We start from the raw sequence: 63,302 nt of genomic DNA on the forward strand, positions 1-63,302 counted from the left end.
GCAGAATTATTCAATGAATGTGGTTTAGGTTGAGGAAGCAAAATGTGTGCCTGGATAATGTAGGATAGACTGGTGCAACGGGTAAGATATAGATAAGGACTGTATGTCTGAGCAGTATGGTGTAGGCAATCAACTGTGTATCTATTCAGCAACATGGAGACATGTGACATGTACTTAGAAGTATGAGATTATTCTGCGTTTGTAGAATAGTGAGATAATGCAGCATAAAAGTGCAGGGACCAATGTAATAATGTGGGGAATATACCTTTGAAGAATTGTGTGGGACAATGTGCTATGTACATGTCTGATATGAATAGTCCACCTTTTGCTTATGCAATAGGTTGTGTGCACCATGTGCCTATAAACCACACACAAATGATATACTACACATTATTGTTAGGGTGCTAAGTACTGTGTTTAAAGAGCTGTGGTATAATGCACAGTGGGTATATATAGTGTTAGTGCATCATTTCTGTGCCATATACATTGAACATAGTATGTCTGTATACAACCTTTTTTTTTGAAGTGCATAGGCAATTTAAGTTAGTAGCCCCTTTAAATGTTCTTGCACAGCCGCACATGTGCAGTAATTTGCACGGACTGGCATGTGTATGGCCTATGCGGGTATTTTGGGATTGGTGAACAGCCATGCAGCTTAGAAGGAACATTGCCTGTGTAATACGGTGCTGGATGCACACTTGTCTGTGGAATACAGTATTACATGTACTGTACACTTTGCACAGTATTCTGTAGGATTGATATCTGACAGAGCACCATGGATAGTGTTGTTGGACCTGTGCGTCATCTGTCTACACAGCATTATAGAGGTTAGCGCACTCTGTACCTGTGCAGTAGAGTGCCATGTGCCTTTCCAGTAGTGTGTATATGTGTACCTGTCTGATAATGCACCATGTGCATGTATATTTAGAAATATATCCTACGCGTGTCCACTCTGGTGTGGGCTAGTGTAATGTGTGCCTCAAGCCTATATTGTTCGCTAGTGCACCCCATTTGATATGTGATGGATTGTCACGTGCTTTCATATTATAAGAGTAATCCACTGAATGTCACCTCACTATTGTATGGAATGTGTATTTGAGAGGTCTTGTACAAGATTGTGTGCCATTTGCTGCTGCAGTACTTTGTGGTACAGTGGCACCACCTGCATGAGAAATGGAGTACAGCATGGGACAGTATACTGTGTGCCTTTACAGTGGGTTGTAGATGCAACGTGTACCTAATTGGTACACTGTGAGTGGAATATATTTGTTGTGGGGTTGTGTACAGCAGGTTACCATGGCCTCTGCAGGCATCGCATGGTGCTGGACACTGACTGAGAATGATAATCCGGATACATTTTCAGGTGATTGTAACTGGACGATGTTATGGCACAGTGTAGTGGTCACAGGTAGACCATGTGTCTGAGTAGCATGGAGTAATGCTTTGTCCATTACTGAGTTGTGTGCCTGTGTAATAGACTGTGGGTTAAGATTTGGTTATCTGTTTAGAGGGAATATGGACTGGCCCATGAAATACAAACGATCAGCGCAGAATTGTGTGTATGTCTTTGTGTGTGCGTGCGCGTGTATGTGATTGTCATTTTGTGAATGTGTGAGATTGATTCCACATTTGGTACATGTTACTCTAGTTGTGGGTTTTATTTGCACCAACCCCAGCTACATAATCCTAAGTATCAAATGAAACTAAGTCATGCAGAACAGCAAGGTTTCAGGTTTGATCTCCACACTGTGTTAAACTAATGCAAGTCAGTCATGGCAGCGGTGGATTCTTGGCTCTTACCTGCTCCCTGGGTTGGGGCAACACCAGTTGAGTTGTGGGTGGAGGTGAGGGTAGGGTAAGGACACAGCTGCAAACTCTGTGTAATTTACATCACCTGTCTGAGCTTACAGGTCAAGAGTAAAATGGAGGCCAGAACTGTGTTAATCAGCACCTTCAGAAGAGGAGGGTAGAAAAATAGAGGGTGATTTATTTTTCTGTGAATTGCGAATGTAACATTGTCGTGACTGGAGACTTTAATGTGGATACCATGCACGATGGATCAGAATAACTGTAACCCTGTCTCAACTGTTCAAGCAACATGGAGGCAACGTGTTGCAAAAAAGCTGAAAATCTGAAATAAGAACCAAAAATGCTGGAAATACCCAGCAGGTCTGGTAGCGTCTGTGGAGAGAGGAACAAGAGTTCTGATGAATGATCACAGGCCTAAAACATTAACTCTGTTTTCCTCTCTCCACAAGACAAGCCATCAGCACAGATCCAGGCTGAGACATGAATACTGTCCCACAATATATACTGTAAGATCACTTAATATTCCATTAGACGGTCTTTAAATTTTTTGCTCCCCACATGTATGCTCCTGTATTAATGAGAATTGGTGTCTCAGTGGTCAGTGAAATTGCAGATGAGTGACATACTAACAACATCAGCTATTGATTGTGTAATAATAAATGTCTTTGCAGTTGTATTGATTGTAAAATTGCCACCCGATTTCCTGTTCAGTATATAGAAATGTCTTTTCATTCATGGCTGAGACCTACTTGGCCCCAACACACCATAGGTGCTTGTTACAGGCACAAGGTGTTTATAAAAGTCAAACTGTTCAGGAGGTTTAGAGATTGTTTATCAGCTATCTGACTTTCACTCTTGTGCTTTACAATGTCATCTGAGCACCTTTTTTTGGGTCACTGCCTTAAAAATATTAATCCTTACTGGCATAAGCTTTGGACCTTGCCTGCACTTGTTAAGAAGGTTGATTGATTGAATGAGTGAGTGTGGTGTCCAGAGGCACGGGTGCTCACCAAGCCATTTAAAATCCAGAATTACATCCATTCCACCATTAACCTCAGAAGCAATCAGCAGGAACTCCTAGCACTACTACTCTTTATTGTTTCACAATCACTCCCAAATCTGGCCTAAAGTGGACCATAGTCCATGTACCCCACACCCCCAGTGTTCTTCTCCCACAACACGCCTGTATAAAGCCTTACTGACAAAGGGAATGAATAGCCCAGTGTCAATCCAACTCAATTCAAAAGGAACAGACACTGAAACAGTTGGCTACAGTGCTCGAGGAGCCAGTTAGCTCGTCGTTTTCCGTCGATTGCATTTGGCAGGGCTGTGTGAATGTAGTAATCCTGTTGGGACTGGAGACTTCAACATGGATACCATACACGATGGATCAGAATAACTGCAAACCCAGTCTTAACAGTTCAAGCTCATGTATTGTGAATAAATTCCCTCCAGAGTGGGGCGCTGAGGAGCATCTCACGGCTGAGAAAAGGTGAATGTCACAGAGTGGCTTAAATTTGCTGTACATAATATAGAGCTTGGATTTTTTTCTATATTGAAAAGGTTTCATAACAGTAGAGATTATTTGTAAATGAAATACAGTTTACTGTTTAATTTGTATATGAAGAGAGATACATTATACAAATGCTTATTTTTTAGTAAAAATGCTGCTGCCTTTTTTATAGCCCTGTCTTGTACCGAGCTTGAAAAGCTCCTTAAAACAGAGATTTCTATGAAGTGTGTCTGTCCCAGAGCCACTGTATTAATAAAGAGGAATGCGGACGGGAAGATGGTTGTGTTGTTGTTGTTGCATTTTAAATCTATCTTTTTGACTGAATTGTGGTTGAATGCACTGCCTATTGTGGAACTCCAAACATTACAGTGCAAGGTTTGAGCCCAGTGCGGCTTGGGTTCACTGATCTTCGGTAGGCTGCTCTGCAGCAGCCCCTGGGTTAAGGGTTAGGACAGACAAACCAATTTAAAGAGAGTGCCTGGAAAGCTGCTGTGAACAGCACAATACTTTGGACATCTCTGGGAGGACCCCTGACTGGTTTATGTCTCTCTCCTGCTGGACTGTGTGGTGTTGTTGCCCTCCAGTTGCTGCCCAGTATGTGGCAGTGCAAGCCAGGGATTCCCAGCTGGAAAGCTGCATGTGGGCAGGTTAACTTGGGTCAGATAAGTTAGAATATTGGCTCTAGTTCGCCCCATGAGGTGACCCTCCCTGATTCTGCGGTGCAGCGAATTGGTCTGGCAATAACCAGAAATAAAAGAAAAACTTCAACCGTTTTCATCACCAATGTAAGGTAAGTAAGGAGGTCCTGAACCGCATTGGGTAGCGTCCACATACCTCCAGGCCAGAAGCTGCTGGTTCAAGTCCCACTCCAGGGCTTGATGGCTGTGGAAGGTATGTTCATAATATGGCCAAACAGGTGGTTGATCAGCCTGTAAATCCTCCCTGTAGGCCTGATGGCAAGCTGTATGAGAGGAGGAGATTCCTGATCAGCCACCCCGCAGAAGGTAATGGTAAACCATTGCAATACTTCAGCAACAACGTCTTGGAGCAACCTAATGGAAGTTCCTGGTTGCCAATTTCCTCTTGGGGCAGGACACCAGAGTGGATCCAGCCCACATCTTTTTTCTATTATTATCTAAATTTCTCACAGAAGGCTCAATTTCTTTTAGTACACATTACAATTTTTGTTTTTGACATAGTTTCACTATGAGAGAACATAAGCTAGAAAGTTTTAATGATTGGAGGCTAATAGAAACTAGAAGCAGGAGTACGTCATTCAGCCCTTCGAGCCTGCTCTGCCATTCATCTTGATCATGGCTGATCATCCAATTCAATATCCCGATTCCCCCTTCCTCCATATCCCTTGATCCCTAATTTCTTTTTGAAATCAGACAACAATTTGGTCTCAGCCACACATTCACCCCACCTTTCTGGTTGAAGAAATTTCTCTTCAGTTCTAAAAGGTTTCCCCCTTATCCTCAAACTGTGACCCCTGTTTCTGGTCTCCCCAACTTCGGGAACATTTTTCCAAATCTATCCTGTCTGTCCCTAATGTTATTAAATTAGTAACTGAGAGCCCTGTGCTAGGCTGTGAAGACACGAGATCGAATCCCAGTGGGCAGCTGAAGGATAATAAAATGCTGATTTGATTTTGATTTGATTTACTGGGTGTTAGTGTGATACCACTGTGTTTCTATTTTGAATAGGCGAACTTCCCCATTAAGTAAGGGTCAATGGTGTCTGTCCTTCCACAGAGATAGATGTGTTTTCTCAGCTATGTTTGTGTTTAACGGGCTGCATTCAGTCACATACCAGGAATGCCTGAGATGAACAGTGACTGTGAACATCAAGCAGTGAAAGCAAACATGCAAGGACACGATACACAGCTAAATGATCCACTTTTAGCAGATCACACATCAATAACAATATTGGTTTTTGCTAGCATATTAACCCTTAGTTCAAATGTCATCAAGTTATCTGCCCAATTAACATAATTACACTTTTTTCTTTGACCCTTACACAATTAAAATTTCTATTTAAATAAATCCCTCACCTGTAGAATCTTACTGTAGAATAGGAGGCCATTCTGTCCAATGTGCCCATGCTGGCTTTTTGAAAGCTATCCAATTAGCATAGGAACAGGCCCTTCCTCCACCAAACCTGCACTGATACATGATGCCTTTCTGAACTAAAAACCTTTTGTCTCTGTGGTTATCCCTCTATTTGCTGCCTATTCATTGTACCTGCTTCTACCACCTCGTCTGGCAGTGCATTCCAGGCACTTACTACCCCCTGTAGAAAGAAACCTGCCTCTCGCATCTCCTTTAAGCTTTTACCTTAAATCTATGTCCCCTAGTAATTGACATTTATACCCCTGGGGAAAATGCTCCAACTATCCATGCCTCTCAAAAATTTTAATTTAATTAATTAGTCCCACACTCCCCTCTCTTTTGCCATACTTCTGTAACATCACTACCTGCCCCTGCCCACCCCCCCCAACACACACACACTCTTACAAGTATTGCTATGATTGAAAAGTTGCCATGGAATCATCTTCCACCACTTTTTCAGGTAGCACATTCTCTACCTCTCACCAAAAAGTTGCAGCAACTTTAATATTCTCAGAATAGGCCCATTTTAACTGGAGACACTATTGGGCAGATAAGAGTGATCACTAAAAGTAATCTCTTCCCAGATGTTCAGCTGATACTCTGAACTAAAAGAAAAGTTATTACGTTTTCCAGTCCTACCTGCTGTGGGGTTTGCAGATTGCGGGACGGAAAATTTGGTGGAACTCAGGCTGGAGTTTCTAATCTCGGGGCAGCCACGAGTGGAAAATCTGAACTTGGTTAGTAGGGAGTTTTTGGTTGGCTACTGCAAGAGTGACTGCCTCTGCTACCCGTCATACTGTTCTCTTTATTTAATTCACACCCATCCATTGCATTCAGAAGTACAGCTTTAATAGGCATTTCCTGATAAAATATCATTCCCAATCCCCAAACTTAAATCATGGAGACTTCAATCCATTCTGTTTCTCCAGTATTGACATTTCAATTGCAACCTTATTTTAATTCTATTAGATTTTATGTTTGGTTAAATTAGCCAGTCACCCTCAGTTCATGGGATTCTTATTTTTAATCAATGATTTTGGGGTAGCCATTGGTTTGCTGAGGGCTTGCAGCATTCAGCAAATCAAGTGCCTGAATGTATATTTTTGAAAAAAACAGAAAATTCTGGTGAGAGTAACAGCCAATCCTTCAGTCAGGTTAATGATTTTTCACCAGATGTACTGCGGACGTTCAAGAAGGCAGCTCAGCAGCACCTCCTCCTGGACAATGAGAGATGGGCAACATACAGACCCAGAATAAATTGGATGTGGAGATTGTCGGAGGTGGACTGTGGTGGGCACAGTAAGAAGTCACAACAGGTTAAAGTTTATTTGGTAGCATGAGCTTTCAGAGCGGAATAAACAGGAGGGGATAGTGTTTTTTTAATGAGTGTCATAAGTAGGCTTTCATTAACACTACAATGAAGTTACTGTGAAAATCCCCTAGTTGCCACACTCCGGCGCCTGTTTGGGTACACTGAGGGAAAATTTAGCACGGCCAATGCACTAACCAGCATGTCTTTCAGACTGCGGGAGGAAACCCGAGCACCTGGAAGAAACCCACGCAGTCATGGGGAGAATGTGCAAACTCCACACAGACAGTGACCCAAGGCAGGAATCGAACATGGTTCCCTGGCACTGTGAGGCCACAGCGCTAATCACTGTGCCACCTGTAACTGGCTCTGCTTTTTGAGGCCCAGCAGAGATGGCGAGGGGGGTTGACAGTATTGCCCCCTCCAGATTCACTGCCTCCTCTTTGAACTGCCGGATGTTGTGTTTCCCTGGATCAGCAGTATCTGGGGCAGGGCTTGGCTGGGTGTTAGCGGGGAAGGGTACGCAAGGCATCAGACTCAGGGACTGAGGTTAGTGCTGTAAGCCCTGGAGTGACAGTAAGTGCTGATATTACCCCAGTGTGAGGCTGGAACTTGCTCCAGTAGTTACTGCATGTTGCAAATCAACAAGCCTTGTTTCGAATAAAATGTGATTTCATTGAAAACGGGTCAGGGTGTCGTTATTCAAAAATGTACAATTTCCAGGAGAGATTTTAGCGCAATATTAGGTTGCCAACTCATTTACGATGACAATATAGGATGTGCTCACGTGAAAGTTGGTTCCCACAGGCTTAGCCTGATTTTTCAGGCTGAAAATCTCTCACGGAACGTTGCTGGGATATTAAACTGGGAACAATTTGGAGAATTGACAAAAGAACAGCAGAAGTTAATCAGCTCCTTTGAAACAATATTCTCTGTTATCCAATTTCAGGAGATGGACTTGTCCTGGATACAAATTATTTGCTAAGCCTCACTGCTTCCTGTTCACCCGATCCACTGATATCCTCTCTGTAAAAACAAGCCTCCACGCATAGGATATAAGGCAGAGAAACAGGCCACTCGGCCCAACCTTTACATGCTAGTGTTTATGAAACACATTCTCCTATCTGTAAGTGCCATTTTAATCTTCCATTCCCCTTCCCTCACAGATGTTTGTCCAGTTTAACTTTAAATGCAGCTTTTCCACCACTTTGGCAGTCAGTTCCACATTCTCATCACTCTTTGGATGAGGAAGTTGCTTCTGAATTCCCCGTTGGTGATTATCTTACAGGGTGGTCTTTATTAATACCTGCCAAAACATTCTCTCTCTATCTCTTTCATAATGTTGAAGATCTCTATTAAGTCACCTTCTATTTCCAAGGGAAAAGCCTGTCCATCCTTTCCTGATACGTATACCTGCACATAGAGAATCCCTACACTGCGGAAGGAGGCCATTTGGCCCATCGAGCCTGCACTGACAACAATCCCACCCAGGCTCTTTCCCCATAACCCCACGTATTTACACTGCTAATTCCCCTGACACTAAGGGGCAATTTAGCACAGCCAATCCACTTAACCTGCACATTTTTGGACTGTGAGAGGAAACCCATGCAGATATGAAGAGAACATGCAAACTTTGCACAGACAGTGACCAGAGGCCGGAATTGAACCCAGTTCCCTGGCACTGTGAGGCAGCAGTGCTAACCACTGTGCCGCCGTGCCACCCTTTTATATCATCTCGTTTTCTTTGCAGCCTCTTCAATGACTCTATCTATTTTGCAATGTGCACATCTATCCTCACTGTGCCCATCACAACCCTGATCCTGTAGCGTTTTGGGCCTATCTCTAAATATTTTCGAATTTCCTTTCTTCTGTTGCCCAAGAATGGTTGATGTCTCCATCAGGTTCCTGTGAATTTTCTTTTAATCTGATGAGAAGGTGTTGACCTGAACCGTTAACTCTGCTTCTCTCTCGCCGCATCTCCAGAGTATTCCCAGCGTTTTCTGGTTTGAGTTTTGCTTCACTTGTTTCCACACACCCACCAGTCCTCCAATCACAGCTTTGTTTGTTCCTGCTGCTCCTCCAATCACAGAGTCACATGTTCCCGCACTCTTGCCGTTCCTCCAATCGCAGCCTCTCTTGTTGCCGTGCTCTGGCCGCATGCACATTGGCCGTTCAGTTGGCTGCAGAGCTGATGGCTGTTTTTCAGTCGCCTTCGTGCCCTCTGCACCAGGGACTTGTGCTCCTCTGCTCTGCAATCAGATACTATTTTAAACGAGTTATGCGTGTACCTGATAATCGGTGGAGCGGGAATTGACCTGGTGAGATCCAGCGACCATCCACGTTAACAAAGGAGCAAAACCCACAGCTGAAAGTAAGAAAGAACTGAGAAAGAGAGTGAAAAGTGATTGCACAAGGAGGCCTGAGATGAGGAGGTGCTGGCGGCACAGTGGCACAGTGGTTAGCACTGCTGCCTCACAGCCACCAGGGACCTGGCTTCAATTCCTGGGTAAAAACAAGCCTCCTCGAATAGGATATAAGGCAGAGAAACAGGCCATTCGGCCCAACCCGTACATGCTGGCATTTAAAAAACATATCCTCCTTATCTATATCTGCCATTTTAATTGTCTATTCCCTTTCCCTCACAGATGTTTGTCCAGTTTAACTTTAGATGCATCTTTTCCACCACTTGGCAGCCAGTTGCACATTCTCACCACTCTTTGGGTGAAGAAGTTTCTTCTGAATTCCTGGGTCACTCTCTGTGTGGAGTTTGCATGTTCTTCCCGTGTCTGCATGGGTTTCCTCCGGGTGCTCCAGTTTCCTCCCACTGTCCGAAAGACGTGCTGGTTAGGGTGCATCGGCCGTGCTAAACTCACCCTCGGTGTACCCGAACAGCTGCTGGAATAGGGCGACCAGGGGGATTTTCACAGTAACTTCATTGCGGTGTTAATGTTAGGCAGCTCGCCATTGGCTGCCGATGGGTATCTTCCAGTCATTGAATCATAGAAACCCTACAGTGCAGAAAGAGGCCATTCAGCCCATCCAGTCTGCACTGACCACAATCCCACCCAGGCCCTCCCCCCATACCCCTACACATTTACCCACTAATCCCTCTAACCTATACATCTGAGGACACTAAGGGGCAATTTTAGCATGGCCAATCGACCTAACCCGCACACCTTTGGACTGCCCATGTCTGCAGTGTTTTACGTGGCTCGCCAGGGAAGCCGTTGTGTGGGGGTCGCCTTCGACAGCACCGGTGGGAAGAGCTGGAAGATCCCACCCATGATCGATACGGTTTCGAATCCTCGACCGAACACCCCAAGCGTCATCCGCAAACCTAGTCACTAACCCTAAATCAAGCAGTGTCAACAGCATGGTGCACTGTCGTGCTGTAACGTTAATAGTTGTTGCAACACGACCGGTGATAATGTGTTGTCAGCCACACTCTGAGCTGGAAAAGGCACTGTGAAAAATGTCAGAAGGGAGATTTTTTTTATTTGAAGGGCAGAAGCCACAGAGCAGGACGTACAGATTTCCACGGGAAGTCGGGCTCCATTCTCCCTTCTTCTTTCAGGTTTCCTCCCCCTTGGTGGGGGTCCCAGGGATAGAGCTAACTCAGGACGTGCAGCACAGACTATAATGTGCTTGAGGTTTGCCCTTAATAATAACTAAAGCAGCCAGTTGTGCTGATATCACAGAGGAGTGCAAGACACCAAACCAGACCGGTGCATTTCTGAGCAGGAAGGTGAGCAATACAATGTGTCCATTAAGCATTCTCGCCTTGCCCTGAGACTCAAATCACCATCCCTGTCCGCCATGGGCACCAGCCACATTTTACCAGCCGCCTGCACGCTCAGGGAATATTTTTGGACTTTGTTTCATGTTGACTGTCATTCTGTTCTCAAAGCGGGGGAATCTTATCAAAAAACGGCAGCTTTTTTCTGGTGAGAAAAGAGAAACGATCGGTTTTCTCTCCTGATTTTAGGGCACGCTGCCGGAAGAAGACTAAGAGGGCGTGTTTCACGCTGTCATACAGGGTGTGGGGCAACCAACATGCCGGCAAAACCCGGCTGCACGGAGATCGGGCGCTAAGTTAAAGAGTCCCCGATCATAATCGGAATAAACCTCCCGGCTCACCATGGAAGTCTCTGGGTAACCCTCCCCACCCCTAATTGGAGTCAGCTCTTTCTCCCCCTGTTTTACCCTGATCATCAGGGAGGCAGTGGTACTGTCACTGGGCTAGTAATCCAGGCCCCTGTATAATACTCTGGGGACCTAGCTTTGAATCCCACCATGGCAGATGGTGAAATCTGAATTCAATAAAATCTGGAATTAGAAGGTCAATGATGGCCATTTCTGATTGTCGGAAAAACCCATCTGGTTTGCTGCTGTCCTCTGGAGAAGGAAACCTGCCGTCCTTACCCGGTCTGACCTACATGTGACTCCAGGACCACAGCAATGTGGTTGACTCTTGAACGCCCTCAGGCAATAAATGCTGGCCCAGCCAGTGATACCCACATCTCCTGACTGAATAAAAAATAACCTTCCCCCGATCACTGACCCCTCGTTCTGCCAACAATCAGAGCCAGCAAACACCACCCCTCTCCCTCCTCCCAATCCCGGCAAAGGCCATCACCAGCACCCTCTGCTCTTTCGTCCACTGCCAAATATGAATGAGCCCCATCCCTCTGCCATGGGGCGCCCACTGGAGCCCTCCATGGCATAGGTTGGCACTGCTTTGTTGACATGGGCATGATGCCAACTTGACAATGCTAACCTGTGTTGGGGTATTGCCAAACCTCTGCCTGACCAGGGGTATACTCACCTTTACGCCCCCAGGTTGACACCTACGACAGGTTCACGCCTGCTGAATATCCAGTGGGGGAGGGGAGGAGGTGGTGGAAAGACTGCCCGCTAATGATATGCCAATGTAGTAAGATGAGCTTCCTGGGGTCCCGTGACATGTTTCATACAACTCCATGGTGAGGAGGCTGGAAAATCAGAACTGGGAAACTTGCCCATGCAAATCGCACTTTCTGAGTCTCTGGATTTTAAGTGCTTGGCGCCATTCCTGCAGGCAGAGAGCGCGGGGTCAAAATCATCTCCAAAATCTCTTTGCCCGTTTTATTTTCCACTGTTTCCTGCCTCAACAGAATCCCTACAAGGAGGCCATTCAGCTCAGTGAGCCTGCACCAACAATAATCCCTCCCAAACCCTATCCCTGTAACTCCACACATTTACCATACTAATTCCCCTGACACCAGGGTCAATTTAGCATGGCCAATCAACCTAACCCACACACCTTTAGACTGTGGGTGGAAACCGGAAGAAACCCACGCAGACACAGGGATAATGTGCAAACTCCACACAGACAATGACCCGAGGCCGGAATTGAACCCAGGTCCCTGGAACTGGAAGACAGCAATGTTAACCACTGTGCCAGCGTGCTACCCCAGTGTGTTGTATTTGGTTCTTGCTGGAAGAATTCGCCTGACGTGCATCAAACATCTTTTGCTTTCATCTTATCAAGTTCTCCTTCTCCCCCCGCCATCCCACGAGCTCTGGTTTTGGTTCTCCTACCTTTCGTTTTGTTGGTAAGGATCAGTGCAGCCCTCTGAGGCAGACGGCACATATTACAGAAGAGTTCTCCCTGGTCCAGTATTTATCCCTCAGTCAAGATCAAAAATCAAACAGCTTTTCTGGTTATTATCATTGGCGTCTGCGTTCCAACAGTGACACCACTGCAAAACACTTCATTGGCTGTAAACTGCTTTGGGAGATGTGGTGCACGTGGAAGGCGCTATATGAATGCAAACTTTTTTTTCAAGATAGGCCATTCATTAGCTCCAAATGATACAAAGATTGAATCGAAGAGATAACTGGTATTGGGGAGCAGGAGTAAATAAACACGTTACCTGGAGGTTCTATCTTGAGAAGCACCACTCCACATCAAGTATGGTTGACCAGGAGTCTCTCCTGCTCTTGCCACCAGCCATTGGCATGTTTGGAAGGAACATGAATCTGTCTGACTGGATATAAACTCACCTTCCTTGAGCATCAGGTCTCGTGGTGGGATTTGAACTCAGAGCTTCTTGCTCAGGGGTAGGGACACTATCCACCCATTCTATGCTGCTTCCACTTTGGTAACTTCTGTTGCATTTCTCCCATTCCAAGGAAGGCAGCGATGGCCTACTGGTACTATCGCCAGTCAATTAATCCAGTTACTCACCTAACGATCAGGGACCTGGGGTTCGAATACCGCCACAGCAGTTGGTGGAATTTGAATTCAGTCAGAAAATATCTGCAAGGTAGAATCTACTGATGACAATAAAAGACTGGTGGATCATCAGAAAAACCCATTTGGTTCACAAGTACAGTTCCAGGAAGGAAATCTGCCATCCTTACCTAGTCTGGCCTACATGTGATTCCAGACACACAACTCCTAACTGTCCTGGGGCAGAGAGAGATTAATAAACACTAGATACAGAGAGAGAGAGATTAATAAACACTAGATAGAGAGAGAGAGATTAATAAACACTAGATACAGAGAGAGAGAATAATAAACACTAGATACAGAGAGAGAGAGATTAATAAACACTAGATACAGAGAGAGAGATTAATAAACACTAGATACAGAGAGAGAGATTAATAAACACTAGACACAAGAGAGAGATTAATAAACATTAGAAACAGAGAGAGAGAGATTAATAAACACTAGATACAGAGAGAGAGAGATTAATAAACACTCGATAGAGAGAGAGATCAATAAACACTAGATACAGAGAGAGAGATTAATAAACACTAGATACAAAGAGAGAGAGATTAATGAACACTAGATACAGAGAGAGAGATTAATAAACACTAGATACAGAGAGAGAGAGATTAATAAACACTAGATAGAGAGAGAGAGATTAATAAACACTAGATACAGAGAGAGAGAGATTAATAAACACTAGATACAGAGAGAGAGAGATTAATAAACACTAGATAGAGAGAGAGATCAATAAACACTAGATACAGAGAGAGAGATTAATAAACACTAGATACAAAGAGAGAGAGATTAATAAACACTAGATACAGAGAGAGAGAGATTAATAAACACTAGACACAGAGAGAGAGATTAATAAACATTAGAAACAGAGAGAGAGAGATTAATAAACACTAGATAGAAAGAGAGAGAGATTAATAAACACAAGATACAGAGTGAGAGAGATTAATAAACACTAGACACAGAGAGAGAGATTAATAAACACTAGATACAGAGAGAGAGATTAATAAACACTAGATAAAGAGAGAGAGATTAATAAACACTAGATACAGAGAGAGATTAATAAACACTAGATATAGAGAGACAGAGATTTATCAACACTAGATACAGAGAGAGAAAGATTAATCAACACGAGATACAGAGAGAGAGATTAATAAATACTAGATACAGAGAGAGAGATTAATAAACACGAGATACAGAGAGAGAGATTAATAAACACCAGATACAGAGAGAGAGATTAATAAACACTAGATACAGAGAGAGAGATTAATAAACACTAGATATAGAGAGACAGAGATTAATCAACACTAGATACAGAGAGACACAGATTAATAAACACTAGATACAGAGAGAGAGATTAATAAACACTAGATACAGAGAGAGAGATTAATAAACACTAGATACAAAGAGAGAGAGATTAATAAACACTAGATACAGAGAGAGAGAGATTAATAAACACTAGATACAGAGAGAGAGAGATTAATAAACACTAGATACAGAGAGAGAGATTAATAAACACTAGATACAGAGAGAGAGAGATTAATCAACACTAGATACAGAGAGAGAGAGATTAGTAAACATGAGATACAGAGAGAGAGATTAATAAACACTAGATACAGAGAGAGAGAGATTAATAAACACTAGATACAGAGAGAGAGATTAATAAACACAAGATACAGAGAGAGAGAGATTAACCAACACAAGGTACAGAGGGAGAGATTAATAAACACAAGATACAGAGGGAGAGAGATTAATAAACACAAGATACAGAGGGAGAGGGATTAATAAACACTAGATACAGAGAGTGAGATTAATAAACACTAGATACAGAGAGAGAAATTAATAAACACTAAATACAAAGAGAGAGATTAATAAAAACTAGATACAGAGAGAGAGATTAATAAACACTAGATACAGAGAGAGAGATTAATAAACACTGGATACAGAGAGAGAGATTAATAAACACTAGATACAGAGAGAGAGATTAATCAACACTAGATACAGAGACAGAGAGATTAGTAAACATGAGATACAGAGAGAGAGATTAATAAACACTAGATACACAGAGAGAGATTAATAAACACTAGATAAAGAGAGAGAGATTAATAAACACTAGATATAGAGAGACAGAGATTAATCAACACTAGATACAAAGAGAGAAAGATTAATAAACACGAGATACAGAGACAGAGATTAATAAACACTAGATACAGAGAGAGAGAGATTAATAAACACTAGATACAGAGAGAGACAGATTAATAAACACTAGATACAGAGAGAGAGATTAATAAACACTAGATACAGAGAGAGAGATTAATAAACACTAGATACAGAGAGGGAGAGATTAATAAACACTAGATACAGAGAGAGAGAGTTAACAAACACTAGATACAGAGAGAGAGAGATTAATAAACACTAGACACAGAGAGAGAGATTAATAAACACTAGATACAGACAGAGAGATTAATCAACACTAGATACAGAGAGAGAGATTAATAAACACTAGATACAGAGAGAGAGAGTTAATAAACACTAGATACAGAGAGAGAGAGATTAATAAACACTAGACACAGAGAGAGAGATTAATAAACACTAGATACAGACAGAGAGATTAATAAACACTAGATACAGAGAGAGAGATTAATCAACACTAGATACAGAGAGAGAGAGTTAATAAACACTAGATACAGAGAGAGAGAGATTAATGAACACTAGATACAGAGAGAGAGATTAATAAACACTAGATAGAGAGATTAATAAACACTAGATACAGAGAGAGAGATTAATAAACACTAGATACAGAGAGAGAGAGATTAATAAACACTAGATACAGAGAGGGAGATTAATAAACACTAGATACAGAGGGAGAGAGATTAATAAACAGTAGATACAGAGAGAGAGATTGATCAACACTAGATCCAGAGAAAGAGAGATTAATAGACACTAGATACAGAGAGACAGAGATTAATAAACACGAGATACAGAGAGAGAGAGATTAATTAACAGTAGATACAGAGGGACAGATTAATAAACACTAGATACAGAGAGAGAGAGATTAATAAACAGCAGATACAGAGACAGAGAGATTAATAAACACTAGATACACAGAGAGAGAGATTAATAAACACTAGATACAGAGAGAAAGATTAACAAACCCTCGATACAGAGAGAGAGATTAATAAACACTAGATACAGAGAGAGAGATTAATAAACACTCGATACAGAGAGAGAGAGATGAATGAACACTTGATATTGGGCAGTGGGATTGCAGTGTGAGGGGGGGGCTCAGTGATCACTGGGTGATATTGGGCAGTGGGATTGCAGTGTGAAGGGGGGGGCTCAGTGATCACTGGGTGATATTGGGCAGTGGGATTGCAGTGTGAAGGGGGGGGCTCAGTGATCACTGGGTGATATTGGGCAGTGGGATTGCAGTGTGAAGGGGGGGGGCTCAGTGATCACTGGGTGATATTGGGCAGTGGGATTGCAGTGTGAAGGGGGGGGGCTCAGTGATCACTGGGTGATATTGGGCAGTGGGATTGCAGTGTGAGGGGGGGGCTCAGTGATCACTGGGTGATATTGGGCAGTGAGGGGCTGTGACTCCGGGCTGCCTCCCGGTCAATTTAGTGCTGAATTGCTGCCAGTTACTGCCCAGTCCTCAGTGCGAGCTGGAACCAGGCACGGAAACCTCCTATACTGTCCTGATGTCTGAACCAGTCAGCAATTCTGTTCTAAAGAAATCTTTAGATGAGAGTCCGGAGACGGATATTGAGAATGAAATTCAGCCGCAGGAAGAAATGTCACGGAAATATATCTTTCTCACCATATTCTCCTGTTTCTGTCCATCTCATCCCATCAACATCGTGGCGTTCGTGCTTTCCATGATGGTGAGTTCAGTGGGGAAAGTATCTGCCATAAAGAACAGTTATTCAGCAGCATGTTTACCCGGCCTGTTAAATACAAACATTCCTGTGAAGCAGAGTTTGAAAGTTTTCAGGAGGGAAAGTTTGAGGTCAGGCCGGGGGGGGGGGGGTTGTGTTTGGTGTGAGTCTCACAGGCAGGGAGCCAGCTCCTGAAGGCTGCGTTTCAGGTTTTGGAGCACTCTGCCTGCGTGTATTGACGAAGTGGAGATGCCGGGGCTGGACTGGGGTAAGAAGTCTCACAACACCAGGTTAAAATGCGATGGAGACTCGCGTTGTGTGAACTGTGTGTGCCTTTCTGTGCTCTGTCTGAGACCAGAACTCCCCGCTCACCTGAGGAAGGGGCAAACCCCCAAAGCTAGTGGCGTTTACTATCAAATACACTTGTTAACCTGGAGTTGTGAGACTTATTACTGCATTTATTCAGGCAGCTGAGGATTCCCTCCCCCCCCTTGATCTGTTTAGTTTTCACCAACCAACAATTCCCCGAAAACTCAACCCCATTAGTTTGTGGTGGCCTTGGCCAGGGAGCAGACCCATTCTAAAACCGTCTCACTCACTTATTCATCTCCCCTTTATTGCTGTTAAAAGTTGATTGAGTGTCAGATCAGGCCCCAGGTGGGGTGTAGTGCCTTATCCTGTCAGCTTGGGCCTTGTTTATCTCAAGTGTGGGGACCTTGAGTTAGAGTCAATTGGATTTTGAATTTTGGAGCAAGCAAGGAATGGATTTGGGTTTACCCAGCCCACACTGAGCACTGGCTTTGTAACTTTAAGGATGGAGTAAAAAATTAAAATTCTGAAACATGTGCTGGTTAGGTGACCCGAACAGGCACAGGAGTGTAGCAACTAGGGGATTTTCACAGTAACTTCATTGTAGTGTTAATGTAAGCCTACTTGTGACTAATAAACTTTAACTTAAAAAAAAACCTTGTAGGAATTATGAGTTGGATTCAGTTTGAATTGGATTTGGTTTTTGGGGCAAGCGTGGAGATGGGGTTAAGGGCTCTCTCAGCCCACTCTGTGTTTTGGCTTTAAAACTTTAAGAATAGAATAAGAAAGTTGACTGTATTAGTGTGGGATTGGAATAGGATATAAAGATTGCATCCACACCATGCCTTTACCTCAGGAAGCCTCTACGCGCAATAGGCAGTTTTTAAAAAATGAGATTTGAAACTTTACTTCAAGATTTAGTCATTGTTGTGATAGTATGATCTTCAGGTGAAAGTGACTCCTCTGGATATCATAGAACCCTACAGTGCAGAAAGAGGCCCTTCGGCCCATCGAGTCTGCACCAAACACAATCCTACCCAGGCCCTGCCCCCATATCCCTACATATTATACCCACTAATCCCTCTAACCTACACATCCCTGGACTCTAAGGGGCAATTTCTTAGCATGGCCAATCAACCTAACCCGCACATCTTTGGACTGTGGGAGGAAACCCACCCAGACACGAGGAGAATGTGCAAACTCCACACAGACAGTGACCTGAGCTGGGAATCGAATCCAGGACCCTGGAGCTGTGAAGCAGCAGTGCTAACCACTGTGCTACCTATTTGACCCGGATGTGGATCCTATTTGACCCGGATGTGTAATCAAGCAGCCTGAGCAAACATTCAAACCATCGGGGTCACGACTTGCAACTTTTGGAGCCATACCTGACACAGAGGAAGTTGGTTGTGGTGGTTGGAGGTCAATCATCTCAGTTCCAGGACATCTCTGCAGGAATTTCTCAGGATAGTGTCCTCAGCCCAACCATCTTCAACTGCTTCATCAATCACCTTCCCTCCGTCATACGGTCAGAAGTGGGGATGTTCGCTGATGACTGTGTAATGTTCAGTACCATTCTTGACTCCCCAGGTACTGGGGCAGTCCATGTGCAAATGCAACAACAACATTCAGACTTGGGTTTGTAAATAACAAATAACCTGACACTTGTGTGGTGTGAATGATATGACCTTGTCCAACAAGAGAGGATTGTCTTTTGACAATCAATGGCATTACCATTGCTGAATCCCCCACTATCAATATTCCGGGGTCACTATTGATCAGAAACTTGGCTGGACCATCCATGTAGATACTGTCATTACAAGGGCAGGTCAGAGGCTGCGAATCCTGCAGAGGGTAACTCACCTCTCGACGTTTGATAAGGTTCCCCATGGTGAGTATCACAGAAGATACGGAGGTGTGGGATTGAGGGTGATTTAGCAGTTTGGATCAACAATTGGCTAGCTGTAAGAAGACAGAGGGTAGTGCTTGATGGGAAATGTTCATCCTGGCGTTCAGTTACTAGTGGTGTTCCGCAAGGATCTGTTTTGGGGCCACTGCTGTTTGTTATTTTTATAAATGATCTGGATGAGGGTGTAGAAGGATGGGTTAGTAAATTTGTGGATGACACTAAAGTCAGTGAAGTTGTGCACAGTGCAGAAGGATGTTGCAGGTTACAGAGGGACATAGATAAGCTGCAGAGCTGGGCTGAGAGGTGGCAAATGGAGCTTAATGTGGAAAAGTGTGAAGTGATTCACTTTGGAAGGAATACAGGGTACTGGGCTAATGGTAAGATACCTGGTGGTGTGGATGAGCAGAGAGATCTCAATGTCCATGTGCATAGGTCCCTGAAAGTTGGCACCTAGGTTGATAGGGTTGTTAAGAAGGCGTACGGTGTGTTAGCTTTTATTGGTAGAGGGATTGAGTTTTGGAGCCATGAGGTCATGTTGCAGCTGTACAAAACTCTGGTGCGACTGCACTTGGAGTATTGCGTACAGTTCTGGTTGCCGCATTATAGGAAGGATGTGGAAGCATTGGAAAGGGTGCAGAGGAGGTTTATCAGGATGTTGCCTGGTATGGTGGGAGGGTCTTATGAGGAAAGGCTGAGGGACTTGAGGCTGTTTTCATTAGAGAGAAGAAGGTTAAGAGGTGACTTAATAGAGGCATACAAGATGATCAGAGGATTAGATAGGGTGGACAGTGAGAGCCTTTTTCTTGGATGGAGATAGCTAGCATGAGGAGATGTAGCTTTAAATTGAGGGGTGATAGATATAGGACGGATGTCAGAGGTAGGTTCTTTACTCAGAGGGTAGTAAGGACATGGGATGCCCTGCCTGCAGCAGTTATGGACTCACCAACAGTAAGGACATTTAAATGGTCATTGGATAAACATTTGGATGATATTGGAATAGTGTAGGTTCGATGGGCTTTAGATTGGTTTCACAGGTCTGCACAACATCGAGGGCTGAAGGGCCTGTACTGCGCTGTAATGTTCTATGTTTTATGACTTCTCAAAGCCTGTCCACTGTCTACAAGGCACAAGTCAGGAGTGTGATGGAAGACTCGCCACTTTTCTGGAGAGACTTCCCAGCTGCAACAACTCTCGGAAAACTTAACATGATCCAGGACAAACCAGCACATTTGATTGCCAGCTTATCCAGCATCTTAAACATTCAGTCCCTCCACCACTGACACACAGCGGCAGCAGTGTGAACCATCTATAAGATGCACTGCAGCAACTCACCAAGGCTCTTTCAATAATACCTTCCAAACCTCAGCCATCTAGCGGGATAAGGGCAGTAGGTGTAAGGAAACACCACCATCTGAAAGATCCCCTCCAAGTCATCTTGATTTAGAAATATTCTGTTGTTCCTTCAGTGTCGCTGGGTCAAAATCCTGGAACTTGCTCCCAAACAGCACTGTGTGGATGTACCTGCATTACGGGAACTGCAACTGTTCAAGAGGATGACTCAGCGCCACCTTCTTAGGGGCAATTAGGGATGGGCAGTAAATGCTGGCTAGCCAACCAGCACATTGACATCACATTCCACATCCTGTGAACAAGTAAGAAACAATTACAACAGCCAAATTATACACAGTCAGGTTCCACACAAAAAACATAAATGATTAGACATTTGGTGATGTCCATTAAAGGATAAACATTGGTCAGAACACCAAAACATCTCCCATGATCTACTTCAAAAATTGCCATGTGATCTTTCACACCCAGCTGAGTGGTCAGACAGTTTAGCGAGCACATCATCTGAACAGCACTCTCAGCATTGCACTGGAATGTCAGCCTATGTTCCAATTACTGGAGTGGACTTGAACTTGCAACCTTCTGGCACGGTGGCACAGTGGTTAGCAATGCTGCCTCGCAACGCCAGGGACCCGGGTTTGAATCCCAGCTTTGGATCACTGTCTGTGCAGACTCTGCACATTCTCCCCATGTCTGCATGGGTTTCCTCCAGGTGCTCTGATTTCCTTCCACAGTCTGAAAGACATACTGTTTAGGCGCATTGGCCATGCTAAATTCTCCCTCAGTGTACCTGAACAGGCGCCGGAGTGTGGCGACTAGGGGATTTTCACCATAACTTCAGTGCAGTGTTAATGTAAGCCTACTTGTGACACCAATAATTAAAAAAAAACTTTAAATAAACACACCAGCAGGAGTTTGCAGTACTGAACCCTGTGTTCTATTGGGTGCCTTGTTATGGTTTCTGATATCTGTATAGGTCAGCTCGATATTATATCTCTCCATTCCAATCCAGCAAGCCTCTCCACCTGCATTCATCTTTCCCAGACAGAAACAAGTCAGCAACCTCCCTGTGATTCTCGTTATAACATCAGCAATAATCAGCCTCACTGTTCCTCCCTTTACTCCTTCCCATTGAAGGTTTTGTCCATCAAATAGTATCTTGCCCAATGGATTTCCACTACCTTTTGAACAGCTTCTGTCCCACTTCAGTGTTTAGTTTCCACCTGGGTACAACTCTGCTGAGCAGGAGTGATTTTCATACATTCTCCTCTTTAACACCCTGAGGAATTTAGAGCAGATTAATAATACTCTGTGACTGTGTGTTATATACTCACATCTCCATTTGCACAAGTGCAGTTATCCTGTATCTGACTCCGTGCTGTTTGTCTGTTCTGGAGCCACAGAAACAAAAACTGGAAGCAGGAGTAGGCCATTTGGCCCTTCGAGCCTGCTCCGCCATTCATTCTGATCATGGCTGATCATCAAATTCAATATCCTGATCCCCCCCCCCCTCCATATCCCTTCACCCCTTTAGCCCCAAGAGTTAGATCTAATTTCTTCTTGAATTCAGACAAGGTTTTGAACTCAACTACTTTCAATAGTAGTGAATTCCACACATTCACTACTTTCTGAGAGTAGCACAGTGGTTAGCACAGCTGCTTCACAGCTCCAGGGTGCTGGGTTCAATTCCCAGCCTCGGGTCACTGTCTGTGTGAAGTTTGCACATTCTCCTGGTGTCTGCGTGAGTTTCCTCCGGGTACTCCGGTTTCCTCCCACAGACTAAAGATGTGCGGGTTAGGTTGATTGGCCGTGCTAAGAAATTGCCCCTTAGTGTCCAGGGATGTGTAGGTTAGAGGGATTAGTGGGTATAATATGTAGGGATATGGGGGTAGGGCCTGGGTGGGATTGTGCTCGGTGCAGACTCGATGGGCCGAAGGGCCTCTTTCTGCACTGTAGGATTCTATGAAATTTCTCCTCACCTCAGTTCTAAAAGGTTTATGCCTTATCCTCAAACTATGACCCTTCGTCCTGAACTCGCCCATCATTGGGAACATTCTTTCTGAATTCACCCTGTCTAACCCTGTTAGAGTTTTATAAGTTTCTATAAGATCACAATGACTTTATCTGTTTGAATCAGAGTTATTGACCTAATTGTCAGACTGTATATTTAATCACCTGTGCATCCCCCTGAGTGTTATCAGCCTGTGTCTCTGTCTGCCTGACTTGGTGCTGTTTAGCTGTCTCGATCTGACTGTACTATCTGCTGGTGTCTTTCTCTCTCTCTGACTCAGATCTGCCTGTAGCTGACTCATGCTGTCCGCTTGTGTCTTTGTTTGGTGCAGTTGTTTGGTTTGGTGCGGTTATTATCTGCCTGTGTCTGCCGGTGTGAATCAGCGCCTGTATCTCTGTCTGTCTGACTCAGTGCTGTGTTTTGTAGGTGGTTCCCAGCTATCCAGTGTTAGTGACAGGCTGTGTACCTGCTAGGAGGCAGAACTGACGCTGAAGCTGATGAGTATTTCTGAACTTAAATTTTCTTTTTAATGTCCACATGTTTTTATTACTCGGTTTAGCTCAGTTGTTTGGATAGCTGGTTCACACGGGTTCGATTCCCATTCAGGCTGAGGTTCTTCAAGAAGGCCCCACCTTCTCAACCCGGCCTCTCGCCTGAGAGTTGGTAATCCTCAGGTCAAATCACCACCAGTCAGCTCCCCCGCTCAAAGGGGAGAGAAGCCTGTGGTCAGCTGGCAATAAGGTGACTTTTATTACACTCTCCCCCTAACCTTCCCGCACCCTGATGGCGCACAGGTCAGACTGCTGTCTGTCTGGAGCTAATTATTCCTGGAGCAGGTCACTAGTCTGTCACCAGGGGCTCATAGCTTGAGGGACATTACACAACGCACACACATAGTCACACACAAACATCTACACACACATGCGCACACACACACACACACACACAGCCACGTGCACACAGACACACATACACACAGACACACACACACAGCCACGTGCACACAGACACACACACACACACACACACACACAGCCACGTGCACACAGACACACATATACACACACACACACACGCACAGCCACGTGCACACACACACAAAGACACACACACACACACACACACACAGCCACACATACACACACACACACACACACAGCCACGTGCACACACACACATATACACACACACAGCCACGTGCACACAGACACACATACACACACACACACACACACAGCCACGTGCACACAGACACACATACACACACACACACACACACAGCCACGTGCACACACACACATATACACACACACACACACAGCCACGTGCACACACACACATATACACACACACACACACAGCCACGTGCACACACACACATATACACACACACACACACACACACACACACACAGCCACGTGCACACACACACATATACACACACACACACACAGCCACGTGCACACAGACACACATATACACACACACACACACACACAGCCACGTGCACACACACACATATACACACACACACACACACACACACAGCCACGTGCGCACACACACACATATACACACACACACATACACACACACACACAGCCACGTGCACACACACACACATATACACACACACACACACACACACAGCCACGTGCACACAGACACACATATACACACACACACATACACACACACACAGCCACGTGCACACACACACATATACACACACACATACACACACAGCCACGTGCACACACACACATATACACACACACATACACACACACACACAGCCACGTGCGCACACACACATATACACACACATGCACACACAAACACAGACATGCACACTTACATACACACACCACATATACACCCACGTACACATATATATACACACACATATACACGGATACACACACACACACCCTCACACCCACATACACACACACACAGGCACATGCACACACACACACAAACATATACACACACATGCACACACAAACACAGACACGCACACATATATACACACACCCACATACACACACACACACATACACACACACACGCATGCAAACTAAGGGGTGATTTATCATCCCACATACTTGGACTGTGGGAGGAAACTAGAACACTTGGAGGAAACCCACACAGACATGGGGAGAACGTGCAAACTCCACACAGACAGTGACCCAAAGCGGAATTGCACCTGGTTCCCCAGCATTGTGAGGCAGCAGTGCCAACCATTGTACCACCACGCCACCCATTTTTATTACCACAAGATCCTGATTAATATAAATTAATCATAAACAAGGTAGATAGTCAATATCTTTACCCAAAGATAGGGGAGTCTAAAACTAGAGGGCATAGGTTTAAGGTGAGAGGGGAGAGATACTAAAGTGTCCAGAGGGGCAGTTTTTTCACACAGAGGGTGTTGCAAGTCTGGAACAAGCTGCCAGAGATAGTAGTAGAGGTGGGTTCAATTTTGTCTTTTAAAAAGCATTTAGACAGTTACATGGGTATGATGGGTATAGAGGGATATGGGCCAAATGTGGGCAATTGGGATTAGCTTAGGGGTTAAAAACAAAGGGCGACATGAAGAGGTTGGGCCGAAGGGCCTGTTTCCATTCTGTAAACCTCTGTGACTCTATGACTCTGTCTATGAATCTAATACTCCAGTTTACAACACAATGAGGAAATGCTAATTACACATTATCACTTCCCATCTATTCCCTTTATGGGCCTATGCACTTTCTCACAAGAAGGGTGAGTTCCCTTGAAAGAATTAGAGCATCATCGAATCATATGGAGCAGAAGAGGCCCTTCGGCCTATTGAGTCTGTGCTGACACGTGTGGAACACCTGACCTCCCACCTAACCCCACTTCCCAGCACTCGGACCATACCCTGAATGTTATGATGTGCCAAGTGCTCGTTCAGGTACTTTTTAAAGGATGTGAGGCTATCAGGCTCTACCACCCTCCCAGGCAGCACATTCCAGACCGTCACCACCCTCTGGATAAAAAACCTTTTACTCACATCCCCCCTAAACCTCCTGCCCCGCACCTTGACCCTACATCCTCTCATGACTGACCCTTCAACTAAAGGGGAAGCTGCTCCCTTTCTGCTCTATCATGCCCCTCGTAATCTTGTACACCTCGATCAGGTCACCCCTCAGCCTTCTCTCCTCCAGCAAAAACAACCCAAGCCTACTCAACCTCTTTTCATAACTTAACTGTTCCATCTCAGGCAGCGTCCTGGGGAATCTCCTCCGCACCCCCTACAGTGCAATCACATCCTCCCTGTAATGTGGCGACCAGAACTTCACACACTAATCTAGCTGTGGCTTCACCAAAGTTCAATACAATTCCATCATTTCCTCTCTGCTTTTGTAATCTATACAAGTGTCTAGGATGTGCCTTTTTCACCATTCCACTAACATGCCTTCCTGTCTTCAGAGATCTATGGACAAACACACCAAGGTCCCTTTGTTCCACAGAACTTCCAATAGACATTTCTTTGTTCACCGCTCGCCCACTCCAATTCCCCATGGTGGGTGTGGTGGTAGAATTCCAGCATCTACATTCCCTGCCTTACTGACATTCCCAACCACACAAATCCCCTCCTCTTCTGTGTAACTATCAGAGCCAACCAGTTAGTGAAATCCCAGGCCTTGTCCAGCGTAGAGAAGCTGTGTTATGTTTGATATGAAGGCAGAAACAGTCCAGTGATTGGTTATCCTAGAAGATGCGAAACCAGAGGCTGCGCGCTATGGTCAGCAGAGCGTTGGCACATATCGAAAATAGAATGGAATCCCTACAGTGCAGAAGGAGGCCATTCAGCCCCTCGAATCTGCATCGACTCTCTGTGACAGAGTTTCTTAGTGAGAAATCCCACAACACCAGGTTAAAGTCCAATAGGTTTATTTGGTAGCAAATGCCACTAGCTTTCAGAGCGCTGCTCCTTCCTCAGGTGAGTGGGAGTTCTGTTCACAAACAGGGCATATAAAGACTCAAACTAACCGTAACCCTAACCGTAACTCAATTTTGTCTTTACATGCCCTGTTTGTGAACAGAATTCCCATTTACCTGATGAAGGAGCAGCGCTCTGAAAGCTAGTGGCATTTACTACCAAATAAACCAGTTGGACTTTAACTTGGTGTTGTGAGACTTCTTACTGGGTTTACCCCAGTCCAACACCGGCATCTCCACATCACAGAGTGTCTTACCCAGGCCCTCTCCCCACACACAGAGAATCACCCATCTTCTCTCCATCTTCAGCCAAGATGCAAGGAGTGGTTTGAAGTTTGATATTTCACTAATTGTAGCAATGAACAGGATTGCTGAATTGCCAAGGTATATGTGCATGATTTCCAAATGGTGGCTCAGTGGTTAGCATTGCTGCCTCACAGCACCAGAGACCTGGTTCAATTCCTGGCTTGGGTCACTGTTTACACATTCTCCCCATGTCTGCCTGGGTTTCTTCCGTGTGCTCCAGTTTCCTCCCAGTGATGTGCTGGTTAGGTGCATTGGTGTATTAAATTCTCCCTCAGTGTCCCCAAACAGGCACCAGAGTGTGGTGACTAGGTGATTTTCACAGTAACTTCAATTGCAGTGTTAATGCAAGTCTACTTGTGACACTTTAATCCAATTGCAGGCTGGACCATGGGACCTGAGGGACTGCCCTGTGATAATGTGGTTTTCATTAAGTAGCAAATGAGGTTTGTGCTGTGATATGCTGTTACACTCCGTATCGCATTGCATAATTACTTTTCCTTCTGGTTTTAAAGGGATATCGTCCGAATAAAAAATAGATCTGACAAACTGATTTCATTTTCAGAAGAAGGGGTTATATTGACTGCGATCATGTCAAGTGGATAGTCAGTAGAAATAATCAAGAGAGATGCAACTGTTTATTTGCTATTTTGCTGCACACAATATAATGCACGAATACAGCACTTTTGACATAATAACACTCTTCGAGGCACTTCATAGGAGCATTGTCCAGACAGAATTTCACACAGACCCACAGCGTGACATGGCAGGAGAGGTGACCCATAGCTTCCTCAGAGCAGTTGATTTTAAGAAGCATCTTAATGTGTGAGAGAGGTCGAGAGCCAGGGAGATTTAGGGAGGAAATTCCAGAGATTACTGGCCTAGGCAGCTGAAGGCAGGTCTGCCAATTATTGCCAATGACATTGAAAGATAAGCAGCAGACCAGAATTGGAGGAGGTCAGAGAGTTGTGGGGCTGTGGAGGAGGTTAGAGAGATGGGGAGAGGCAAGGCCATGGAGGGACTTGAATACAAAGATGTATTGTGGACTAGGTGCCAGTGTAGGTCAGTGGGCACTGAGTACCAGTGTAGGTCAGTGGGCACTGAGTACCAGTGTAGGTCAGTGGGCACTGAGTACCAGTGTAGGTCAGTGGGCACTGAGTACCAGTGTAGGTCAGTGGGCACTGAGTGATCAGTGTAAGTTAATGGGCACTGAGTGATCAGTGTAGGTCAGTGGGCACTGGGTGCCAGGTTAGGTTAGTGGGCACTGGGTGATCAGTGTAGTTTAGTAGGCACTGGCTGATCAGTGTAGGCTAGTGGCCACTGGGTGCCAGTGTAGTTTAGTGGGTGCTGGGTGCCAGTGTAGGTTATTGGGCATTGGGTGGCAGTGTAGTTTGTGGGTGCTGGATGCCAATGTAGGTTAGTGGGCACTGGGTCCAGTGTAGGTTGGTGACAGCTGGGTGCCAGTGTAGGTTAGTGGGCAGTGGGTATCATGTAGGTTATTGGGCATTGGGCGCCAGTGTAGTTTGTGGGTGCTGGATGCCAATGTAGGTTAGTGGGTACTTGCTGTTGTGTAGACTCAGTGGGCACTGGGTGATCAGTTAACTTGGTATGTGAGGAATGATGGGGGCAGCAGAGTTTTAGATGAGCTCAGGTTTCTGGTGGATGGATGGTGGATGACCAGCCAGTGGAGTGTTGGAATAGTCAGGATTTACAGGTAATAAAAATATAGATGGGTTTTAGTAATGGCTGAGTTGATGCAGGCATGGGGATAGGGGATACAGTGTTACAGAGGTTGTAGGGTGAGACCTTGTTGATGCAGAGTGTATAGCCGAATTCATAGTGCTCAGTACATGGGCAGCATGGCGGTACAGTGGCAAAGCGGTTAGCTCTGCTGCCTTACCATGCCAGGGACTCAGGTTCGATACCTGGCTCAGGTCACTGTCTGTGTGGAGTTTGCGCATTCTCTCCGTGTCTGCGTGGGTTTCCTCCGGGTTCTCCGATTTCTTCCTACATTCCAAAGAAGCATGAGTTAGATAATTTGGCCATGCTAAATTCTCCCTCAGTGTACCTGAACAGGCGCCGGAGTGTGGCGACCAGGGGATTTTCATAGTAACTTCATTGCAGTGTTAATGTAAGCCTACTTGTGAGACTAATAAATAAACTTTAAAACCATGCTAATCGCTAAGTTAGGGTAAACATGATTTGGACTAACAGTTTCTCTCTGTTCTTCAGGCTCTGCACAGCTACAATGAGGGGAATATTGATGGAGCCAAAAAGCTGGCACACATAGCGACGCTGGTTGCCATAGCAGCCATTATTGTTGGATTATTAATTATCGCAATCTCTTGCATCGTTCACTTCTCTGTGGTAGGCTGTTTTCACTTTATTTCTTTTAACCTGTCCTCGTTTGAAGTAGATCTGAAAGTTGCTGGTATGAATTGAATTCCGACAGCTTTGACACGAGTTATCAGCTGCCTGCATCTTCTCTCATTCACAGAAATGGGTGATGTTTTTTTTTGAGAAGATTTATCAAAGATGTCTTTGATTTCAGGAAAGATGGAAAAATAATTAGAACACCGGGATTCAGATGTCGGTGTAAAGGTAACAGTCTTAGGCTGGTGAATCCAGAGCTTGATTGAGAAGGTATGAGGCTGAGATTGGGAATGTTTACAGGGGTTCAGGCCCTGCTGTCTTCAGCTCGAGCTTATAATGAGGGGAGATGGCGACATGGCGGTAGTGTCGGTAATGTCACTGGTAATCCAGAGGCCCAGGCTTTGGGGACCCATTATGGCAGTTGGTGCAACTTCAATTCAATTAATAAATCTAGAAGCTAATGGTGACCATGAAACTAATATCAGCTGTCTTAAAAATCCATCGGGTTCACTGATGTCCTTGAGGGAAGGAAATCTGTCCATCCTTCCCTGGTCTGGCCTACATGTGACTCCAGAGTCACAGCAATGTGGTTAACTCTTAATTATCCACTGTAATGAGCTAGTTTGCCACTCAACCACTGGGTGGCACGGTGGCACAGTGGTTAGCACTGCTGCCCAGGGTCCTGGGTTCAATTCCCGGCTTGGGTCACTGTCTGTGTGGGGTCAGTACGCTCTCCCCGTGTCTGTGTGGTTTTCTCCGGGTGCTCTGGTTTCCTCCCACAGTCCAAAGACATGCTGGTTTGGTGCATTGGCCATGCTAAATTCTCCCTCAGTACACCTGAACAAGTACATTGCTGTATTAATGTAAATCTACTTGTGACACTAATAAATAAACTTTACAGTTCAAGGATAATTAGGGATGGGTAACAAATGTTGGCCTTGCCAACAGCATCCACATTCCATAAAGAATATATTTTAAAAAGTAAGCTTCAGTGCTCCTGGGTCAGAGATATTTGCCCATCCAATAACCCTTACTATGCTAAGAAATTGCCCCTTAGTGTCCAGGGTAGTGTAGGTTAGAGGGATTAGTGGGTATCATATGTAGAGATATGGGGATAGGGCCTGGGTAGGATTGTGTTAGGTGCAGACTCGATGGGCCGAAGGGCCTCTTTCTGCACTGTAGGGTTCTATGATCTATAGTCTACAGCACATGTTTGTGAAAGGACAAAATCAAGGATGGCAGTGAACCTACCACACTCCTTTTTATTCATTCGTGGGATGTGGACGCTGCTGGTTGGCCAGCGTTTATTGCCCATCTCTAGTTGCCCTCGGAGGGCAGTTGAGAATCAACCACATTGCTGTGGCTCTGGAGTCACATGTAGGCCAGACCAGGTAAAGACAGCAGATTTCCTTCCCTAAAGGACATTAGTGAACCAGATGGGTTTTTCTGACAATTGCTAGTGGCTTCATGGTCATCAGTAGATTCTTAACTCCAGATATTTGTTTTTATTGACATCAAATTCCACCATCTGCCATGGTGGGATTCGAATATTAGCTGCGTTTCCGGATTAATAGTCTAGCTATAATACCACGAGGCCGTCACCTCTCCTGAATAGTGTTGAGACACTTGCTGTCCAGGCTCATACATGACGACTGATTACTATACCCAAGGGCTTGAGGGAGACAGTGGTATCAGGGTAATGTCACAGTTCTAGTAATCCAAAGATTCAGGCTCAGCTGTGGGGATATGTGTTCAAGCTCGCGGAATTTAAATTTAATTCGTAAATCTGGAACTAAAAACTGTTCTTGGCAATGGTGACAATTGTCATCTGGCCTTTTAGGGAGGGAAATCTGCCGTTCTTATCCAGTCTGGCTTTTTAGTGACCCCAGGCCCACAACAATGTAACTGCCCTCTGAGCAAGCTGCTCAGTTTAAGCGCAGTTACTTCCTTGCCAACGAAGGCCACAGCCCTGAAAGATTTCTATTTGTACTTCTTGCTGCTGTGTTCAGGAGATTAATCCTGAATTCCAGCAGATTCCAGGATTGTTGGCAAATCTAACTCCTGGTCATTGATCCCCAGTTGAAACGTTGGGGCCAATTGTGCCAGAATTTGGCAGAGCACTGATTCCAGTGAGAAAAATGGCATGAATAATCCTCTCATCCAGACCACGGAGGTCTCAGGGGTAACCACCCCCGCAACCCCGCCCCCCCCCCCCCCCCCCCACCTCCCCAATTCACTCCCCCACCCCTCTGATCAGACTCAGCACTGCCAGTTTGATACTGTCAGGTTAGCATGGTGCCAACCTGCCAGTGCCAACCTGACTGTTCTAACCTGTGCCAGGGAGGCTAAGCCACTGCCGTGTCCCTCTCTCCCGGGGTCTATACTCACCTTTACGCCCCTGGGGAGATCCCCACCACAGGGTCAGTTTTGGGTGATCCTGCTGTAAACTGCTCCAGTGTGACTACACGGTGAGGGAGACGTGTCAATTATATTCAAATCCAATAAAATGTATTTAAATGCGGTTCACACCAGCTCCAGATCTCACCCAACATCTTCCTGAAATGTGACTTTTTAAAGAATTAACAAAACGGTGACATAACATCGAACAATTGTCTTCCATTTGAAAAATGCCCTAATATTTCTTGAAGTTCATTCAGTTCAAAAGTGAATGTTTGTGATTGGGAGAAGCAGGCTGAAGGAACGTAACAGCAGGGGCCTCAGTGACACCGTAGCAGAGGGCACAGTGTTATTTTTGGAAAGCTGGTTGTTCGTGTGTACAGATGTTCGGAGGTTACATTCCGTGATCCTGCGCTCCTAACAGGAAGTCACATTTAAGGAAGGTGTAGTTCGGAGAATCAGAGTCCTCACCTGGTGCTGAACTGAACTGGTCTTGTATACCTGAATTCCAGACTGGCCAATTCCTGAGTTCTCCTGGTTTTTCATTCTTCTTTAGAAATGTCTTGAGGGTTTAAGGAGGGAATCCTGAAGCGAGCAGCCGGAGTTTACGGGACTATCTAACAGGATTTCCTTCTCGGTGAACACTGAGTGGTGCCAAGATACAATTTGGTGGTGGATTACCAGCAAGACTGAAAATAGAGTAAAATAGAGGATATACCTCTCATCCTGCTGTGTAACTCCCTGACTGACAGCTAGTCAACACATAACAGAGTCTGTGAGAACTCTGACCCACAGCACTAAAACAATGTCAAAAATTTAGGCTTAGTTCCTCTGGTTCCATGTGGGAGAATAGGCAGCAAGACTCCACACTTAGGGAAGGCGATGGCCGAGTGGTATTATTGCTAGACTGTTAATTCAGAAACTCAGCTAATGATTGGGGGACCTGGATTCAAATCCTGCCATGGCAGATGGAGGATTTGAACTCAGTAAAAAAAATCTGGACTTAAGAATGTACTGATGACCATGAAACCATTATCGATTGTCAGGAAAAACCCATCTGGTTCACTAATATTCTTTAGGGAAGGAAATCTGCTGTCCTTACCCAGTCTGGCCTACATGTGTCTCCATATCCACTCAACTACTCTTGGGCAATAAATGCTGGCCAGCCTATTTGGCATGAATGAGAAAAAATGGCCCCAGTCCATCACAACCTCTTTAGCTCCAACCCAGGGGGGTGTCCCATTCTTGAAGATAATACTTTGCTAGGTCTCCCTTTGGCGAGCTCCATCTTCTTCTTCTGTCTGGTGACGTCCATTTTACTGACACTCTGGGAAATTTGGGAGGTGAAATATGCGTCCTGACAGCCACAGCCATCTCCCTCTCACAATGTCCCACAGGCACCTCTGACCAGTCAGCTGTGGCACTTCTTCACTGGCAGTGCTGTCTCTCTGTGTGATAGCCAGGGCCGTATATAGGAGCTCTGGTGAAAGATATCCACCTTATGTGAGCCCTTTCCTGTTCTCCTCTGTCTCTCACTGCCCTACATTGGGGATGGTGGGTTGGTTGAGGCTTCCATTCGAAAGGAATTTTTGACTCCATCAAATAAGTTCTTTGCATTCAAGAGCCAGAGGGCTCATAGAAACCATAGAATCCCTACAGCCCAGGAGGAGGCCATTCAGCCCATCAGGTCTGCACCGACAACAATCCCATCCTAGGCCCTACCCACAACCCCACACATTTACCCTGCTAGCCTACACATCCTGGGACATTAGCATGGCCAATCAACCTAACCCACATATCTTTGTGGGAGGAAACCGGAGCACCTGGACGAAACCCACGCAGACATGGGGAGAATGTGCAGACTCCAGACAGACAGTGACCCAAGCCGGGAACCCCACCCAGCTCCCTTGAGCTGTGAGGCAACAGTGCGAACCACTGTGCCACTGTACCACACTACATACCACAGTAAAAGACATCAACGCCCTCGCAGTGTTCCATCCTTCTACAGACAAGCCCATCTAGTCAGAGAAATACAGGTTCTTCAGCATATTTTGTTGGAAGATTTTGTGAGAATTTTTACAGATTTAAATTGAAGCTTCAACACTTTGAGGTCCAACCCTGGCTCTGAATTCCAGAGACTGCTCCCTGGTTTACATATCTGGAAGCCAGAGGGTGGTTGTAGAGGGTTGTTTCTCAAACTGGAGGCCTGTGACCAGCGGTGTACCTCAGGGATCAGTGCTGGGCCCACAGTTATTTGTCATTTATATTAATGATCTGGATGAAAATAGAGGGGGCATGGTTAGTAAGTGTGCAGATGACACCCAGATTGGTGGCATGGTGGACAGTGAAGAAGGTTATCTCCAATTGCAACGGGATCTTGATCAATTGGGCCAGTGGGCTGATGAATTGCAGTTGGAGTTTAATTTAGACAAATGTGAGGTGATGCATTTTGGGAGATTGAACCAGGGCAGGACTTACTCAGTTAAGGGTAGGGCGTTGGGGAGAGTTACAGAACAAAGAGATCTTGGGGTACATGTTCATAGCTCCTTGAAAGTGGAGTCACAGGTGGACAGAGTGGTGAAGAAGGCATTTGGCATGCTTGGTTTCATCGGTCAGAACATTGAATACAGGAGTTGGGACGTCCTGTTGAAGTTGTACAAGACATTGGTAAGGCCACACTTGGAATACTGTGTGTAATTCTGGTCACCCTATTATAGAAAGGATATTATTAAACTCAAAAGAGTGCAGGAAAGACTTATTAGGATACTACTGGGATTTGATGGATTGAGTTGTAAGGAGAGGCTGGATAGACTGGGACTTTTCTCTCTGGAGCGTAGGAGGCTGAGGGGTGATCTTATAGAGGTCTATAAAATAATGAGGGGCATAAACAAGGTAGGTAGTTAATATCTTTTCCCCAAAGATAGGGGAGTCTAAAACTAGAGGGCATAGGTTTAAGGTGAGAGGGGAGAGATACTGAAGTGTCCAGTGGGGTAATTTTTTCACACAGAGGGTGATGAGTGTCTGGAACAAGCTGCCAGAGGTAGTAGTAGAGGTGGGTACAATTTTATCTTTTAAAAAGCATTTAGACAGTTACATGGGTACGATGGGTATAGAGGGATATGGGCCAAATGTGGGCAGTTGGGATTAGCTTAGAGGGTTTAAAAAAGAGGTGGCATGGACAGGTTGGGTCGAACGGCCTGTTTCCATGCTCAAAAAAAAGTCCTTCCTTAGCTTCAGTAACCACATGTCCCACAGCTCTCTCTCCTCCGTTAAGTCTCTGCTTAATAATTGACCTCCTTGTGGGAGTTTCTAGTCATGTTTTTTTCCTCCTTTAGCCTGGTGACAATTTTTGTTCATCTTCAAAACTGTGAACCAGCTTGGCATGCTTTCCAACGTTAAAGGCGCTACTCAAATGCAAGTTGTTGTATCCTGGGCTTTCGTTTTCATGGGTTCACCTCTGATTTTTAGGCCCACCCTAACCCACAAAGGTGGCGCAGTCCCTGCCTCCGAGCCCGAGGCTCCGGGTACGAGTCCCACCCCAGGACTTGGTGGCCATGGAGAGTTCCTTCATAACACGGCCAAACAACCTGAAATATCCTTCCAATATGGCAGGCGGTAAGAGCGGGACCTGGTCAGCCACTCTTGATGTGGAATGGTGCACCTTAAGCTATAAGCCTCTGGCGACAGACTGACAACTTATAGATCATAGAACCCTACAGAGCAGAAAGAGGCCCTTCGGCCCATCGAGTCTGTACCGAACACAATCCCACCCAGGCCCTAGCCCCATACCCCTAAAACTTGTTTTAGGAAAACCCATCACTCTGGGAACAGATGCAAAGAACAAAGAACAAAAACAGCCCGGGAAACAGGCCCTTCCCCCCTCCACCCATGACCCTTATCTATGCTTATGGCCATCCACGTTGAGGGAAAACTAATTTAGGGACAATTTATTACCTCCAATCAGCCTAATAGCACACCTTTGGGATGTGGGAGGAAACCAGAGCACCCGGAGAAAACCCACGCGAGCACGGGGAGAATGCGCAAACTCCCACAGACACCGGCCCAAATCCATGTGTCTGCACAGCAAACAGCGGAAGTCACTGAGCTGTCGTCTTGCCCAGTATCTGGTCCAGTTTAGGCACACACTAACGACATGAAGCACTAGGCTACTCTCGAACATCCAAGAGCAGCCCAAGTACGACCCATCGCGTGTATGCCCCTCGTTGGACAACAAGGCGGACCGACTTAAAACCTGTGAATTAAAAGAGAAAAACATTAGTATCATTCCACATCCTTGTACATTACCAGGGACGTTCCAATGCTAATGAACCTTATTTAAAACAATCTCCTATATCCTTCCATCTCCAACCCACTCATGTGCCTGTCGAAGTTACTCTTAAACAACTCCAGCATGTTTGCCTCTGCCACCTTACTTGGCACAGCATTCCATACCCCCACTACACTCTGTGTGAAAAACCTCCCCCTAATATCTGTGTTGTACCTCTCCCCCCTCACCCTAAGCCCATGGCCCCTCATACTGTGCGTTTCTAACTTAGGAAATAGCTTACCTCTGTTTACTCTATCTATACCCTTCACAATCTTATATACCTCTATTAGATCCCCCCTCAGTCGCCGTCTTTCAAGGGAAAACAGCCCCAATTTGCTTTGTGTGCCACTAAATGTTGGAACAACCGTAACTCACAGTGTAAGGGTAAAAGTGAATCTTAACATTGACAGCAGCAGAGCAAACCTTTTCATTTGTCTGACTGGAGACACAGAGCAGCCGATGCTATCATTTATTATCAAAGGATCCATCGCCACTTGTCTGTGGAGGGAACCTGCCCAGCATTCCCCTCTGTAACGTGAGCCTAGAACGAATGCCACTGGATTGGGAATTATCCAGGGAGGTTAATCCCAGAAGGAAGACAGGTGCAGTGTTATAGTGAGGGGGAATTACAGCAATGCCAATTACCAGCTCAGTGTTTAGTTATCAGGAAAAACTATGTGTTTGAAATGCTCTGTAATCATCTTGAAAGGGTTTTGTTTTGTAAAGCTACATGCTGCATCTCACTGTGTATAGGAGGAGGCCTTACTCAGTGATTCACCAGCAGATAAGTAGCCTTTGAAACAAACTAAATTTGTGTGTGATCTTGCCATGTTTAATAAAAACAAGTTAAAAAATATCAATTCAAAATGAGCGTTTGTTGTCGAACTTTATGTCATTATTTTGGAAACATGTAACCTACAATTATCTAGATAGAGCTTTCCATTAGCTCAGAAGGTTTACTGTCCAGCCACAGGTTTTAAATAGTGGTTTTACAGACCTTTCAGAATCCATGAAAATGACCACCAGTGTTAGAACCATAGAACCCTACACTGCAGAAAGAGACCCTTCAGCCCATCGAATCTGCACCAAGCACAATCCCACCCAGGCCCTACCCCCCATATCCCTACATATTATCCCCACTAATCCCTCTAACCTACACATCCCTGGACATTAAGGGGCAATTTCTTAGCATGGCCAATCAACCTAACCCGCACATCTTTGAACTGTGGGAGGAAACCCACACAGACACGAGGAGAATGTGCAAACTCCACACAGACAGTGAGCCGAGCCAGGAATCGAACCCAGAACCCTGGAGCTGTGAAGCAGCAGTGCTAACCACTGTGCTACCGTGCTGTGTTCTGTTTGTCCACGTGGCAGATGATTTTGTGTTTCTTGATATATTAGAATGTTTGTGGCTGCAAACTCACAGATTGCAGCAATGGCAACATCTTCAATCTGTTTATATTTTCAGAGGTCCTTGAGCATGTCTCAGAAATTTTAGGGAGCTTCTAAAGAGTGTGCCAATATTTAGAGGGAAAGTTTATTTATTAGCGTTACAAGTAAGCCACACTCCGGCGCCTGTTCGGGTACACTGAGGGAGAATTCAGAATGCCCAACGCACCCTAACCAGCACGTCTTTCAGACTGTGGGAGGAAACCCACAGAGAATGTGCAGATTCCACACAGACAGTGACCCAAGCCGGGAATTGAACCCGGGTCCCTGGTGTTGTGAGGCAGCAGTGCTAACCACTGTGTCACTGTGCTGCCCCAAATAGGAGCTCCTGGTACACTGCATGTTCTCCTTGTGCCTGTGCGTGGGTTTCCTCTGGGTGCTCTGGTTTCCTCCCACAGTCTGAAAGATGGTTAGGTGCATTGGCCATGCTAAATTCTCCCTCAGTGTACCCAAACAGGTGCAGGAGTGTGGCAGCTAGGGGATTTTCACGGTGACTTCATTGCAGTGTTAATGTAAACCTACTTGTGACACGAATAAATAAACTTTAAGCTTAAACTTGGTGGGAGTTCCTGTATTTGGAGGGAGTTTTTAAAGAGTGCACCAGTATTTGGAGGGATGTGTCAGTTTGTAGAGGGGGCTTCAGAGACTTAGTAAAAAGTCTGACAACACCAGGTTTCAGTCCAACCGATTTATTTGATAGTAAATTCACTAGCTTTCGGGTTAGCCCCTTCGTCAAGTGAATGTCACCTGAATCACCTACGAAGGGGCTAACCCGAAAGCTAGTGAATTTACTATCAAATAAATCGGTTGGACTGAAACCTGGTGTTGTCAGACTTTTTACTGTGTTTACCCCAGTCCAACGCTGGCATATCCACACCATGACTACTTCGGAGACTTATACAGTGTTTTCAGACAGAGTTCCTGTGTGTTTCCCAGCCTTTGCAAGGCCTGTGTTCATGAGAGCTACAAATATTGGTGGGGGAAGCGGGGGGAGAACTGGGAGGGGAGAAGGGGTACTGGGTGGAGAGGGGAGTTCCTTGGAAGAAGTCAGACTGGTAGAGTTATTGAGCTGGGCATGTAGCAGCATTAACAGAGATGAGTTCCTGAGAGATTTTTGGGGTCGGGCACAGAGAGGACTTGTCCCCTTTTCTCCGTGCTCTGCCACTTTGCTTTTGGCTCATGTCCAACCCTTGTTGCCCTCTGTCATGCCTTGCTCTTATCTTGTGGCTTGTTGTCTTCTTGTCTCCTGGGCCTTTTTCTTATATATTATTATTTATGTTAGTTTTTTCTTGTGTAGAGTGGTGAATGTGGGGTTACCCCTGTGTGGCAGAAGAGAAAGAGACGGCGGAGTGGGGGAGAAAAACAAAGGGAAACAGGGTGATGGTCTGCTTCTGTCGTAGTTTAGGTATTTGGGGGGAGGTGGGTGTTAGCATTGGGAGAGGTAGGTGTTCCTTGGAAGATGTCATATGAGGAACGGTTGAGGACTCTGGGTCTGTACTTGTTAGAGTTTAGAAGGATAAGGGGGGATCTTATTGAAACTTACAGGATACTGCGAGGCCCGGATAGAGTGGATGTGGAGAGGATGTTTCCGTTAGTAGGACAAACTCGAACCAGAGGGCACAACCTCAGGCTAAAGGGACGATCCTTTAAAGCAGAGATGAGGAGGAATTTCTTCAGCCAGAGAGTGGGAAATCTGTGGAACTCTTTGCCGCAGAAGGCTGTGGAGGCCAGGTCATTGAGTGTCTTTAAGACGGAGATAGATAGGTTCTTGATTAATAAGGAGATCGGGGGTTATGGGGAAAAGGCAGGAGAATGGGGATGAGAAAAATATCAGCCAGGATTGAATGGGGTAGCAGACTGATGGGCCGAGTGGCCTAATTCTGCTCCTATGACTAATGGTCTTATGTCAGTACTAGCAGATGGTTGGAGATACCCTGGAGCAGGGGTGGGAGTGGTCACTATTGATAGAGGGGAAGTTCTAGGCTGGGATATTGCTGCGGGAGTTTCTCTGGGTAGTATCCAGCTATCTCCAACTGCTTCATCACCTTCCCTCCATCATAAGGTGAGAAGTGAGGATGTTCAGCTCCATTTGCGACTCCTCAGACACTGAAGCAGTCGTGTCCAAATGCAGCAAGACCTGGACAACATTTAACTTTGGATTGATGAGTGGCAAGTAACATTCACATCACACACGTGTCAGGCAATGCTCATCTCCAACAAGAGAGAATCTAATCATCTGCCATGACATTCAGTGGCATTACTAAGTTCCTGGGGGTTACCATTAACCAGAAACTGAACTAGATTAGCCATATAATTACTGTGGCTACCAGAGCAGGTCAGAAGCTAGGGATTCTGTGGCAAATAACTCACCGCCTACCCACCACCTACAAGGCACAAGTCAGGCGTATGATGGAATACTCTCCATTTGCTTGGATGAGTGCGGCCCCAATAGTACTTAAGAAACTTGAAATCACCCAGGACAAAGCAGCCCGCTTGATTGGCACCCATTGACCACATAGGGTAGCAGTGCTAATCACTGAAATAGATGCTTCCACAGTCATAAGGAGAGATGCAGGGAAAGCACTGGGAAAACCTCCTAAAAGAGATGGTCAGAGGGATAAAGAGAGAATGTTTGCAAAGGGGCAAACCCCGAAAGCTTGTGAGTTTACCATCAAATAAATTGGTTGGACTTTAACCTGGTGTTGTCAGACTTCTTAAAGAGAGAACGAGCAGCCCTGTACAAATAAAATGCAACAGGAATGAATGAATGAAGTGTTATTACAGCTAAAGGAAGATTCACATTCCTTTAGTTCATAAACAGGTTTGAAAGTGAGGATGAATTATACAGAATGATAATGCCCAGGTAAGTGTTCACTAACGGGGAGTTTAGATGAATGATATGTACAGTAGAACTTGATATCATTAACCGCACTGGCAAGGAAGCCCGAGATAGATGTGATATTAATGGTAGCAATGTAATTGGACGAGTGATCCAGCCTAATGCTCTGGGGTTCAAATCTCAGCATGGGAATTTAAATTAAATGAATAAATCTGGAATTGAAAGCTAGTGAGGATAACCGTGATTGTTGGAAAACCCCGTCTGGTTCACTGGTGCCCTTTAGGGAGGTAAACCTGCCGTCCTTACACAGCCTGCCCTACATGTGACTCCAGACTGACAGCAATGTGGCTGATTCTTAACTGCCCTCTGAAATGTCCTCTCAGCTTTTAAGGGCAATTAGGGATGGACAACAAATGCTGGCCCAGCCAGTGACACCCACATCCCACGAAAGAATAAAGGAAGGAACATTTAATATCCAAAGGACGGAATCTAACGGAGTTAGTTTGGGATCAGGTATGGGAAGTCTTGGTGGTGTCATAGGTAGCTCTATGGTGCAGTGGAAAGCTCATTGGGCTTCTAATTGGGGCGGCACGGTGGCACAGTGGTTAGCACAGCTGGCTCACCATGCCAGGGACTCGGGTTCGATTCCCGGTTTGGGTCGCTGTCTATGTGGAGTTTGCATGTTCTCCCCGTGTCTGCGTGGGTTTCCTCCGGGTGCTCCCGTTTCCTCCCACACTCCGAAAGCCGTGCTGGGTAGGGTGCATTGACCCAAACAGGTGACGGAATGTGGCGACTAAGGGAATTTCACAGTAACTTCATTGCAGCGTTAATGTAAGCCTTACTTGCGACTAATAAACAAACGTTAAATTTTTAGTTGGTTGCAAAGACATTTAAAGCTTCCGGGTTCAAGTCCTGGTGGAGTAATTGCTTTACATTTGCCTGACAACGCCAGAGTTCGATTCCAGCCTTGTGGTGTGTCTATCTGTGTGGAGTCTGCACGTTCCCCCCTGTGTCTGCATCGGTGCTCTGGTTTCCTCCAAAGATATGCAGATTAGGTGGATTACTCCTTAGCATCCAAAGCTCTGTGAGTTAAAGGGATCAGCAAGCTAAATGTGTGGGGTTACGGGGAGAGGGCCTGGGTAAGTTGCACTATTAGAGTTGGTGAGACTCGATGGGCCAAATGTAGGGATTGTATGATTGAGTGCACAGGAGCTCCCATTGCATTGTAAACAAGTTAACATGGTGCTTCTAGTCACAAACATTAAAAAAAAGCCTCAAATAATTTGAGATTCATTCGTCTTACAAGAGACACAGGCACAATACTGGAATTGATCATTAGAAGCAAACATGGCAATTATCCACAGGGAAATTAAATGACTTGAGGAAATTATCAACACACTTTCACCAGGGGCTGATGGGACCTACTGGGACCAATTTCTGTAACTCCTTCAGGAAACTAACCTTCCAAGTAGCTGCTGGAAAGTTATAGAGTAAAAGCAATTAGGCAAAGTGCAGATGATGGCTGGAAAGACTGTTTAATCTGATGATGAAGGAATTGTATTAAAGATACAATATAGATGTACGAGGCAGGTTTTTTACGCAGAGGGTGATGGGTGCCTGGAACTCGCTGCCGGAAGGGAAGCGGATACAATAGTATATTTTAAGGGACATCTTGACAGATACATGAATTGACTGGGAATAGAGGGACGTGATCCCTGGAAGGATGGGGGATTTTAGTTCAGTCAGGCAGCATGGTCGGTGCAGGCTTGGAGGGCCAAATGGCTTGTTCCTGTGCAGTAATTTTCTTTATTCTTTGTTCTTAGATGAAGTGTAGAGTATATCCAGAATATAGTCACACCCCAGCACATATTCAGGGAAGGGAGGGTGTGACTGATGGGGAGCAGAGTGATTCAGTGGACATTGGAAAGGAGACCCCTCAGCCATGGCTCCGGTCCAACTATACAAGGCAGTCACAGCTTGTGGATACGTGGAGAAAGGCTGTAGGGATCCCTAAAGGGTACAATAGAAGCATAGATTCCTTACAGTGCAGAAGGAGGCCATCCATCCCATCGAGTTTGCACCAACTCTCCAAAAGAGCATCTTACTCAGACTCACTCCCTGCCCTATCCCCATAACCCCACACATTTCCCTTTGCCAATCCACCTAACCCACACTTTTTTACACACTAAGGGGCAATTTAGCACGACCAAACCATTTAACCTGCACATCTTTGGACTGTGGGAGGAAGCCAGAGCACCCGGAGGAAACCCACGCAGGCAATGGGAAGAACATACAAACTCCACACACAGAAAGTCACCCAAGGCTGGAATTGAACCTGGCTCCCTGGTGCTATGTGGCGGCAACACTAATCACCGTGGCGTTGTGCTGCCCCGTAGCGAAACATAGAAAGAGAGGAAACTCTGCTATGCACAAAATATCTTATAAAGTAGGGGAGCTGGGTGCAATCATGTTTTCAGAGGAACCAGATATAATCGGGATTACAGACAGGCATGGCTACAGGAAATCAGAACTGGGAATTGAACACTCCAGGGTACATTATATTTAGAAAAGATTCTTGCCTGATGAAGGAGCAGCACTCTGAAAGCTCGTGATACCAAATCAACCTGTTGGGCTTTAACATGGTGTTGTGACACTTCTTACTTAGAAAAGACAGAGAGGGGATAGAGGGAGCTGGAGCAGCCCTTATTCAGGATAACATAATGTCTCATAGAAAAGGGATACAGCTATCAGCAAAACAGAAATAAATTTCATAAGGATAGAGATAAAATATAATAAAGGATAAATAACACTAAAAGCTATAATCTGCTGGTCATCTAATAGTGGAATATATTCAAGAGGCAGCTGGATGTAACACTTGGGGTGAATGGGATCAAAGGTTGTGGGGAAAAAGTAGGATTAGGCTGTTGAGTTGGATGATCAGCCATAATTGTGACGAATGGAGAGTAGGCTGGAAGGGCCAAATGGCCTCCTCCTGCTCCTATCTTCTACATTTCTATGGGAGGGAGGCGGCAGTAGAAATATGCAATTTCCCTCTGACTGTTTTGAGGTTTATAATATGCTCCATGCAGTTATTTATTCCTTTTTCGCTCCTCAGCTAAACCCTAATGACCTCATTTGGTGATCCTCCTAACTTATCCCTCCCTGCCGCTGTGGTTGTTTCTGTAACCAATCTTCCTCTTGTTTCATCCTGCTCTCTGCCTCGATTGTAAACTCAGTAGTTTGGAATATTGAACTGCCGTTCTGCTGCTCTTTAAAGCCTATTTCTGTAATAACTACAATATCACACTTCCAAATCTCTAACTGCGCCCTCAGCTCATCTGCTTCTTTCATTTTGGCATGGATTGAAGAGTGGCTGGTTAACAGGAAACAAGAGCAGTGCGGTGGCTCAGTGGTTCACACTGCTGCCTTGCAGCGCCAGGGATCCGGGTTCGATTCCTGGCTTGGGTCACTGTCTGTGTGGAATCTGCACATTCTCCCTGTGTCTGCATGGGATTCCTCCGGGTGCTCTGGTTTCCTCTCACAGCCCCGAGATGTGTGGGTTAGGTGGATTGGCCATGCTAAATTGACCCTTAGTGTCAGGGGGATTATCAAGGTAAATACATGTATTATCAGGGTAAATACATGGGGATACGGCCTGGATGGGACTGATTTCCTATTGTCACATGTATTGGGATACAGTAAAAAATATTGTTTCTTGTGCACTACACAGACAAATCATACCATTCATAGAGAAGGAAAGGAGAGAATGAAGCATGTAGTGTTACAGTCATAGGTAAGGTGTAGAGAAAGATCAACTTAATGCGAGGTAGGTCCATTCAAAAGTCTGATGGCAGCAGGGGAGAAGCTGTTCTTGAGTTGGTTGATACGTGACCTCAGACTTTTTTCTGATGGAAGAAGGTGTAGGAGATTATGTCCGGGTAGGCTCACTGGGCCAAGTGGCCTCCTCCTGCACTGTTGGGGTTCTATGATTCTAGAGAGTTGGCAGAAATGGGTCTATTTCTGGTTATCAGGATGCAATGAGTGGACTGTCCCAGAGATCAGCGCTGTAGCTCAACTTTTCACAATTTATATCAATGATTCGGATGAAGGGGACAAAGGTATGGTTGTGAAATTTGCTGATGACACAAAGATAGGTCGGAAAGTAAATTGTGAAGAGGACATAAGAAGAGTACAAAGTGCCATTGAGAGGTTAAGTGAGTGGGCAAAGATCTGGCAAATGGAGTATAATGTAGGCAAATGTGAAATGGTCCATTTTGGCAGGAAGAATAAAAACTAAACTTTATCTAATGGGGAGATATTAAACTTTACTTAATGGTGAGAGTCAGAGGGATCCGGGTATCCACACACACACACACACACACACACACACACACACACACACACACACACACACACACACACACACACACACACACACACGCTCTGTTCCTGAGCCACTGACTCCATTCTGTGACCCAGTGAATGTATGAGGCTAAATCAGTCACTGTCACGTTTAACCCCGAGATCAGCTTTTATCCACACTGTCGCTTAAGACACCCTCTTTCCACACTGACTCTGCCCCAGCCTCAGCTCACTGGCTGCTGAAACCCCCATCCGTGTCTCTGTTACCTTCAGACTTGACCCTCCCAACACACTCTGGCAGAGCTGCCACATTCTGCACTCTGGAAACCCGAGGTCATCCAAAGTTCAGCCACCCGTGTCCAAAATGGAACCAAATCCCGTTCAATCATCACCCCCCCGCCGGTTTCTGGTTAAGCAGCATCTTGGTTTTAAAATTCCCATCCTTGTTTTCAGGGTCTGGCATCTATCTATCTGTGTCGGGAATCTCCTCTAACCCTACAATCTCCGGCATGTCTGTTCACCTCTAATTTTGGCTGCTTGAGTGTCCCAGATTTTAACCACGGGTGACCATGCCTTCCGTAGCCTCAATCTCAAGCTCGGCAATTCAATCCCTAAACTTCTCTGTCTCATTTTAATACACCCCGTAAAACCTACTTCCTTAATGTGGCTTTAATTCACATTTTGTGACTACCTGGGACACTTTGAGGCTTGTTACTAAGTTAAAGGTGCTACTGGTTGCTGCTTTATTGTTGAAGTGGATTTGACCCAGGCTGCACTCAGTCATGACGTCCACAGCAGTCACCTCACCTCTTGAATTCAGCTCCTTAGGTCATGTTTGTAGCAAGTCTGTAAGAGGCAGAACCCAAACTGAGCGTCAGTGAATGAGTTATTGATGTGTAAGGGCCATTTGATAGCACTGTTAACCCCACCTTAAATCACGTTGCTGTTAACTGAGACGGACTGATGGGGCAGTAATTATAGACTCGTAGAATCCTACAGAGCAGAAGGAGGCCATTTGGCCCATCGAATCTGCACCAGCCACAATCCCACCCCAGACCCTATCCCCATAACCACATGCATTTACCCTAGCTAGTCCCCCTGACATTAAGGGTCAATTTAGCATGACCAATCCATCTAACCCGCACGTCTTTGGATGTGGGAGGAAACCGGAGCACCCGGTGGAAATCCACGCAGACACGAGGAGAATGTGCAGACTCCACACAGTCAGTGACCCGAGCCGGGAATCGAACCCAGGTCCCTGGCGCTGTGAACCACTTAATGTAAGCCTATTTGTGACAGTAATGAGATCGGGTTGGATCTGTCCTGCTCTTTGTGTACAGGTCAATTCTTCACATTGAACACAAGCCCCCTGATGTTGGTGAGGGGGACTTTGCTGGGGTTAGCTGTCAGTTTAATCTCCGGTGCTGAGTCAATGCCAGGTGATCATTTGGATTCAGTTATTTTTGTCTTTTCTGTAGCTGAGGGTGATTAATTGTGAAGCAAATCCATGTGGTCCTGGGGTCACATATCAACCAAGTAAAGCTGGTAAATTTCATTCCCTAAAGGGGCAGTAGTGAAGCAGATGGTTTATTACAAGAACCAGTAATCTCATTAGGATCTGTTTTTTTTCAACCCGGGTTTAGGATGGCACAGTGGTTAGCACTGCTGCCTCACAGCACCAGGGACCCGCGTTCGATTCTCGGCTTGTAACTGTGCGGAGTTTGCGGGTTCTCCACGTGTATGTGTGAGTTTCCTCCCACAGTCCCAAAGACGTGCTGGTTAGGTGCACTGTCCATGCTAATTTCTCCCTCAGTGTAACTGAGCAGGCGCTGGAGTGTGACGACTAGGGAATTCTATAGAGTTGGCATAAACGGGTCTATTTCTGGTTGTCAGGACACAATGTGGCTTTAATGTTTCCCTTTCATGGCATTGGTAATTGGTAATTTCATGGCAGTGTTACTGGAAGGCTACTTGTGACACTAATAAATAAACTTTAACTTTAAATGCTTAATTGAATTTAAATGCCACCAGTTGCCGTGGGGGGATTTGAACCCGTGTTTCCAGGGGGTTAGCCTGGATTACTAGCCTCTATCATTACACTTTCCCCAGACCCATTTTACATCCCTTTGCCTTGTGCCAATATCCCTTGAATCTCTGCTGTCTCCACTTTATCGTAGACTTCCTCTATTATTCTTTGCCCCTTCCATTCCCCACCTCTGCGTTTCACTTCAAACTTGTGATACCTTTCACTTTTTCCAGTTCCGATGAAAGGTCATCGAGTAGAAATGTTAACTCTTTCCCTCCCCCGAGATGCTGCCTGACCTGCTGATTGTTTCTGGCATTTTCTCAGTAAATTATCCGCATTCTTGAACTAGTGATATTTAACCTCCATCATTTAGCATTCCCCTTAACTGATGGTGATTAGGTTGTACAGAATCGGAGTCTAGTCTGACTTCTCGGTGGGAAAGACACTGAGCTGAGTGGTGGAGTTACATGAGCTAATGCAGTTAATTATTGTGTTAAAGCCTTATAGAATGGGTCAGTGCCAAAGATAACACAGACATGAGTTGGGTGGCACGGTAGCACAGTGGTTGGCACTGCTGCTTCACAGCTCCAGGGTCCTGGGTTCAATTCCCAGCTCGGGTCACTGTCTGTGTAGAGTTTGCACATTGTCTGCATGGGTTTCCTCTGGTTGCTCCAGTCATCCAAAGTTCAGCCACCCATGTGCAAAGATGTGTGGGTTAGGGTGATTGGCCATGCTAAGAAATTGTCCCTTTGTGTTCAGGGATGTGTAGATTAGAGGGATTAGTGGGTGTAATATGTAGGGATATGGGGGTAGGACCTGGGTGGGATTGTGTTCGGTGCAGACTCGATGGGCCGAAGGGCCTCTATCTGCACTGTGGGGTTCTATGATTAATGATATTAAATATTAATTACAGGTCAATACAGTTGATGTGTTGTTATATCAGGCACACTAAAACAGGGTCAATATTAAATGTGAAACACATAAAACAGATCAAAGCCGTGGAAATCTTCATTAAAAGCTCCACGGAAAACAGGAAATGCAATGTAAAATGTTACATTGATCAGACACGTGAAGAATGTCAGTGCCACAGAGGCATTAAATATGAGGCACAAAGAAAATGGCCAGTATCATAGAACCATTAAAAATATGAACAGGTCTGTTCTGAGGATATATTCCATCTACTGGAAAGCCTCGTGAAGTGGGTTCAACGTCATGCACACAAAACAGAGCAATGCCATGCGGATGAAAGAAATTTACAGACATTTTAGACTGAAGCTGACCACTCAGCCCATTGTGTCTCTGATAGCCAAAGAAGGACAATCCAACCTCACTCAGCAATTGCTCCCTAGTCCTGTAGCTAATGACACTCCGAGTAAACATAGAATACTTTGATGAGGATTTCCATCTCAGTCACCATCCCAAGCAGGAGCATCTCTACCAAGATTTAAATTGGCGCTTTGGTTATTGACCTTGCTCTTAAGGATAAATAGGTTCTTGCTATCCACTCTATCTTCATCCCTCGTAACAAAGAACAAAGAACAACACAGCATGGGAAACAGGCCCAACGAGCCCACGCCGCCATCTTAACAATGTGTTTTTCCTACACCTCCCTTGACCCATGTCTATGCTTATGGTACCCCCATTGGAAACCAGATTAAGGGGAGAATAATTTAGGGACACTTTGTTACATCAATCAGACTAGGAGCACATCTTTGGGGTGTGGGAGGAAACCGGAGCACCCGGAGGAAACCCACGCAACCACAGGGAGAATGCGCAAACTCCCACAGACACAGGCCCAAATCCATGTACCTGCACAGCTAGCAGTGAGCTGTTGTGGTGCCCATCTGCTGGTCCAGTTTTAAGCATACACAAACAATGCAAAGTAAGGTAGACATGTCAATCCAGTTTCCCCTCAGCCTTCCCTTTCCCAAAGAAAAAAGACCCAATCTCTCCAATCTGTCCTCATCGCTAAAACTGACAGCATCCTTGCAAATCTCTGTTGTACCTTCCGGGCAACACAGTGGTGCATTGGTTAGCACTGCTGCCTCACAGCGCCAGGGACCTGGGTTTGATTCCTGGATTGGGTCACTGTATGGAGTTTGCACATTCTCCCTGTATCTGTATGGGTTTCCTCCCACAGTCTGAAAAATGTGCTGGTTAGGTGCATTAGCCATGACTAAATTCTCCCTCAGTGTACCCGAACAGGTACCAGGGTGTGGCAGCTCGGGGATTTTCACAGTAATTTCATTACTTAAGTGTTAATGTAAGCCTACTTGTGACACCAGTAAATAAGCTTTTAAAAACTTTCTCTGGTGCGATCACATGCTACCTGTGGGGACCAGAAATGTGCACCATATTCTAGTTAGTGCTTCATACTGTTCGAGCGTAATCTCTCTGTTCTTACAACCTGGGTCTCAGCGAATAAAGGAAAGGTTTCCTTAGAGCCTTCATAACCATATTATCTGCCTTTACCCACCAGTCCTGCTCCCACCATGTGGATGTGTAGTTTGAGATCTCCCCATTCCTCCGCACCTCTCAGCACCCTGCTATTTATTGTGTATTCCCTTGCCTCGCTTATGATATTGAATATATTGGACACATCTCATGAAGTAGGCCAGTGTCACAGGTATATTAAACAAATGAAATATGAATATAAAACGCGTCAGTGAAATGGGAATATTAAATATTTCACAATGTATAAAATTGAAATGCCACCACACACGGCCAAATTATATTTTGAATTGTAGCTGAAAATAAATCACTGCTGACAGAGGGACAGTTGAGCATCATTTTGTTTCTAAGATAAGAAGCAATGAGGAACAAACAGATATTGAAAATCAAATATTCTGGAATGATACTCACTGTTTTAAGAAGCTGTGGAGGAACTGGTTTACTGTAATCTTACAATGAAATATTCCACAAACTGGCCATAAACTTAAGAAGCTGAATGTTTATAATGAAGTTTGAAAGTTCCACAAATGTCCCAACCTTCTGACCTGTTATTAGTGATGTGGAGATGCTGGTGTTGGATTGGGGTAAACACAGTAAGAAGTCTTAAAACACCAGGTTAAAGTCCAACAGGTTTATTTGGTGGGAACACCACTAGCTTTCAGAGCGCTGCTCCCTCACTCACCTGAAGAAGGAGTAACAAGGGCGCCGAAAGCAAGTGGTGTTTGCTACCAAATAAACCTGTTGGACTTTAACCTGGTGTTGTAAGACTTCTTACACTTATTAATGGACAATGTTGCTAGATCAACAGACTTAGAATGTGTTTCAGTCAAGGGATGTGGCAGTCGCTGGCTAGACCAGCATTCATTACCCATCCCTAACTGCCTTTGAGAAGGTGGTGATGAGCTGCCTTCTTGAACCGCTGCAGTCCACGCGGTGTAGGTGCACCCACAGTATGTTAGGGAGGGTGTTCCAGGATTTTAACCCAGTGACAATGAAGGAATGGTGATATATTTGCAAGTCAGGATGGTGTTTGGCTTGGAGGGGAAACCTCCAGGTGCGTTTTCCCCTTGTGTCTGCTGCCCTTGTCCTTCTAGGTGGCAATGGTTGTGAGTTTGGAAGGAGCTGCCTAAGAAACCTTGGTGAATTCCTGCAGTGCATTTTGTAGATGGTACACGCCATGACAGCTTTAACAGTTCTTTGACAGTTTGGGCAGTACTTGGACCTACTCTTGTAGTCACAGTATTTATATAGCTGGTCCAGTGCAGTTTCTGGTCACTGGTAATCTCCAGGATACTGATAGACTTAAAGGAGGCATATTTAGGACTAGTCAGGGGGTTCTATGTACAACAATGGTCAATAAATGGGCCTAGGGAGTGGAGTGTGGAGAATAAAATAGTGGATTAATTTTTGAAACAATGAAATGGGGCCAGTAGGATTTGGCTGGTTGGGTTGAATAGCTCCCCTTACTCTTGAATATCTTGAACATTTTGTTAATAAGTATATGTGTGGAAATATAATTTAGTTCTAACTGATTTGTTAATATTACAATTTATAATCTAATAAAAGCAAATGCCCAGTAGGCGTATCAGTAGGAGGCAAGATTCCTGCTTAGTAATAGCCCTGTGACACATTGCAATCCTGACAGGCTTGCTGTGATTTTCTGTTTTAATTTCAGATTTCCAATATTTGCAAGTTGTTTTTTTTCCCTCCTCCATTTATTTCATCCGTTTGTTTTGCCTTTGTTTGCAGCAGCAGTGATCGGGCACCAAGGAAAACGGCTTGATTCGGAAATTTACCAGCAAGAACCTGGAGTGAGGAAGGGAGTTACGTGTAATTAGTGCCAACCATGTACAGATTATATTGTAATTGGCGTGTCTGTCTTACTCAGCTGGCTAGAGGTCAGTTTTTTTTTAAGTCTTAAAAAAAAACCAGTCACGTCTTTTCATCAGGGAAAATCGAAACTATTTCAAAGCTTCCTGCTAACAGGGAGTTCCAGAGAGACTTCTCCATCAAATCTGGCAGCTGGATTAACACAGAAACACCTGGGCAGCAATTCGGGGAGTTATTTTAAAATGTATCAGACCTCACCTTTAGGCTCCAGAATTAATTTGGCGCAGAAACGGATTCCCATGTGCAGACGATCACATCAGTTCTCACTGTGACCCACTCTATGTTTACCGTATGGCTAGGCGCCATCACATAGGTTATTAATCATTTTATTAGAAAGATAATCCTTTGAAAGTTAGCTCTCACAATATTAGCTCATGGCATTGCACACATTTATACCAAGCTCCTGTCAATCTTTTAGCAGAGGTATTTGAAGATAGATGCTGGGAAGATAGCAGAGGAAGTGAGTTCTTTGATTTGATTTATTATTGTCACATGTATCAGTGAAAAGTATTGTTTCTTGTGTGCTGTACAGACCATTCATAGAGAAGAAAAGGTGAGAGTGCAGAATGTAGTGTGACACTCATAGCTAGGGTGTAGAGAAAGATCACCTTAATGCGAGGTAGGTTCATTCAAAAGTCTGACAGCAGCAGGGAAGAAGCTGTTCTTGAGTCCGTTGGTATGTGCCCTCAGACTTTTGTATCTTTTTCCCAATGGAAGAAGGTGGGGGAGAGAATGTCCAGGGTGTGTGGGGTCCTTGATTATGCTGGCTATTTTTCCGAGGCAGCGGGAAGTGTAGACAGTGTCAGTGGATGGGAGGTTGGTTTGAGTGATGGACTGGGCTTCCTTCACGACCCTTTGTCAGGTACAAGTTTCAGGTACAAATGAGAAAGAGCTCGATCTCAATGTGTGTATGTTTGTGTGACTATATTGTAGTTGATGATTTAATGAGGTGCATCACTCACATTTTGGTGTCAACACTCGCCAGAAAAACACCAAAACCACCCAATACCCTGTAACATGAGCATGTGCACCATGCTCAACTCACCAGCTCCAACTGTTCTCAGTGTGATGTTTTAGAATTCATTCTCGGGATATCAGCATTGCCAGGACGGCCTTTCCTAGTTGTCCTCGAAAAAGTGGTGGTGGACCTTCGCCTTGTACCACTGTGATCAAGTTGGTAAACCTACAGCCAAAGGTAGTAACGGCCCTGTAATCGCCAGCACACCTCCCCAGCGTCATACAGCGGCAACCACTCTTTGCAGCCACAACCCACGTTTAGAAAGGACAATATCATTTCACTGATAGGTTTGTGATTCAAAAGGGCATTATGTGGAAGTTTCACCCAGTCACCACTGTGTTTTACTGAAATGTTAGTGACTCGATGCAATTAGTAATCCTGTATAAAGTCAGATCCTGCTGTGTGGGACAAATTCACCCCTCTACACAGATAACTACTGCTCTTAACTTACATAGCGAATATATTCACCACTGACATTCTGCCACTGTCATGTTCTTTGCAGTGAGAGAAACACTTATAACAGGGAATGGAATTGCTGGCCTTTATTCTTGTTTCGTGTTTACAAATGAGATTCTCTTCCAGTGTCGGATGATGTGATATTTATCTACATTTTCAAAGCTGTCTTTTGTAAATAAAACGGTGACTCTGGTACATGTTAGAAAAAGGGTGTACAGTTTAGTGAGAATGAAATAAAGAACATTTTAAGAGATGAGTCCTTTCTTTCAAAATTAATATTGTACATTTGAGTCATGGAGTTGCCTATCTCTTGGGCCTAATTGCGTGATCTGGTGAGTCCTAAGGATGCCGGTTGTTCTGATCTATTTACCTCAGTTACATTTGAAATAAAGGGTTGTTTTCTCTTGACTGCCCTCCATTGGTGTACCTGTGCCACCAAGAACGTTCCAATGGCTGCAGATTAATGAGCTGCCACCGGCAATGAGCAGGGAAGTGAACAGTCTGAAGGAATATCCGAACCCGGCCCCCACCTCCCCAAGTTATCCGAGGAAAATAAATTGCTCCCTGGCTTGGTGAGTTTACCCAATCAGTAAACAAGCCACATAGAAGTATGAGGGCCTCAATCCTGCTCTGTCAACCTTTTTTTAATGAAATCACGAAATCATACATAGCACAGAAGGAGGCCGTTCAGCCCATCAAGTATGTACTGACCACATTCACACCAAGGCCCTATCCCCATAACCCCACCTATTTACCCTAGCTAGTCCACCAACATAGGGCCAATCAACCTAACCCGCCCATCTTTGGAACATCACTGGCTGTTCAACATTTATTGCCCATCCCTAATCATCCTTGACAAGGTGGTGGTGAGCTGCCTTCTTGAATCACTGCAGTCCGTGTACTGTGGGTCGACTCACTATGCCGTTTGGGAAGGAATTCCAGGATTTTGACCCAGCGACTGCGAAGGAACGGTGATATATTTCCAAATCAGGACAATGAATGGCTTGGAGGGGAACTTGCAGGTAGTGGTGTTCCCATGTAGCTGCTGCCCTTGTCCTGCTGGATGGAAGTAGATGTGGGTTCGGAAGGTGCTGTGTAAGGATCTTTGTAAGATGCGTGGGGTTCCTCCGGGTGCCATGGGGCCACTGCAGTTAAACTTTAGCACTTGGTGAGTTACTCTGGTTTTCAACTTCATTTACAAGAACAGAAATCACTGAAATGGTTTAATGTTTGACAGCCAGACCTAGGAAAAAGGCACTGTGTGCTGTACTGAAAAATGGTTGCTAATAAAGAAAATATACACACTATTTCTATTTACATGTTCCATAGATATATATATATATGTATGTATGTGTATAAGCCTTTAACAACTTTAGCACATCTTAAAACACTTGTCAGCCGATACAATTACTCTCTGAAGTGTTCTCCTCGCTGTTGGAATGTTACAGCCGGTTTACACACACTAAATTAGGTGCAACAAACAGCAATACAATGGACACCACGGTGGTACAGTAGTTAGCACTGCTGCCTCTCAGCTCCAGAGACCAGAGTTCAATTCTTGGCTTGGGTAACAGTCTGTGCAATCTGCACATTCTCCCCGTGTCTGCGTGGGTTTTCATCAGGTGCTCCCGTTTCCTCCCACACTGCAAGGATGTGTGGGTTAGGTGCATTAACCATACTATGTTAAGAAATAGAAATAGAAATCCTACAGTACAGAAAGAGGCCATTCAGTACAGATTGTGAGTCTGTACTGACCATAATCCCACTCAGGCCCCCCTTATCCTTACATATTTACCCACTAATCCCTCTAACCTACACATCTCAGGACACTAAGGGGCAATTTTAGCGTGACCAATGAACCTAACCCGCACATCTTTGGACTGTGTGAGAAAACTGGAGAACCCATGCAGACACGAGGAGAATGTGCAAACTCCACACAGACAGTGACCCGAGCTGGGAATTGAACCCAGGTCCCTGGAGTTGTGAAGCAGCAGTGCTAACCACTGTGCTACCCCTAAGTTGCCCTTAACCAGGATGTAGAGGGATTAGCGGGATAAATAGATGGGGTTATGGGGATAGGGCCTGGGTGGGATTGTGGTCAGTGCAGATTCGATGGGCTGAATGGCCTCTGCTGCACTGTAGGGATTCCGTGATCTGGTATTTCCCTTGAATATGTTGAATAATAATGACCAGAGAATCAGGCTGATAAATATTCTCCAAGCACCAGAGAACTCCCTCGCTCTTCTTCGAATCAGTGTTTTGGGGTTTTCACGTCCTCAACAGAGGGTCTCCGTTTACTATCACATCTGGAAGATGGTTCTCCCGGCAGCGCATCACCCCCATCAGCGCCCTGTGCCAGCCCAGCATGATGTTCTCAAATCTCTGGACCGAGACTCGAACTCCTGACCTTCTGACTCAGAGCTGAGACAGCCATCGCTCAGCCACAGCTGACAGTTCCGTGGCTGGCAAAGTGACTGTGGGGCCTGATTTTGAGAGAGGAGAAACTGCGGGGGAGAGCGGCGGTTTAAAAATGTGCAGGGTCTCGGTGTGGCAGGGGGTGGGGAAAGGGGGGGCGAGTGTTACTGACATTAACAGATGCAGATCTGCTGCTCTCAGCATGTGTAGCGGTGTCAGTGACTGCAGCCTGGGGGTGAAGACAGGTGCATTCTGCACATGTTCAAATCTGTACTTTGATATGTAATCCTATCATTGACTCAGCTAATTATAGGGAAAAATGTCCCCCTGTGCAAAAAAAAATTCAACAACTCATAAACTGAAAGCAATAGTTAGCGTGTATTCAAATTGGAAACATTCGAACTTAAGAGTTGGTGCAATTTTATAGGATTAAAAAAAGACCAATAAAACAAACATGTGAATATACGCAGAGAATATTAGTACTTAAGCAAAAAAGTGTAACATTTCAACATTGGGGAGTTTGACGTAGTGAGTTTTATCTCAATTTTAACACCTTCAGTTATTAGCTGGAGAGTTTTTGGAAAGAAAAAGACTAGAGAGATTAAAAGAGGGAGACTCTTGGTTCCTCACTTCTACATCCCCTGTTTCTCTCTGTCCAATATTAATCTGGGAAAATGGGTCATGTAACACTGGCCCCCAGATCCAGAACATTTCACCAAAGCGCCTAAATAGATCCCCCCTCCGGTGGTGAATTCATTCCTACACTTTATATAGAGTTTGGTAGTTGTAGGTTATCGTGGGACGGCACGGTGGCACACTGGTTAGCACCGCTGCCTCACAGTGCCAGAGGCCCGGGTTCAATTCCGGCCTCGGGTCTGTGTGGAGTTTGTACCTTTCCCCCGTGTCTGCGTGGGTTCCCTCCGGGTATTCCGGTTCCTCCCACAGTCCAAAGACGTCCAGGTTAGGTTGATTGGCCGTGCTAAATTGCCCCTAGTGTCAAGGGGATTAGCAGGGTAAATATGTGGGGTTACGGTGATAGGGTCTGAGTGGGATTGTGATCGGTGCAGACTCGATGGGCTGAATGGCCTTCTCCTGCACCGTGGGGATTCTGTGATAAGCTTGTTGAGGTTGCTGTTCTCCGAATGGCTTTTCTGCTGAAATGCTGATACTTGAACTGATGAAAGGAAGCTGCCAGTTTATTTTCTGAGTCACTATTGGAAGGTTGTTGAGGTGCCACAGGAAGGAGTGTTCAGTAATGCCAAGCCGGAGAGCTGTTGGGGTGAAAGAAGGAGTGTGTATTTATATAGCGTCCTTCAAATCTTCAGGTCTCTCCAGGATCCTTTCATAACAAAGTAGTTTGGAAGTGCAGCTAATGCTGTTCTTTGGCGCAGTGGTGAACACTGCTGCCTCACAGCTCCAGGGACCTGGGTTTGATTCCCGGTTTGGGTCTATGTGGAGTTTGCACGTTCTCCCCATGTCTGCGTGGGATTCCTCCGGGTGCTCCGGTTTCCTCCCACAGTCTGAAAGACCTGCCGGTTAGATGCATTGACCATGCTAAAAAGGGGGAGATTATGGCCTAATGGTGATATTGCTAGACTATTAATCCAGAAATGCAGTTAATGTTCTGGGGACCTGGGTTCGAATCCCATCCCAGCGGACAGTGGAATTTGAGTTCAATTAAAAAAAAGTCTGGAATTAAGAATCTACTGATGACCATGAGACATTGTCAATTGTTGGAAAAGCCTATTTGGTTCACTAATGTCCTTTAGGGAAGGAAATCTACTGCCCTTGTCTGATCTGCCCTACGTGTGGTTGACTCTTAACTACCCCTCGAAGGGCAATTAAAGATGGGCAATAAATGCTGGCCAGCCAGCAACGTCCGTGACTCACAGATGAATAAAAAATATTCGCCCTTAGTGTACCCGAACAGGCGTTGGTGTGTGGCGACAAGGGGATTTTCACAGTAACTTCATTGCAGTGTTAATGTCAGCCTATTTGTGACACTAATAAAATAAAAATAAACTAATGGGAGGTCTGGGAAAGATTATTATTTCGACAGTTCTATACTCTGGGGAAAGAAGTGAGCTTTTTGCAGGAGGCAAGACAAATGAGCCTGAATAGTGAGGAAGCAGAGAATGGTGTTTGATGATGCTACCCAACTTTGTCATCACTGAATCCCTACAGTGCACAAGGAGGCCATTCGGCCCATCAAGTCTGCACCGACTCTCCTAGGGTGCAACTAACCCAAGCCCTTTCCCCTGTCCCATTCCATTAACCCCACAAATTTACTCCGCTAATTCCTCTAACCTACACACCTTGGAACACAAAGGGGCAACGTAGTGTGTCAAGACCACTAATTTTTTTAGCCTGTGATTTGCCCCTCTGAATTTATCTCCACCTCGGAAAGCCCTAACTTGTGCCACCTGAGGCAAGTCTATATGAAGGAGCTCTCTAAAAACTTCACCAAAGGGGCCTATTCATCATGTGTGACATTGAAACCTCCACACTGAGAATTAGATGAGAAAACAGCTTGTATTGTGGCAAACATCTGCAAAGGAACAGTAGCTCTTCAATTCTTAAATGGCCCAATGCTGTGCTAACTGCCCATGGTGAGGATGTATCTAACATCCATCACCACAGTTCAAAGGTCACAGGGAAACATAGGCGTCACTGGCTCGCCAGTATTTATTGCCCATCCCTAGTTGCCTTTGAGAAGGTGGTGGTGAGCTGCCTTCCTGAATCACTGCAGTCCACGTGGTTCAAGAGGGCAGCTCCATTAGGGAGGGAATTCCAGGATTTTGACCCAGCATCTGTGAAGGAACGGCGATATATTTCCAAGTCAGGATGGTGAACGGTTTGGAGGGGAATTTGCAGGTGGTAGTGTTCCCATTTATCTGCTGCCCTTGTCTTTCTGGATGGAAGTGGACAGGTTCTGGAGAGTCAGGAGGTGAGTTACTCGCTGCAGTATTCCCAGCCTCTGACCTGCTCTTGTAGCCACTGTGTTTGTGTGGTGAATCCAGTTGAGTTTCTGGTCAATGGTAACCCCAAGGATGTTGACAGTGGGGGATTTAAGTGATGGTAACATCACTAAATGTCAAGAGGCAGTGGTTAGAGTGTCACTTTTGGTGATGGTCATTGCCTGGCATTTGTGTGGAGTGAATGTTACTTGCCACTTGCCAGCCTGAGAACATGGACTGCCTCAGTATCTAAGGAGTCATGAATGGTGCTGAACATTGTGCAATCGTCGGCAAACATCCCCACTCCTGTAGCACAGTAGCACAGGCATAGCAGCACAGTGGTTAGCACTGTTGCTTCACAGCTCCAGGGACCTGGGTTCGATTCCTGGCTTAGGTCACTGTCTGTGTGGAGTTTGCACATTCTCCCCATGTCTGCGTGGGTTTCCTCAGGGAGCTCCAGTTTCCTCCCACAGTCCAAAGATATGCGGGTGAGGTTGATTGGCCATTGACCGTAGATGCATAGGTTAGAGACGATTAGTGGGTAAAATATGTATGGATTGGCAGTAGGGCCTGGGTGGGATTGTGGTCGGTGCAGACTCGATGGGCCAAAGGGCCTCATTCTGCACTGTAGGATTTCTATGATTCTTATGACGGAGGGAAGATCATTGATGGAGCAGCTGGAGATTGTTGGGCCTAGGAAATTAGCCTGAGGGACTCCGGCAGAGATGTCCTGGGACTGAGATGACTGACCCTCCACAATCATCTTTCTATGTACCAGGTATGACTCCAACCAGTGGAGAGCTTGCCCCCCGATACCCATTGATTCCAGTTTTGCTAAGGCTCCTTGATTCCACACTCGGTCGAATGCGGCCTTGATGTCACTCTCGCCTCACCTCTGGAATTCAGCTCTTTTGTCCATGTTTGAACCAAGGCTGTAATGAGGTCAGGAGCTGAGTGACCCTGGCAAAACCCAAACTGTGCGTCACTGAGCATGTGCTGCTTGATAGCGCTGTCGATGACCCCTTCCATCAGTTCGCTGATGATCGAGAGCAGACTGATAGGGCGGTAATTGGCCGGGTTGGATTTGTCCTGTTTTATTTTGTGTACAGGATATACCTGGGTGATTTTCCACAATATTGGGTAGATGGTGGTCTTGTAACCGTACTGGAAGAAGCAAATTTTTTTTTAATTTCAAAAATATACTTTATTCATAAAAAAAACTCTGAAGCCATTGCAAAATGACATGTCCGATACTTACAAATAGTGCAAAAAAAACCCACTCATTTTTACAGTACTCTACAATGCTTAGTTACAAGACATTACGTTCATTACATTTCAATCTTTGAACTATATATATTCATTGGATTTCCCTCTGTGCTGTTGTTTTTCAGTTTCACACACAGTTACGCAGACCGAGGGTATTCTGCAGTTCCCGGGCCCTCGGTCTGCTTCCGTTGAAAGGCTTCACACTGTGGCCTTTCCCCACTGTGCCTTTGCGGCGGCTGCCCCAAGCTTGAGTGCGTCCCTCAGCACGTAGTCCTGGACCTTGGAATGTGCCAGTCTGCAACACTCGGTCGAGGACAAGTCTTCCAATTGGAAGATCAGCAAGTTTCGGGCGGACCAAAGTGCGCTGTTCACCGAGTTGATGACCCTCCGGTTGAATTTGTCTCGGTGTGCATCCCTGGCAGCAGTCCATAGAGCACAGAGTCCTGCGTCACTGAACTGCTCAAGACGAACCTCAACAAATTTCACTGCATCTCACTCCAGACCTTCTTTGCAAAGGCACATTCCACGAGGAGGTGTGCGACCGTCTCAACAGCCCCGCAGCTGCTTCAAGGGCGGCGTGCGGTGATGTTGAGACCTCGAGTGTGCATAAAGGACCTGACGGGGAGTGTCCTTCTCACCACCAGCCAAGCCAGGTCTTGGTGCTTGTTTGTGAGTTCTGGTGATGAGGCGTTCTGCCAGATGACACTGACAGTCTGCTCAGGGAACCATCCGACAGGATTCGCCATCTCCTTTTCTCTCAGGGTCTCGAGGACGTTACGCTCTGACCACTGTTTAATCGCCATGTGGTCAAAGGTGTATTTCTGGAAAAATTTCTCCACGAAGGACAGGTACTGCAGTATGATCCAACTACTTGGAGCGTTCTGCGGCTGTGTGGCCAGACCCATCCTTCACAACACTTGGGACAGGTAGAACCTCAAAAGGAAAAAGCAAATTACTGCAGATGCTGGAATCTGAAACCAAAAGAGAAAATGCTGGAAAATCTCAACAGGTCTGGCAATATCTGGGGAGAGAATAGAGCTGACGTTTCAAGTCCAGATGACACTTTGTCAAAGCTAAAAGGCATAGAAAGTGGGAGATATTTATTCAGAAAGAAGTCTTGCAACACCAGGTTAAAGTCCAACAGGTTTATTTGGTAGCACAAGCCACAAGCTTTCGGAGCGCTCACTGCTTCTTTGTCAGGTAAGTGGGAGTTCTGCTCACAAACAGGGCATATATAAAGACACAAACTCAATTTACAGAATAATGGTTGGAATGCAAATCTTTATAGGTAATCAAGTCTTAAAGGTACAGACAATGTGGGTGAAGAGTTTCACTGCTGGAAAGCATAGAAGGTGTAAAGGGGCAGGTGTTACACCTTCTGCTTTTGCATGGGAAGGTGCCATGAGTGAGCGGGAGAGATATTGGGTATAATGGAGGAGTGGATTAGGTTATCCCGGAGATACAGCTTCCAATGTGGTCTCCTCTATATCGGACAGACCAAGTGTAGACTCTCCACTCACATTGTCTGTACCTTTAAGACCTGATTACCTATAAAGATTCACATTCCAACCATTATTTTGTGAATTGAGTTTGTGTCTTTCTATGCCCTGTTTTTGAACTGAAATCCCACTCATCTGACGAAAGAGCAGCGCTCTGAAAGCTAGTGGCTTTTGCTACCAAATAAACCTGTTGGACTTTAACCTGGTGTTGTGAGACTTCTTACTGTGTTTACCCCAGTCCAATGCCGGCATCTCCAGATCAGATATTTATACTGCAGGGTACGGGAATGAAAGATGAGTCATAACCAGTTACTAGCTGTCCACAGAGAGAATAAAGGGTGTGAATGGCCAAACAGCAGAGAAGCTAAAATGAAGATGTTGGGGAGGGAGAAGAGGAAAATGGATGGGACAGAGGTAAGATTTAGAAAAGGAGAAGCAAAGAGGGAGAAAAGGGAAGGGAAGGGGGCATAAAGTAGGGGAAAATAGTGGGGAAAAAATGAAGAAAGACAATAAAGAAAAGGTAGAAAACAGTAAAAAATTAAATAAAATAGAATAAAAATAGAAGGGTCGAGATGGGGTAGAGCAAATCATCGGAAGTTGTTGAATTCGAAGTTGAGACGGGAAGGCTGTAACGTGCCGAGCCGGAAGATGTGATGCTGTTCCTCCAGTTTGTGTTGAGCTTCACTGGAATATTGCAGCAGGCCAAGGACAGATGTGTGGGCACGGGAACAGGATTGGGTGTTAAAATAGCCAACTATTACTTACGGGGCGAAAAACTGCAGCAGGCGACGGTGCAGAGGGACCTCGGGGTCCTTGTGCATGAGTCGCAAAAACCCAGCTTGCAGGTGCAGCAGGTGGTCAGGAAGGCGAATGGGATGCTGGCCTTCATAGCGAGGGGGATTGAATATAAAAGTAGGGAGGTCTTGCTGCAGCTGTATAGGGCATTGGTGAGGCCGCAACTGGAGTACTGTGTGCAGTTTTGGGCGCCGCACCTGTGCAAAGATATTTTGGCCTTGGAGGGAGTGCAGAGGAGGTTTACTAGGCTGATACCGGAGTTGAGGGGGTTGAGCTATGAGGAGAGGCTGAATAAACTAGGCTTGTACTCGTTAGAGTTTAGAAGAATGAGGGGAGATCTCATTGAGACGTATAAGATGATGATGAGAGGGGATTAAGGGTTATGGGGAGAGGGCGGGAATGTGGAGCTGAGCCACAACAGATCAGCCATGATCTTATTGAATGGCGGGGCAGGCTCGAGGGGCCAGATGGCCTACTCCTGCTCCTATTTCTTATGTTCTTATGTTCTTATGACTCTTCCCGCTCAGAAAGGACAGTAGGACTAGGGGGCACAGCCTCAAGATAAAGGGGGGGGGCGGTTTAGAATGGAGTTGAGGAGGAACTTCTTCACTCAAAGGGTGGTGAATCTCTGGAATTCTCTGCCTGTTGAGGTGGTGGAGGCTACCTTGCTAAGTATTTTTAAGACGCGGGTTGATAGGTTTTTGATAAGCAAGGGGATTAAGGGTTATGGGGAGAGGGCGGGAAAGTGGAACTGAGCCACGACAGATCAGCCATGATCTTATTGAATGGCGGGGCAGGCTCGAAGGGCTGGATGGCCTACTCCTGCTCCTATTTCTTATGAAACGTCAGCTCTTTTCTCTTCTAACAGACGCTGCCAGACCTGCTGAGATTTTCCAGCATTCTCTCTTTTGGTTACTGTACTGGAAGAGCTTGGCTCAGGGAGGGCCAAGTTCTGGAGCACAAGTCTTCAGTACCATTACCGGAATGTTATTAGGGCCCATTGCCTTTGCAGTCTACAGTGTCTCCAACCGTTTCTTGATAGCATGGGGAATGAATTGACTGGCATCTGAGGTGCTGGGGACCACTGGAGGTGGCTGAGAAAGATCATTCTCCTGGCACTTCTGGCTGAAGATTGCTGCGAATGCTTCAGCCTTATCTTTGCACTGATGTACTGGGCTCCTCCATCACTGGGGATGGGGATATTTGTGGAGCCGCCTCCTCCAGTGAGTTAATTGTCCACCACCATTCACGATTGGATGTGGAAGGACTTCAGAGCTTAGATCTGATCTGTTGGTTGTGGGATCACTTAGCTCTGTCACTTGCTGTTTGGCATGCAAGCAGTCCTGTTTAGTAGCTTCACCAGGCTGACACCTCATTGTTAGGTGTACCCTCCTGCACTCTCCATTGAACCAGCGTTGAGTCCCTGGCTTGATGGTAATGGTTGAGGGGGGGGATATGCCAGGCCACGAGGTTGCAAATTATGCTGGCGTACAATTCTACTGCTGTTGATGGCCCACACACCTCACGGATGTCCAGTCTTGTGCTGCTAGATCTGTTTGAAGTCTATTCCATTGAGCATGGTGATAGTGCCACACAACACGATGGAGGTTTATTCTCAATGCGAAGGCTGGACTTTGTCTCCACAAGGACTGTGGAGATTGGTAAGAATGAGGTCAAGTATATTTCTAACCACTTGTTGGTTCCTTCACCACCTGCTGCAGACCCAGTCTAGCTGTTATATCCTTTAGGACCCAATCAGCTCGATCGGTAGTGCTGCTGCTGGTGGTGGACATCAAAATGCCGCACCCAGAGTACATTTTGTGCCCTTGCCACCCTCAGTGCTTCCTCCAAGTGTTGTTCAACACGGAGGAATACTGATTCATCAGCTGAAGGATGATACGTGGTAACGAGTAACCAATTTGTGAACCTCTTGTGGGAGACATGTCCACGTGCACTGATGCCCCTTAAACAGGAAAGTGAATTTGTATTGATCTTGCTATCTTAATGGAGTGGATCAAAACCCATTGGCTATGTCCAACACA

The 63,302-nt window shown here is 45.4% G+C and overlaps 1 protein-coding gene across 2 annotated transcripts; it reads left to right on the plus strand.

Annotated features, from left to right (window-relative positions):
* Positions 1–16,628: 16,628 nt before the first annotated feature.
* Positions 16,629–50,863, plus strand: LOC145356109 (transmembrane protein 233). 2 transcript variants are annotated; one of them, XM_080208715.1, is made up of 3 exons: positions 16,629–16,894; positions 28,970–29,104; positions 50,717–50,863. In XM_080208715.1, the coding sequence occupies exons 1-3, from the start codon at positions 16,712–16,714 to the stop codon at positions 50,720–50,722; spliced, it is 324 nt and encodes a 107-aa protein (XP_080064841.1). In that variant the 5' UTR covers positions 16,629–16,711; the 3' UTR covers positions 50,723–50,863. The 2 variants fall into 2 exon arrangements, with proteins under 2 accessions (XP_080064841.1, XP_080064840.1); XM_080208714.1 differs by having other exon boundaries at positions 16,630–16,894; positions 50,714–50,863.
* The last annotated feature ends 12,439 nt before the right edge of the window (positions 50,864–63,302 follow it).

This window comes from Carcharhinus amblyrhynchos, chromosome 20, assembly GCF_965287045.1.
Source record: "Carcharhinus amblyrhynchos chromosome 20, sCarAmb.v2.hapA, whole genome shotgun sequence".
Taxonomy (NCBI): domain Eukaryota; kingdom Metazoa; phylum Chordata; class Chondrichthyes; order Carcharhiniformes; family Carcharhinidae; genus Carcharhinus; species Carcharhinus amblyrhynchos.

Excerpts from the sequence above, each read along its gene's own strand:
- LOC145356109 (XM_080208714.1), top strand. The coding sequence starts at position 16,712 with ATGTCTGAACCAGTCAGCAATTCTGTTCTAAAGAAATCTTTAGATGAG. Across the intron at positions 16,895-28,969 it reads CGTTCGTGCTTTCCATGATG|GCTCTGCACAGCTACAATGA; the intron begins GTGAGTTCAGTG and ends TCTGTTCTTCAG.